This window comes from Microcebus murinus, chromosome 11, assembly GCF_040939455.1.
Source record: "Microcebus murinus isolate Inina chromosome 11, M.murinus_Inina_mat1.0, whole genome shotgun sequence".
NCBI classification, from domain to species: Eukaryota; Metazoa; Chordata; class Mammalia; order Primates; family Cheirogaleidae; genus Microcebus; species Microcebus murinus.
The window spans coordinates 11,548,871-11,620,959 of NC_134114.1; the positions used below are offsets into that span (position 1 = coordinate 11,548,871).

The window sequence follows — 72,089 nt, forward strand, 5'->3', positions numbered from 1 at the left end:
TGTAACGCTCATTAAGGATGAAGAAATTGAGGCTTAGTGAGGTTTTAGAAATACACTTAAGATAACATTGTTTGTAAGTGGGCAGTGTGTCTAACTTCACAATTGGAACACCAACAAATTATTTATGTATGTGGTCATTTAAATTCCATTTGAAAGTCAACTGCAGGTCTTTGCAAATTATGAAGCTCTCCTGCCAGGTTAAGAAAGAAGTCTTTTGAATACTTTGGAGCATTGAGAGAATGGAGAGATGGAGAACTGTGAAGAGGCTGGTTCAGCAATCCACAGGTGATGGCATGAGCATCAAAACTAGAAGGCATCATCAGGGATGATTCATTAAATTACTGCAAAGATGAGAAGAGACAAAGATAACATTAGGTTTAAATATCTGTTCTTCCTGTACCCTTGTCTTATTAAAATATTTAAATTTCTCCTTACATAATTATCACATAAAAGCCTGCACAGAGCAGTTATAATCTAATAATCCTGTCATCATGCTCCCAGACTAATTCACTTACAATTACCCCTGAATCTGAGATTAAATCTTCCTAATGAACTTTAGGGCCAATTTGCCAGTGGAACAAACCCTTCGGAACTTTGATATTGTATTGAATTTATAGGATACCTTTTAGATGAGTTGGAAGGTTTATCTTATTAAAATTATCCATATTGGAACACGATGCATTTTTCCATATTTTCAATTCCTTTTTAATGACTTTCGATAAAGTTAAAGATTTTTCTTCATATCAAGCTTGTGCATTTCTCATAAAGTTAATTTCTGTGCATTTTATATTAATTGTTGCTATTATAAATAGGTATATTATCATATTCTCTAACTGGTAATTGCTAATTTAAAAGAAAGCTATTAATTTGTTATATTTATCTTCTATTTGGTCAGATAATCCTTAATACAGTTTATGGGTTCCAACAATTTTCACTATTTTTTTGGGTTTTCTAGGTAGACAAATCATATTATTTGTAAATAATAATTATTTTCTAAGAGTAATACTTCTTTTGCCTTAGTATGTTGGCTGCAAACATATACATTGCTGAATAATAGTGATAATTAAAAGACAAAATTTTATAACAAGTTGTATAAATGTATAGCAAGTTGTATAAAGCAAGTTGTCTGATGAAACCTAGATTATTATGATATAATACTTCAAATTATTGTTGTGGATTAGGTTTGTTGAATAGACGGTTGTAGTTGTGTTTCTGAAATGTAATTCCAAGGCCAATCACCTCTTTAAAAGGAAACTGATCATGGATGGGAAATGACTGAATTCTGCAGGACACAAGAGGCAAGATCTCAGTACCTGAAATATCTATTATTACATGACATATGGTTGAATGGTTCATTTCCAGAGAAGTTTTGGCTCACTCAAATGCATGTCTACTACTTTCGGAAATGTGTCCTTTGGGAAAATGGCAAACTAGGAAGTTTATGCTATCTATAGCAGCAGTAAACACAACATGTAATTTGTTGTTAAAGGGATTTGGGGATTTATTCACATAGGGTCCTTATTTCAAGCATGGGTATATAATTCATATGGTTCACTTTTATTTTCTGCCATGTACTCAAATAAAATGACATCATTAAAGATCATCTGAAAATAATTAGGGTTGTGTCACTGCTTGGAATCCTTGAGGGGACAAATAGGCACACTGGCAGGGGAAGTGATCAGCGGTAGTGCTAGGGAAATAACAAACACTGGAAAAGGCAGAGATCTTTAAATACCACCTGAAGCGGAGTCATGTGCTCAGAGGGAGGGTGCTGGAGAAGTGAGCCCATTGTGGATTACTGACCCTGGCCAGGAAATGAAACAGGTGTCCAAAATAAGAGAAACGAAAGTTGGATGTTTGGCTGGGACAGGAATTATGTCCCATGTTACAGAGGAAGAAGGCGTTATAACCACCATGACCAAACCTCCAAAGACAATGTGAAATGGATAATTGGAACAATATTGCCTGACTTGAGTCTTTATTTTGCCAAGACATACTTTGGTGGTTATCCTGCAAGGCTATAAACCTTAGAATAAGCACCCAGGAGTTCTTATCTGATTGATTCTAGATACTGGAGTCTTTCCCTTAGTTTTAGACATGCAATCCTGAGTAGGAGAGCGGCTACCGAGAGCAGAGCTCTGACTGAGTCTACACTGACACAATCTGTTGATGAGAAAAAAGAGGCACTCCTCTGATAAAAATTGGCATGAACAAGTTAAGATAAAAGGGATGGATGATCCAATAGAATAAAAAATAAATGACCTCAGTGTACATAGCAGATAAGAAATGGCAGATGGATCGAATTGAATTAATGGTGGTATATCTCACCTTGCCTCATGCTAAATAGCTATACTTAGATGGTGTCTGTAAAATCTACTTTCGTTGACCTAAGGAACAAATGTTCACCTCACTCAAGGTTGGCCAATAGAGTCTGCTGAGTAGACAGTGCACTCCTTGCTTTATGCAAACATTTCTATCATTTTGGTTTTTGACAAGACATTTACTTGTGACATAACATTTCTTTAACTGTCAGTATAATACAGTATAATAATAATGACAAAAATGATATTAATTGTATTTATTGATTTTTCCTTTTTAATTATTATGAGTACAAAATAGTTGTATATATTTATGGGGCACATGTGATGTTTTGATGCAAGCATACAGTGTGTAATAATAAAATCAGAATAATCAGGGTGTCTATCACCGTAAGCATTTCTCATTGCTTTGTGTTAGGGATATTCCAATTCCACACATTCAATTCTTTTAAAGTATACAATAACTTATTGTTAACTATTGTCACCATGTTGTGCATCAAATATTAGATCTTGTTCATTCTATCTAACTATATTTTTGCACCCGTTAACCTTCCTCATTTTGTACCTCCTCTTTGCTACCCTTCCCAGCCTCTGGTAACCATCCTTCTACTCTCTATCTCCATGAGAGCAATTGTTTTAACTCTTAGCTTTCATATATGAATGAGAACATACAGTATTGTCTTTCTGTGCTTGGTTTATTTTACTTAACACAGTGTTCTCCAGTTCCATCCATGTTGTTGCAAATGACAGAATTTCTTCTTTTGGCTGAATAATATTCCATTGTGTATACATACTATATTTTCTTTATCCATTCATCCACTCCTGGACACTTAGGTTGATTCCAAATTTTGGCTATTGTGAATAGTACTGCAATAAACATGGGAGTGAAAATATTGATTTCTTTTGGATATATGCCTAGCAGTGGGATTGCCGGGTCACATGGTAGTTCTATTTTCAGTTTTTTGAGGAAACTCCATTCTATTCTTCACAGTGGTTGCACTAATTTACATTCCCACCAACAGTGTACAAGCATTCCTCTTTCTCCATATCTTTGCCAACATTTGTTATTGCCTGACTTTTGGATAAAAGCCATTTTAATTGGGGTGAGATATTTCATTGTAGTTTTGAGTAGCATTTCTCTGATGACTAATGTCAATGTTTTATAGTTTTCATTGTGGAGATCTTTGGTTAAGTTTATTCCTAGATATTTTATTTTATTTTTAGTGTAATAAAGGAGATTACTTTCTTGGTTTCTTTTTCATATTGTTTTCTGTTAGCATATGGAAATGCTGCTAATTTTTATATGTGGATTTTGTACCCTGTAACTTTACTGAATTTGTTTATAAGTTCTAATAGTTTTTTGGTAGAGTCTTTAGGTTTCTCTAAATGTAAGATCATATAATCTGCAAGCAAGGATAACTTGACTCTTCCTTTCTAATTTCGAAGCCCTTTCTTTCTTTGTTTCTTTCCTAGATTGTTCTAGCTAGAATTTCTAGTGCTATGTTTAACAATGGTGCTAGAAGTGGGCATCCTTGTCTTATTCCAGATTTTAGTGCAAAAGCTTTCCATTTCTCCCTATTCAGTATGATACTAGCTGTGAGTCTGTCATATATGGTTTTTATTGTATTGAGATATGTTCCTTCTATACTCGGATTTTGAGAGTTTTTATCATAAAGGAATGTTGAATTTTATAAAATGCTTTTTCAGCATCAATTGAAATGATCATATGTTTTTTGTCCTTTCTGTAAATAGGAGTATCACATTGATTGTTTTGTGTATGTTGAACTATCCTTGCATCCCTAGGATGAATCCCACTTGATCATGATGAATAATCTTTTTAATGTGTTGTTGAATTTGATTTGCTAGTATTTTGTTGAGGATCTGTGCATCTATGTTGATAAGGGATATTGATCTGTAGTTTTATTTTTTTGTTGTGCCTTTGGGTTTAGTATCAGGATGATACTAACCCCATAGAATGAGTATGGGAATATTTCATACTTCTCAATATTTTGGAATAGTTTGAGTATGATTGATATTAGTTCTTCTTTAAATGTTTGGTAGAATTCAGCAGTGAAGGCATTGGGTCCTGGGATTTTCTTTAATAGGAGACTTTTTATTACTGCTTCTATTTATTTACTTGTTATTGGTCTATTCAGTTTTTAGATTTCTTCCTGGTTTAATCTTGGCAGGTTTTTTTGTGTCTAGGAATTTAACCATTTCTTCTAGGTTTTCCAATTTATTGGTATATAGTTGCTCATAGTACTCTCTAATGATACTTTGAGTTTCTGCAGTATCAGTTGTAATATCTCCTTTTAAATCTCTGATTTTATTTATTTGGGTCTTCTCTTATTTTTTCTTAGTCTGGCTAAGGCTTTGGCAATTTTGTTTATCTCTTCAATAAGCCAACTTTCTGTATCATTGATCTTTTGTATTTTTTTAAATTTTCAATTTCATTGATTTATACTCTGATCTTTATTATTTCTTTTTTTCTACTAATTTTGGGTTTGGTTTGCTCTTGTTTTTCTATTTCTTTAAGATGCATCATTGGGTTGTTTATTTGAAGGTTTTCTACCTTTTGATGTAGGCACTTACTGCTATAAACTTTCCTCCTAATACTGCTTTTGTTCTATCCTATAGGTTTTGGTATGTTATGTTTTTATTTTCATTTGTTTTAAGAAATTTTAAAATTTTCTTCTTAATTATTTTCACCAAACTGCTGGTTATTCAGGAGCATATTATTTAGTTTCTATGTGTTTGCATAGTTTCTAAAGTCCCTCTTGTTATTGATTTCCAGTTTTATTCCATCGTGGTCAGAAAAAAATATTTGGTATGATTTCAATTTCTTGTAGGATAGGTATGGTGTTGATGAAATCCTTCAGCTTTTGTTTGTCTGGGAAAGCCTTTGTTTTATCTTCATGTTTGAAGGATATTTTTGCAGTATATAATATTCTATGATTAATGTTCCTTTCATTCAGCATTTTGAATATTTCATGCCACTGTTTCCTGGCCTGTAAAATTTCCACTGAAAAGTCTGCTGCCAGGTATATTGGAGCTCTTATTTATGTTGTTTGTTTCCTTTCTCTCTGCTCTTCTTTCTGCTCTTTAGACCCTTTCTTGTGACCTTTGGGAATTTAATTACTAAATAAATGACTTGAGATAGTTTTGTTTGGTTAAATCTGCTTGGGGTTCTATGACCTTCTTTTATCTGAATATTGATATCATTTTGTAGGTTTGGAAAGTTCTCTGCTATTATTTCTTTGAATGAATTTTTTAATCCCAATCTTTCTCTCTAGCTCCTCTTTAGGCCAATCATTCTTAGATTTGCCCTCTTGAGGTTATTTTCTAGATCTTGTAGGTGCAGTTAATTTTTAAAATTGTTTTTTTTTCTCTTCTGTCTGTGTATTTTCATATAGCTTGAAGGTCAAGCTCACTAATTCTTTCTTCTGCTTGATCAATTCTGCTCTTTAGAGACTCTGATACCTTTATCAGTTTGTCAATTGAATTTTTCAGCTCTAGAATTCCTCCTTGATTTTTAAAAATTATTTCAATCTCTTTGTTAAATTTCTCTGATAGGATTCTGAATTCATTTTCTGTGTTGTCTTGAACTCATTGACCTTTATCAAAACAGCTATTTTAAATTCTCTGTCTGAGAGGTCACATATGTCCATCACTCTGGGATTGGTCACTGGTACCTTAGTTTGTTTGGTAAGATCAAGTATTTTTGGATGTTCTTGATGCTTGTAGATGTTTGTCAATGTCTGGGAATTAAAGAGTTAAGTATTTATTCTAATCTTCACACTCTAGGCTTGTTTGTACTCATCCTTTTTTAGAAGGCTTTCTGGTATTCAAAGGGAATTGAGTATTGCGATCTAAGTCTTTGGTCACTGCAGCCATATCGGCATTGGAGGGTGCACTGACCCCAGTAATACTGTGACTCTTGCAGACTCCTGGTGGTACCATCTTGGTAGACTTGGGTAAGATACAGGAGAATTCCCTGGATTACCCAGCAAAGTCTCACTCTCTTCTCTCACTTTTTCCCAAAAAGAAAGAGTCTCACTTTCCATTCTCAGCTGCCTGGACATGGGGGAGGGGTGATGTGGATACTCCCCCATGGCCAGTACATCGTTGACTGCACTGGGTCATACCTGAAGCTAGCACAGTCTCGCCCAAGTCCTGTGGCAACTACTGCCTGACCACCACTGATGTTTATTCAAGGCCTAAGGATATTTTAGTCAGCAGGTGGTGAATCTTACCAGGACTGGGTTCTTCCCTTCAGGGTGGTGGGTTTTGTTCTGGCCCAGGGTGGGTCTAGAAATACCCTCTAGAACCTAAGTCCTGGAATCAGGGCCTTCAGGAATCTGGTTGGTGCTTTATTTTACTGTGGCTGAGCTGGTACCCAAGTTTCAAGAGAAAGTCCTCTCTATTCTTCCCTTTCCTTTCCCTAAGCAGCAGAAGTCTCTCCCTGAGCTGTACTGCATTGGAGTTGATGGACGGGTGATATAGGCACTCCCTTGGCCACCATAGCTGGTGTCTCACTGGGCCATGTGCATTCCAAGTCCTCTGGCTCCAAGCCCAGTGCAGCAGCAGGACCTGCCCAAGGACTGCAGTCTTTTGGCCTGACCGCCTTTCAAATTTGTTCCAGACCTCAGGCTGCTTTCATCAGCTAGTGTTGAAGCTACCGGGAACTCATATTCCTACCACTGGGGCACAAGATTCCCCTCTAGTCAGGGCTGGTCTAAATGCTCCCTCTATGGGTGTTGGCAGAATTCTGCCCCATGTTGTATTCCCTGTGACAGGGTGGCTCTGAGTTCCAATGCAAAGCCCCATAGTCACTTTGTTCTCTTTCCTCCAAGCACACAGATTCTCTCTTTACCTGGCGCTGGCACGGTGCTGCTAGGGGCTGGGGAGGGATGGCACAGGCAATGCACGTTGTCCTTCCTACACTCTTCAGTGCCTTTTTTCTTGATATGATACTAAAACCAGATACTGGGATTGCTCATCTGATTTTTGTTTCTTATGAAGGTGCTTTCTTGCATGGATAGTGTTCAATTTGCTCTTTCTGCAAGGGAAAAATTGCTGGAGGGTTCTATTTGGCCATCTTGCTCTGCCGCTAATCTAATTGTATTTACATAAAAACATGGAGAACTTTATCTTATCTGGAATATTGAAATTATACTAGTGTCTGATGATAAAGCAATCATTTTGGTTCTTTGAGGATTCTGTATTGACCATATAGGCAATGAACAAAAATAACATGATTTTATTTAATCACTGATAGTTCACAAGAATCTTGTGATTTCTTAAGGCTCTTATTTTGCAATAGTAATCATTGTATGGCATTAAGTGCAAAATCTGGTCAATTTGATTTAACTGTTATTTAAATTTTAGATAAATAGAAAATTTAATATATAATTCTAAATTACTTTCCAGAGCATCAAACATGTCCCAAGGAGGATGAAATTTTCTTGAAGGAGAGAAAAATTTTCCAAATGGCTTTGTTGTAAAGGAGATATACTTCCAGGAAGGTTGTATGCCTCAGGGAACATTATAGCAGAGGGATTTTATTTATGATCAGACCAATAAAGCTTACCTTAACTTCAAAAAGCAAAAGAAGAACCTGGAATGGGGAGAGTGGGCTCCTGGTCCTTGTGGCCTCTAAACCCCTTCCAGCCTCAGGGTAACTTATAATGAAATCTGCATGAGCCTGGTACCAGTGAGCAAAAGAGATCATAGTCAATTTTTATGACATTAAGAGCATATTATAGCAAAAACTAGTGATGACTGTTCAAGGCCCTAAACACTTCCCACATACCTAAACACCAGTGCTGAAAGAAAATGTGTAATTAATGCCATAGCAGCCACGAACCACTGCTAAGCTCTCTACCACCCATAAAAGAAGTCCCAACATTGCTGTACTGTTATTACATGCTGTGCTCTATGCAAATATTTTGTCTTCAATAAAAAGATCCGTATGTAGAAAAAACGCTTAGCTTACTTTTGAAAGTCCTCTGGTATGACTCTAGGATAATCAGCAAGGGAGAAACCTTCAAATACAAAGTCCCAAATCACTTACAAGGAATTTTGTGGAGGCAGCTTATGGTGTCTCTTCTGTCGGTGGGACTGAAGAAATGCCCTATCAGCAAAGTACCTCTCCTGGCCTTTTCCTTTTGAAGTGTGCACTTATTGTTGAACTGGGCAAAAGGAGAGGGAAAACTATGCAGATAAAGATGGATACAGAAAAGTTCATGTTATCAATGGATTTTGTAATTTTGAACAGAATGAAACATAAGAATTAAGTAATACGTTAGCATAATAGAAGGTGGTTATTGCTGAGTGAGAGGCACAAAATCGAGGATTTCAAGACGATGCAAGTATGAGATATGATGAGACCAAGTAGATAATTGTGGGATCGCTATGGGATGTAGAAAATAAGATTCCTGGAGGTGAGAAATTCAAAAGAGAGAGGCATATTGTTGGGGGATTGTTAGTATAGATGCTGTAGACAAATAGAATGAGGAAGGAGCAGGAGTGAAAAAACGAAGCCAGTGTTACAGGCACCGTAGTCATCACCAGAGAAAGAGAGATATCACTGGGATGTTGGTAGATGATGCTAGAAGGATGTTTGCTGAGTGGCAAAGTCAGGTGATGTGAACTTCCTAAGTAGTGCGAGGTTTGAAATAAGAAGCGAGATGATTTGGAAGCAACGTGGAGAGCATGGAGGAACTTACCCCACCTTTACAAAAGACAGGAACAGCCATGTCCAGAAATCCATGTTGAAAGACATAAATAGCCACTGGACAGAATCCACTCAAGAAGGCAGCAAAGCCATCATATTGTCAGAGGATGAGCAAGAAGGTAAAGGAAATTTTCAGAGAAAAATTTGAGGATATATAGGAGAACGTGGATGACAGAGCACCCAGAGGGCACAGTTCAAGGTCCAAAGTGAAGAAGGTTAAAAATGTGGGTCAGATTCAGGGAGTACAGAGGCTGGGGGATAAAGGATGACCAGGGAGGCTCAGGCTTCTCTGACTCATGACATCAGGCTAGGGTTAGTCCAGAGACCTTAGAGGAAGGTAGGTAATCCATCCAGCCTGAAGGGTCAGAGGGCAAGGCTATAATGACCACAAGGTCCTGTTTTGTACAGGGATGGCCTGAGAGACCACTCAAGGCTCTGCACAGGACTGATCTCAGGCAACCAGTAATGTGAGACTCTTGTGTGGTCTCTTGCCTCCTGCAGAAAGCTTGTGTTGCAGACCACGGACCACCTGTCTCACCTGAAGTAAGTAGCTTTGAAATGAGCTTTACTCTCCTTCTCTCCCTCTGTGTGATTCAACAGCACCGAGTGATAAAGGTTATGGACAAATCTTGGGAAATCTGAATCTCTGCAGTTTCACTCTCTCCAGATCTCCATGCACGGTGGCAGTACGCCCATGTCCCTCCTCCAGGGCACACTGGCACGATTCACTGCGGAATCCTGTGTGTAACACCACTCTTAGAGATCCTCTCCATGAAGAAACCTGGACCTGTTTAGTCAATTTTATTTATTCTTAATCTCTTTCAGACAGAGGCTGTGTCTGTTGTATGCCGTAGGGGCAGCCATGGTAAATTATTCTTTGCTCAAGACCAACAAGAATCAGTGAGAAAATGCATGAAAAAAGCAGAGGCCAAGTGAGCCAGGAAGATATCTTTGGGTGGAGAATTCCTTCCTCTGTCTGGGAGATTTAAAGAAATGGTAATGGAGAGGAAATGACAACAGCCCAGGAGCTGATCTTGAAAATCTCAGTTGCATTGCTTGGATTGCTTATGTCTTGATGACTGCTAATCTCACAGTCCTGGGGCACGTGGCCAAGCGGCAGAGCTGGGCAAACTGTTCTGTCTTCTGTATGTTCACAGGATAGGAAAATCTTATATTATTGTATGTGTGTTTAGCAAGTCCATGTCCCTGAACTCAGTGTATTCTTGAAACTCTCTTTTCTTGAATTCCCAGGGCTGTTACTCAAAGGGCCCACAAGATTTGCTCAATTTCTGAAAGAGCTGCTCTTTGTAAGAACCCTGACTATCATTGTAAGTATTTTCTAAATTCTTCTTCTATTATAACAGCTTATAAGAGATTGATAATACTTTTTTTTTAACGAGTGTAGTGGAGAGAAAGTTAGTCTTAGAGTTGAGTTATTCCTCATTTTAGTCTCAGTTCCACTACAAATTAGGTGGCTGCCTTAGAAGAAAGACTCTTTGCCTTGCTGACCTTGGTCTTCTCATCATGAAACAAAAGGGTTGAATCCTTTCTGGTTTTAACACCCTGTGAACCGTAAAATAGAATTCAAGAGGAGAGAGCAGATTATGTACTATCCTCCTTAACAAGGAAAATTGTGCCCCACTAGTAATTCAGAAAATCAAAATTTAAAGACAATATTATTTCAACTTTTGCTCATCAAGATAAAAAGGGCAAAACAAATGCCTGGTGCTGTTTTGAGTGACCAAAAAGGATCCTCTTAAGTGTCAATGGTGAGGGTGTGGAGTAGAACATAAATCGGAAAGCAATTTAACAACAGTTTCAAGAAAATTAAAAGCATGCAAGGCTAACATTTTAACCTCTGAAATACATGCTTATATTTTTTTTGTAATAAATATGTGTTGGTTAATTATAAGGAAAAAAAGAACATGGAGGAAGTAAGTAAGTAGAGCAAGAAAGGAAGGAAGGAACTAATCAGTCAGTCTCGGGGCACAGGCAACCCATGCACGTGCTATTGCCTGCCGAGGACCTAAGCACCCCACATGGCCACGTATTTTGGGTTATGAAGGAATAAATGACAGTTTTATATAGAGTGGAAGTGATATGTTAGGGCCACTAGCATATGTATTTTGATTTTTTAAACCTATTAATAGTAATTAATTTTGCTGAGACTTCTTCATTTACTCATTCAATAGAAAATACAGAGAATCTACTAAGTCCTAAACATGGTCCTAGGCATGGTGGATAGAGCAGTGAAGAACACAGGTAGTCTCAGCCCTCATTAACAAATAAATATTCAATATGACACATGTACATAAATGTTGAGGAGAAGAACTTGGAGGTTAGAGGATGCTGGTGCAAGGAGCTGATTTTTGAGAGTGGTCATGGACAGTCTCTCTGCAAAGGTGAAATTTGAGCATCTATCTGCTTGCGATGAGGATTAGTCTATGTACATATCCGGGGGAAACTGTATGAGGCACAGGGACCAGCAGGTACAAAGGCTGTGGACAGGATCACTTGGTATATTTGAGGAACAGCAAAAAGATCGATGTGACTAGAATGGAGTGAACAACAGAGCTGTTCCCCCCTGGAGTTACTCACTCCACATGAATGAGTGTAGTGGGCTTAGGGGAGACAGTCATGAGAAACGAGATCTGAGAGTCGGAGGGAGTGGGGTGCAGATCGTGCATGATCATGCAGACCATGTAAGCAATTTGGATTTTACTCTCAGGTGGGAAATCACTGGAGAGTAGGGACGTGGTCTGGTGGAAGATTCAGAAGGAACTTTATTATGGTTTCTTTATTGAGAGCAGACTGCAAGATAAGGCAAGGAGACCAAACAGGCAGCCACTGAAACAACCCGGGTGACACATCACGGTGGCTTGGCTTGTGTGGGTTGTGGTAGGACTGATGAGAAATGATCAGATTTGGGATTTGGGTTTCTAGTACCTTCAAAACAGAGTTGCTGAATGGTTTGGATGGAATACGGGCTGAGACAGGAGGAGTTGAAGTCAATGTTAACCATTTGGAACTACTGGTGGAATGAAATTCTTGTTTTTTCATTTACTGAAATGCAAAAGAATATAAGATTGCAGATGGAATAGTTTTATTTTGTGTTTTTTATTTTCTTCTTCTTTCTTTTTCTTTTTTGGCCAAGTTGAATCAGGAGTACAATTTTTTTTTTTTAAACTTGCTCCTCAGAAAAGTAGTATAATTTTTGACATGTTAAGTTTGATTCCTCATAAGTATTTTTATTTTGTTTTAAAAAAATTTGTTGTTGAAAAGTCTATACTTCTATAGGCTTTCTTTTCAATGGAGCATTCCTGGTTTAAAGGGAGTGTCTGTTCTGTACTTAGAGAAGACTCCAAATATGCTCACACAACATTACAGTGTTGAGGGTTAAGAATATACTATACACACACACACACACACACACACACACACACGTGTGCGCACGTGCGTACACACACACACACACACACACACACACACACACACACACACACAAAGGTGTCCACCAAAACTTACCTCATTCAAGAAATGAGTTCATTCCACCCTGGGAAGCAGGAGAAACAAATCTAACTGCCATCCTGAAGCATTTTACTGAAAATGTATCCCTACTTTGTTTCAAGTCAATCCAAAGTGAAATCTCTTTTCTCAAAATGAGAAAAAAAAGGGCATCATCTCCTTACTAAGAACTAACATCTGGCTGGTGAAGTCAATAGTGAGAGAGAAACATGATGGTTTTCGTAGTTGACATTTCCTTTCAGGACAGGGAGTGCCCGGCGCACCCTTCTGCACACCTGGCGGGGGAGGGGGGCAGCTGCAACCAAGGGGGTGCTGGATGGAGGCCAAGTGACGGGCCTGTGGTCAGAGGAGTGTGAGGGAAATTGGGCGCCTCCCCTTGGGAAGATGGCCTGTTCTCATGAGTAGCATAGTTGTATCCTGTTGGTTTATGCAAAACTATGTTATTTTATGAGGGATTTAAAAAAACTAAGTTGGCCAGGCTTAGTGGCTCACGCCTGTAATCCTAGCACTCTGGGAGGCCGAGGCGGGCAGATTGCCCGAGGTCAGGAGTTCGAAACCAGCCTGAGCAAGAGCGAGACCCCGTCTCTACTATAAATAGAAATTAATTGGAAATTAAAGAAACTAATTGAAATTAAAGAAATTAATTGAAACTAATATATATAGAAAAAATTAGCCGGGCATGGTGGCGCATGCCTGTAGTCCTAGCTACTCGGGAGGCTGAGGCAGCAGCATTGGTTGAGCCCAGGAGTTTGAGGTTGCTGTGAGCTAGGCTGACACCACGGCACTCACTCTAGCCTGGACAACAAAGCGAGACTCTGTCTCAAAAAATAAATAAATAAAGTAAGTAGACAATAATTTTTAAGACATTTGTTTTTACTTAAAGGCAGGTAATTGCTACATATATTTAAATAACATATTCGTATTTATCTAGACAGTATCAAATCATATTTAAACATTTACACAGTAGGACAAAACTCAGGCTTTAGTCAGGAGTTTTTTAGTTGTGAGTGAAAGGAACTTAACTCACAGTGTCTGGATGATGGGAGGAGGTGTGTGTGGGGGTGGGTAACGGGAGGCAAGGCCAAAGCCAGGTGTTCCCACAAGGAAGTCTGGGCCCTGGCTCTGGACTTTTTTTCTTGGCTTCATTCTCAATCAGCCCCTTCCTTTAGGGCAGAAAATATGGATCCTGGTGGCTGCAGACTCACATTCCATCAGCTAGGCAACCTCAGAGGAAAAAAGTGCGTCCCCTTGCCCAGGGTTGCAGCATGAAACCCAGCCCAGAGCTGCTCTGATTGGCCCAGCTTGGGCTGAATACCCTGAACAGTCTCTGAGGCCGGGGGTGGAATTTTGTGATTGGGTGAGTGGTAGTCCCAGCGTTAAGGTCAGGATCATTTGTATCTGCACCATACAGGCAGATTGGTTATTGCATTAGTTTTCTAGGACTGCTAAAACAAAATGTCATAGACTGAGGGGCTTATAGAACAAAAATTTATTTTTCACAGTTCTGGGGGCTGGAAGACCAAAACAATGTGTCTGCAGGTCTGGTTTCTCCCGGGGCCTCTCTCCTTGGCTTGTAGGTGTCTTCCTTTTTGCTGTGCCCGCATATGACCTTTTTCCTGGCATCTCCTCCTTGTCTTATAAAGACACCAATTCTGTCAAACTAGGCTCCAATCCATAAGACCTCATTTAACCTTAATTATCCCTTTAAAGATACAAATATAGTCACAATTAGGGGTTAGGGCTTCCATACATGAGTTTTGGAGGGACACAATTCAGTTTGTAACAGGTATTGATTTTTTAAAAGAAAGGCTGGTCAGGCAAAAAACTCATGTCCACTGCAGCCTTGACAAACCTTGGAGAATTGAAACAATGAGAAAAGGCAGAAGACAGGTGCCTCTTGCTTTTGCACATTAATCATCAAAAACTCACAAAGCTGCTTTGAAGGCTATTATCATTAATGTGGATTTTATTCAGGGTTTCTTAGGCATAAAGAAGACGTGAGTTATTTTGTACTTTACCTAAGAAAACTTTATAAACATCTTATTTGAATATGTCTTTCACCACATTGCTGCTGGGCTCACTCTCCCTTTCTTTATTCCTCCTTCCTCTTTGTGGGGGTCTGTGGGCGGCTAGCCAAACAGCTTCAGTGAGACAGAACCACAGATGTAGGCACACCCTGAGGACTTGGTGTTCCTTCCTCAGTCTCTTGGAGGTGGGTGGGAAAGCATTGCTTTTAAATTTCTTTTTTTAATTGCTTGTGGTGAATATGTAGAATACACGTGATTTTCGACCTTGTATTTTGTGACCGTACTAAACTAACTTATTAATTCTAGGGTTTTAAAAAAATTCATTTGTTTTAAAATTAGTTAGGGTTTTTAAAGTCATGGGATTCAGGCACCCCCAGGAAAAACAAGAATTTAGGCAAGCTTGTCCTCTCAACTGCGCCAGAGCCTGGAGGAACATCTGCTGGAGGCCATCTGTCCACCACACTCCCCACCACTGGAGAGCAAATTCTTCTTTTAATTACTGTCTATTGTCCTTTAATTTCAACTTGAAGGACCCTCTTTGGTATTTCCTGTAGGGCTGTTCTAACGGTAATGAACTCCCTCCTTGTTTGTTTATCTGGGATATCTTTATTTCTTTCTCATTTTTGAACACATTTGCCAGATATAGAATTCTTAGTTGACAGTTTTTTATTCTTTCAGCACGTTAAATATATCATTTCATTGCAAGATTTTTGCCGAAAATCCACTTCTGATGTTATCGAAGATACCTTTTTTTGTGATGTTGCTTTTCTTTTGCTGCTTTCATAGTTCTATCTTTCTCTTTATGATTCAGTAGTTTAATTATTAAGTACCTCAGGATAGGTCTTTTTGGGTTTATCTTTCTTGGAGTTTGATGAGTTTCTTTTGTTTGTATATCCATGTATTTCCTCATATTTGGAAGTTTTTCATCATTATTCTGTCAAATAAATTCTTTCTCTCTCTCTTCAGATATTCATAATGTGTATTTGGTCCACTCGATGGTGTCATGTAAGTCCCTAAGGCTCCCTTTACATTTCTCCATTCTTTTTCCCCTTTTGTTTCTCCAACTAAATAATTTCAAATAACTGTCTTCAAGTTCATTGATTCTTTCTTCTGCCTGTTAGAGTCTGTTGTTGAACCGCTCTAGTGACTTTTTAAATTCAGTTATTTTATTTTTCAGCTCCAGAGGATCTTTATAGTTTCTGTCTCTTTGTTGATATTCTCATTTTGTTCCTATATCATTTTTATGATTTCATTTAGTTCTTTGTCCATTTATTTAGCTCTTCAAACATATGTAAGTTAGTTATTTGGAATTCTTTGCCAAGTAAGTCTATTGGCTGTGTTTCTTTAGGGATGGCTGCTGTAGATTTATTTTGTTTCTTAGAATGGGTTATTTTTGTTGTTATTTGTTTTTCTGTATGCTTTGTGAGCTTTTGCTGAAAATTGGACATTTGGAAAAAGAGCTGCCTCTTCAAGTCATTGCAGACTGGCTCTATGCAGAGGAAAATCTTTAATAATCAGTCCAACATGAAGACTTAAGGTCTTCTTAGGCCTTCTCAGGCATATATCTTCCCTGAGCTTGTGTTTGTGCTTTTTCTGATTCTCTTATATGCATAGCTGCTTTTAAACATCTTAGTTTCCCTAAGATTCTTACCTGTGTTTCTTTTTTTTTAAATTATGTATCTGATTTTATTTTCATTAAAGAAAAAACATATATGCATTGAACACCACTGAGAAAGATGTACACCAAAATGTTAACACACTGAGAAGTAAAATTAAAGGTGATGTTTCTTAGCTTATTGCATGCATTTTCAACAAAAATATGGAACGCTTCACGAATTTGCGTGTCATCCTTGCGCAGAGGCCATGCTAATCTTCTCTGTATCGTTCCAATTTTAGTATATGTGCTGGCAAAGCGAGCACTTACCTGTGTTTCTTCTTGGTGCCTTAGCTATTCTATTTAATCTCTCAATCAGTAACCCCCACCCCAAGCATCTATGGGTTTGTAGTTTGTTTTTGTTTTTTTTTCAGTTTCCATAAGTGGTGCTTGCTGCTTCACATGGCTTCCCCTAGCTTGAGATTCCAGCCACTTTTGGATGTCTAAGCTCCAAATTAGGTGAAACAGAGACCAATCCCTCAGATAGCTTACAGACAGGTTAGAACATTGCAAGTTTGCTCCACTCTTCTCTTGCTGGTTTGTGGAAAGTAACTGGGGATGAAACCACCACTTCTCCCAAACTGTGTTGTGCGGGGTGTGGTGGGTGGGATAAGGGGAAGTACAATGCAAGAAATTTCCTATCATTTTAAATGTGGCTTCTTTTTGATTGAGCATTTGCTTGGTTGCTGTAGATCTTTGACTAATTTCCAGAGCTCCTATAAAGTTATTTTAGTCAGTTTCTAGTTGTTTGTTTAAGCTTTCATGGGGGAACAAAAGCCTGGATGTTCCTAGTTTGCCATCTTGCTGATATCACCATCATTCTATTTTTAAATATAATGGAATCTTGGACCAAAACATGTGATATCTGAGAAATGATGTATATTCTTGCCAAAGTGAACTCTCAGCTGGGGTAGGAACTGAAATGGATGTTTAGCATATCAGTGGGACACTGTGATTCCTACTTTAAATTGTTAATATATATTTCCACAAGAACCTCTGAGAACTGGAAGGGCAGAGGCAGGGTCAAGAAGCCTTCCTTTGTCAGACATTATATTTTCCCAATTAACATTTCCTGCAGACTTCCTGTGAAAAATGGAAAGATTAGACAAAGTTGGCTGCCACTGTAATTGTCCCCCTGACCTTTTTCTGAACACAGGAAGTAGGACCATCGGTTCAGATTTACGTCAATTTACAAAGCAGAGCGGATTATTGCCTACTAGGTGTATTGCAGAGGAATTAACTTTTAATTGAGGTGACCCCAAAAGGGAAGCTGTTTTAGCAGGGACCTCTGCCCCAAGAAATTGGCTTTTAATGACCAATTTCCCTTCATGCCAATTCCTCAGAGGTGGTTAGGTTCAGGAATCCTGTACCCACCTCTGATGCTGGAGAGTAAAGGTAGGAGAGAGGATAGATACTAATTAAATTTGCTTTGTGACTCATAATTATACCTACTTCTTTCTTTAAATGCCATATGAGAATGCCATAAGACTGCTAAAGACTATCAGAAAGGAAAGAAAACATTGTGTGTTGTTGAAAAATGGAACATCTAAACAATTAAGCTCTTGACCTTGAAGTTTCCTTATTACAGAATGGCTTATATTGCTAGGACTTATGACCATGGACATGGGCTCATTAGAAATGATGACCATTGATTATAGTTGCTATATGCCTGATGTTTCTCCTGCTTTTGGACATTTGATCTCCTTTCCCCCTTGCATTCATGGATGCTGCAGACAGTGTTGCCCATAGAGTGGCCAATTTGAAAATGGATAAGTTAATGTAAAAATTTTATTTCTATATTTATCTTTCCATTTTCTATTCTTCTGGGGTACTTAGTAAGAATGCGTCACCATGGTAAAGTTGTGGAACTATTTTCTTGTATGATTTCAGGAAATCTTGCCCACCATTTTATAGTTACCACCCATGTGGTGGCACCATCAAGTAATGACTGTTCATGTTTAAGGCAGAAGAGGCTTATTGCATTTGAAACACAGGCTAAACAAATCATAGAGGGATTATTTAAATTCTAGTAATGTTCTTATACTGACTTCCTATGTGATTTAAAGAAAATAAAGGAATACAGAAATTGGAATGAGAGCTACCTACTATATGAAATAATTGATAAATATACTCATTAAACAAACAAGGAGGTACTATGTATTTATGTATATATGTGTATATATATATGGAAATTATCTTGCTTTGACACCCTTCTAATTGAAATATGATTTTTTTCCTTCCACTAATGTTTATTTTCTTAGATACGGAAGGAGTAGATAGAATAAAGGAAAAAGGAAGTACACTGAATAATTTCTTTATTTTTAATTAGCTCTTCAAGTTGAAATTTCAAAATGCTGTATATTTGTCACAGTGAGATACATTATGAATCACAAAGTTTTCTTTGAAAATATGTTTTTTTAAAAAACTTCTGCACGAATAAAAACAAATATCCCTTTGCATCAGTCATAGCAATAACCATCCAGGATTATAATCAGAAATCTCTTTGTTTGAAAGGAACCTTGAACACATGCAGATGTTGGCATAAAGAAAGTGTTGGAGGCGTCAGTTTCAAGACAAACCATATTAACCCCACCCACCTCTTGAAAAATTGTTTTATTTTGATATCACAAAGAGCAAGCCCTTTTCACTGGTGAACGCAGTCATCACCGCAATAGCTAAACACACAGGGAACACATGAGAGTGGAAAAATAAACATCGATTTCCTTGCTCAATCAGTAAGACTGTCTATTCCATTTTGTAAAGGGAAGTCAGTGACCTTTAGTAGGGAGTGTTTCACTCATGATTATAACTACTTCTTTCTTTAAGTCTTATATCCTAAACTTTCAGGTTTGAAGAAAACAACACATGTGAAAATGAACCTGTGCTTCAAAAGTCTGGTAGTGCCTTAAAATCCAGGCCCTTCAGAAGACTCAGAAGTGAATTGCCCATGGTAGCAGGAGCAAACATGCATTTGGGAACTGGAAAGCTCAATTTTTTCCACCCCCCTCTTTCCCTGCAGGTTCCTGGGGCTGGGAATGAAATACATATGTGCTTCCCCCAAAAGTTTTCATAACAAGATTCCCAAGCCCTGTTGACTGCAGTTTCTGTTAAATGAAATTTATCTTTCATTAGTAAACCTTCATAGTTTTCTACCAATGCTCAGATAAAGTTCCCCAATTTCTTTTTTTGACAATCAGCATTTTGCTCCTTAGATTCCGGGAGGCAGTGTAGGAGTGGCAATGCTATTTTACAGGTCCCAGGTGAGTTATTTTATACCAAGAAGGTTATGTGCAGGAAACCCCCTAGTGGGAACCTTTACTTAGATGTTGTAGGGTCTTTGATCTCTTTCCTCACTGCTCTGCATGAGGAGAGGCTGTTCCCAGCCCCTGCTGACCCAGCTATGTTCTCAGCCCTAGTACTATTTTGATACCTGTGGTTTCCTTGGCCTCTTGAGGTAGTATGTTTGCTGGTGGGGAGGGTGGAGGAGCAGGAGGCAACCTAGGGGTTTTGCTCGAGGTGTGTTTGGGATTGAGATCTAGAAGTTAAATCAAAAGTCTAGAAATCTCAGACCCAGCTTTCTAACCACCTGTCTCTACAACCTAAAGAGCTTTCAATCTACTAGTCCGAAGCTTGTCTTTTGCAGAAAATTCAGACCCCAGTGAGCAAAGCCCCACAGCTCAATGAAATAGAATAATAGAGTTAATAATATTAAATGTACTTAAACAATAATGAATAACTAAATGTATTTAAATTAGACTACTCAATGAAGGCTTTGAGAAGACTGTAGCATATCTATATGTCCCTTTGTACATTTACCTATCCATTGGTAAAACCCAAATCTGTCTCAAGACTATATTACTGAAATGTGAAAAATAGAAGTAGATGAACTCACATAAAATCATGTCAGGAAATAATTTTTACAGTAAGCCAAGTAATATCTTCAACTCTTGTATATATGTGGTTGAGTTGGAGTGAGCTTTTCTCCAACTTTTGAGTTGGTGACAGCTTTTCGGTGTCACAATCTGAAGTAGTTAATAAGGGCTAACTGGAGACAGAAATCCTGCCCAAGAGAAAAGGGAAATTTCTTAATTACCTCCAGTGCCTAGGAAGAGTTATGGAAATCGGGGAGTGGAAGGTAAGATGGTCACCTCACATTAAGATGAATGGTCTGTAGGAAATGGAGAAAAGGTGGTTTCTTCTTGGTTTCATTTGTGTAAGTTAGTAGTACAGTAGTACCAGAATTTTCAAAATAATGTCATCTACCACTGCAGCGACTGCTAGAAACTACAGCTTTAGTTAGCTATCTTTTCAACGCATTTCATGGCTCTGCTGACTTTGCAAGTCTGGAGACTCGCTCACACAAGAAAATGTGTTCTAAGGAGACCTGGGAATACTTCCAACAGTTACATAGTGGAATATGGGGAGAAGAATCCAGTGCTGTTTGTTAAACATATATTTTTTAGCTTCAGGGAAGTTTATTAGTAATGAGATTTTATTCGCTAAGTTGATTTAAGTGTCTTTCACTAGCAGGAAAAATGTTTAATCATTTAATTTCAGTCTTAGAATTTCAAATATCAGTTTTGAATGATCTTTGAATTCTCGGTGCTATGTGTACCAGCTCATTCATTCATTCATTTTTTCATGTATTCCTCAAGGCCTATCATACCATTCCTTTAAATCTGGGCTGTTGAGGAGCACAACATCTAGTTTGCTGATAAATGATTTATCGTAATATATATTAATAACAAAGGGTTGAAGTTGGCCAGGCGAGGTGGCTCACAGCTGTAATCCTAGCACTCTGGGAGGCTGCGGCAGGTGGATTGCTCGAGGTCAAGAGTTCGAAACCAGCCTGAGCAAGAGCGAGACCCCGTCTCTATTATAAATAGAAAGAAATTAATTGGCCAACTAATATATATAGAAAAAATTAGCCAGGCATGCGCCAGCATGCCTGTAGTCCCGGCTACTCAGGAGGCTGAGGCAGCAGGATGGCTTGAGCCCAGGAGTTTGAGGTTGCTGTGAGCTAGGCTGACGCCATGGCACTCACCCTAGCCTGGGCAACAAAGCGAGACTCTGTCTCAAAAAAAAAAAAAAAAAAAAAGAAAGGATTGAAGTACACAGTTAATAACAGAAGAATTAGCACAGCAAATCAAGAGGAAAATGAAAATGCAGATGAATTCTATCATGTATGCAACTAGCTTGGAATATTTTTGAAGGCAAAAGAAAAAAAATTCTTATTTTGAATTCCCCAGTGCAACTGGAGCCTGTTTGGTGGGTATTCAACTGATGCTTTTTGAATGAATTCAACACAATAAAATGTTAAAAGGCAACAGACCATAAACTGCTGTCTCGTAGGCTTGTTGTTGGGACATATTGAATTCAGAATGTTTTGACAGAAGGTTAAGCTCTATATGATTCTTCTGTTTCCATCCTCCATCTATTTTCAGCTATTTTCATTACATTACCCACATCTCTCAAGAGTTCAGTTCTTTTTACTTTTGTTTCATTATTCCAGACAGGTTTGTACTTTAGAAATGCTCAGCAGAGTGCTTTTTTAATTCACTGTTTTTCAAGTAAGATTAATTTTCACATTTCCCACAGGTTTAGCCTTTAATCTGCTATATTACATGAGTAGAAGAATATAGCAACAATGGGCAGATGAGGTTTTGAATTTCAAGACTTGGAGCCAAGCTGATGGTACAATAGAAGGCAAAAGCTCACACACACAAATAAAAAAGTGTTTTATGAAAGCTTCTAGGTAGGTAGCTCCCAAATTTAAACCAAAAACCAAAAAGTGAGCAAGCCAAGAAGTTTATGAATAAATAAGCAGAAGAGATCAAACTCTACCATTGTCAGCGGGTTTGTCTAGTCTTATGTATTTCCTCTGGTCTTGGGCCCGAATTTCTCCTTATTGTTCCCCAAAAAGCATTTTAAAAAATTTTATAAGAGAAAGTGATTTATTTCTTCAATACTGTTGTGTTTGTGACTTGGCAAACGATCCTCCCCAGCTCTTTGGTAAAGGTCGTTAAAATCTATTTTAAAAAGCCCCTTACTTGACTCATCCTAGGAAAAGCAATGACTCTTTCTAGTGTACTCAGTGATCTCAGGGATTTTATTCATTTCTGCTGAATACATCTCAATCTGAAAGGTTTAAGTATAGTTCTTTACACAAAAGAAAATCCCTTAAATGCAGTATTTTCTTTTATTAATGCGAAGTGAAGAGAATAGAAGGCAGCCAGTCTTTTAGCCATTGGATGAATTATAAGGTGGAAGAAATTGTCTAAGTAGATCAGCAAGTATAGTAAAGTTAAATAAAGAACTGGGTCATCATTGTCCACATGATCTTACAGAGGAGCATTCTGAACTCTGAACTTTTGTTTCTAAGGAGGCTCTTTTTTGGAATGACCTTTTATATCATTCAGTCACTTTTTATCCTCGTCTAAAGAAGCATATATCTCAGTCTACTCTGCCGTAGTCTGTATCTACTGACTTATATTATTGCTCCTTCCTCAAAACTTCCTTATGCTCCACTCACTCCCTCAGTCCATTACAGACTGACTTCTGCTTTCACTCTTCCACACCAACACATTCATTTTTTGGTGGGAACAACAGCAACAACAACAATAGGAAAGAGTTTTTTTCTTAATTGTATTTATTTCCCTTTAAGATCGATGCATTCATTTTAGGGACTAAATAGTTTTGAATTTTGAACAACAGCCTACGCATTGATGTCAAGTTAAGGAGAAAATGACTATTAATTTTTGGAGGGGAGGATGGAAGGGAAAAAGAAGAAAGGAGCTTCTACAAAATGAAGAAAATGTCATGCATTGGAATCTGACCTAGAGAGGCAGCAGGGATTTTGCAGAGAAATGACACAATTTTATTGGAGAATCTTAGATCTCTTTGGTAAAGCTTGGAAGAGAGAGAGTGAAAAGTGATCATCTGATGGCTTATTCTTGGAGTGTATCTTACTTGGCATTTCTGCATTTTTCCACACTCTTAGCCCCAGCTATTTCCAGCAGGCTTCTCCCTGTCCTACTCATCCTTACTGACTTTCTTACAGCAGAGCCTGTGGTTGTCCACCTGCTCCTTCTCCGTCTCCTTCTTGGCTCATTTTGTCTTAATTCACCCTTTAGTGACAGCAGTCTCCAGCACCAGGGTCAGCTCTCTCCGGCTCGACCACTGCCCCTGTGACCTTAGCCCCAGTCACTCTGTCCAGCCTTGACCACTGCCCCTGTGCCATTGGCCCCCAGTCACTCTGTCCAGCCTTGACCACTGCCCCTGTGCCATTGGCCCCCAGTCACTCTGTCCAGCCTCAACCACTGCCCCTGTGTCATTAGCCCCCAGTCACTCTGTCCAGCCTCGACCACTGCTCCTGTGTCATTAGCCCCAGTCACTCTAAGCTCGGCCCCTGCTCTGAGCTCAAGACTCACATTTCCATCTTCCCTATGCAAACCTCAACTGCCTCATCCCTGACACCTTATATTTAACAGGTTCTAACGAATCTTTTACTTCCTCTACCTCTTCTCCCTAAACCTGTGTCTCCTCTTGCATAAACTGCCCTAGATGATGGGATCCTGTTGCCCGGATGTCTTCTTTCACGCCCTCAGTCTCCATTCCCAATCAGCCCCAAATCCCTTGTTAGGTCTATTTCCTGAATAGCTTCCCAGGCTGTTTCCTCTTATCCCCACGACCACTCACCTCCTGTCACCCCTGTCAGCAGGAATAGTCTCTTGCATAGCATGCTCCCTGCCCCCAGTTTCTCTCTTCTTCAACTCTCCTCTAAATAGGAAAAAGCTTTATTTTTTGAAATGGAAAAACGGTAGCACTGCTGTAACTAAAAATCCTACAGTGACTTTCAATCACCCCAAAACCCAAGATAAAGTAAAAACTTTTAGCTTGTCATATAAGAACTTTCAAGCTGTGGATCCTGTCTAATTGGGCAGCTTGTTCTGCACCAGGTCCAGCGTGACAGGATCCTTTGTGACTCCTTGCTAGTTCCCCCACTTGGAAAGATGTCACTTTTCTCAGTCTGATTAAAACTGACCTGTTCAACAAGACCCAGATGGAAGCAGTACCTTGCTGATGGCTTCTTTCAATATTCTTTCATTCCAAAGGTCTTGGTCCATGCCTCTGTTACACAGTAAGAAGATTCTCAGCACATCTTATCTGTAGCTGAAGGAAGCCTCGATTTTTTTTTTTTTATTGTATGTTGAGATATTATAGTTGGATATACTTAAGGGATACCTGAGTTTACAATCCATCCATCTGGCATGGATTCCTGCTTTACCTGTCCTGTGACCATGGATAGGACATGTACCTTATCTTCAAAGTAGATTTAATAATTAACCACCTAATAAGGCTTGAATAGAAAAACACGTCTGAAAGGACTTTGTAGATCATAGCATTTTGTAAATATGCTATTGTTCACTCTCCACAAAAGTTGGTCAGCAATAAATCCGATGTTTCACATCCACTTGAGAATCAGAAAACAGATGACGTTAACTTTACGACTGCTAGGGAGGCATGTCTTTTCCTCACTCTTGGTTTCTCTTTATCCATTTACTTTCTCTAACTGAGGATATGAAATGAATAACCAGATGGGTGAATTTCAGAACAATAACTAGCTGTGGGATCTCTCTTCTCAGAGAGGATGAGTTTTCTTCTGTTTGTTCAGAGAAACGCTCTGCGGAGAATGGGATGTGTTAGGAGAACATGCCCACCTGGCCAGCAGACCTAAAGCTGTGTCCCTCAACCTGGATTCTGTCAGTTATACAGGTGATATTTTTGGCCTCAAAATGTCCTTTCTGTTTATTTTCAACTTGCTAGAATCAAAGTGGGAAAGAATGGTGCTATCATTAAGATGTCTCCTTGGAGACCCTAACCATGTCTTCTTCCTGAAAGTGTAGGTTAATGCAAATATGGTGCAACCCATCATAATATAAGTGGTCATAGGGTTATTTTGAGAATTCAGTAATCTAAACATAAAGCACTCAGAACAGTGAATGATATGAGATAAGCATTCAATCTAAGTTAGGTATTGTAAACATGGTATTATCATTATTAATGGAAATAGTTTAATCCAGGTTTGTGTCTTCAACTCCTGCCTTTCTGGTCATGTGTTTCAGTTCTTTGGGCTTTCAGGTTTCGGTTTTTGTGGGCTTTTGATCCTTGTATTTCTGATATGAGAATACTGCCTTTTGCAAACAACTCATGAGCTATCTTCAATGGACTATTTGCTCCCCACCGCTCCCTGACAATTCATATGGTGAAATCTTTATCCCCAATGTGATGGTATTAGGAGGTGGGATCTTTGGGAAGTGATGGGTCATGAGGGTGTGCCCCTCATGGATTGGACGTGCTTTTTATAAAAGGGACTCCAGAGAGCTTAATCATCCACCTTCTTTCTGCCACAGGAAGATACGATGAGAAGTCGGCTGTATGCAACTCAGAAGAGGGCCCTCCCCAGAACCTGACAATGCTGCCTACCCGATCTTGGACTTCCAGCCTCCAGAATTGTGAGAACTAAATTTGTGTTGTTTATTGCTCAGTCTACAGTGCTTTGTCATAGCCCTAAGACACCACTATTCCTCTTCCCTCGCATTATTCTCCTTTTCTCCTTCCAAAATCCAAACCAAGTTTGGAGCTGTGTTCAGGGTTGAAAAGGAGGACACACGCTTTAGTAAGGGGTCTATTGGAGAGACTAACACTCCATTGTTCTTGTTTGCCTTCTAAATTGACCCTGCGTTTCTCTATCGGTGTGAATTTTTTTCTGGCCAAACTTCCTGATCTTACAACTATTAGACCTTTTGTATCCAAGTAAGTTTAAAATGGGTTCATGTGTCAGGGGTTTCTGTTCCATATCTTGGTTTTATGAGCACATTTATTTGCCCATGATCATTTCAAGTTAATATTATGCACTTTGAAAATCTGAAAAATAGTTCTTTCTCTATTACAGAGAATACATAGTAATATTTTTCAGGATAGTCATATGTTTTTAATTTTTACTACTCTATTTGAGATATGTAGTATGAATAAATTATGTGGGAAAGCAAGCTATGTAATTTGGCACTTAAAACTTTGAAACAGATAAATGTTTCTGCTTCAAAAAGTCCTTCCTGTTAATCACTTATTATGACTATGTTCTTCCTATTATTATTAAGCATTTTCTTTATGTGGACTATTCTCTTTCTAGACATGGACAGCTACTTAATTTCATAAAGTGGCAGAAAAAATATATTTTTGTCATTTACCATATTTTGCTTTTGTTCCTATTTATTGTTTATAGATAGTAGTCCCCTCTTATCTGTGAGTGATACATTCCAAGACTCTCAGTGGATGCCTGGAACTGCAGATATTACCAAACCCTATATGTTTATATATATATATATATATATACATATATATATATATATATATATATTCTTTGACCTGATAATCAAGAGAGCTACTAAGTGACTAATGGTGGGTAATATGCCCAGCATGGAGACTCTGACAAAGGGATGATTCACATCCCAGGCAGAACACAGCAGTCAGTGTGAGATTTCATCGTGCTATTCAGACTGATGGCAACTTAAAATTTAACAATTGTTTGTTAAATTTTAACAAACAATTGTTAAATTGTTTGAAGTTTGTTAAATTTCTGGAATTTTCTATTTAATATTTTCAGGCCGGGGTTGATTGTAGGTAACTAAAGCTATGGAAAGGAAAGCTGTGGATAACAGGAAACTACTGCACGTGACTTTTCTTGCCTGTTGGATTACATATCCCTGGGTAGGAGATGTTGTTACACCCACCGTTGCACCCCCCACAGTGCCTTGACTATCACAGAGGCTAATTAATATTTGGCAAATGAGATATGTGGCTCCATATTAGATTATTAGAGTCAGTAACTATTATAACCACTGCATTCTTGTGTACTTTAAGTCAGTGGTTCTCAACTGGGCATGATTTGGTCCCAGAGGAACATTTGGTATTGTCTGGAGACATTATTCATTTTCACAGTTGTGTGTGTTTAGGGTTCCATGGAGTTTAGTGAGTAGAGTCCAGGGAAGCTGTTCAACATTCCACAGTGCACTGGATGGCTCCCCACAGCAAAGAATTATCTGGCCCAAATATCATTAGCCAGGTTGAGAAGTCTCACTTTAAACCAAAAAGATTATCCACAAGAATACCTATCTTGGCCAGGATAGTCTTGTGCTACCACTACTAACCAGAAATATGAAATAAATATCACTTAAATAGATTCATCATTTCTTCAGAAATGCAACTCTGTTACCTTCGGAGATTTCTGAAATCAGAAATTGCTTTGAGAGTGTTTATAGAGCTTTTTAAAAAAATCCTGATGTGAATTTTATGAACCACATAGCTCATCTCAACTTACAATAGAAGTTCAATAAAGAAATACTTCACAAGCCTTACAAATTTGGTTTAATATTCCATAAAAATAGCAGACACATACCAACTTGGTATATCTTTTTAAAAGGTAATAACAATGTTTTGAATAGTCAGTGTCTAACTTTCATAAATATAATAATAGGAGAAAATATTATAGGTCTATTTAGTTTTTTGTTATTTAAATATTATTTTACAATTGAGGGATTAAATGTAAAGGGCATGCTAAGGATGAAGACTTAGGGAATAATTCTCTTTACTTTTGTTTAAGACCTAAGATATCTATGTACCCCCCTTGTCATTCTTAGGCAAACTATGGCATTGAGAAAGAAGTGGCTGAATGGTTAGCCTGGGGACTGGAGGAAAAACTGGGACAAGACTCGTCCAAACTGCAATGAGGATTCATCTTTGTATTCCCCTTCTTTTTTATCACCTTCCTTCTGGGTTGCCAGGGGTGTGGCACAGCCTATAAAGTAGCTTGATCCTTTACTTGGACTGCACTGCTCTGTAATCCAGTAGTATTTTAGGTAATGCTAGAGTTGCAACGTTTCTGCCATCTGCCTGCAAAGACATTGTCATACTATGTCTTTTGATGCTGGGGTCACACAGGGGAGAGAAATAGAAATTAGTTTTCTACATCAGAAGGTTTTCACCTTATCTCTCTTAATTTGATAAGAAGCAGGGCACATAATTTTTCTAGTCCCCTTTCTTCATTAAAACATGATGATAATCATCACTGTCATCATAATAACATGTATCCTGCATAAGTGAAACCAAAGGTTTAAAGATCAGATTTAATTATGTATGTGGCTTTTGAAAGCTAACATGTTATAAAAGTGATGTGAATTATTACTTAATGAATACACACATGAATTTTGAGAAGAGAAGTAAGACTCTTTAAAACTTTTAGAAGTCTCCTCTTTTTTTGACAATATGGCAGTAAGTGAGAATTTTCCTCCTGGAAATCCTCAGAGCTGCTGTGCTGGGTCACAGTCCTTGAAGGTAGAGCAAGTTGTTTGTGAGGAAAAGTTGATAGAAAATGTGCTAACCTCCCCCCACTTCTTTTAACTTCAAAAATAAGACTCTAATTACAGATATCTTTTCCAGATTGAACCACCACTAATTTAACCAAAAACATGTGTGTGTAACAAAAGAACTTGTAAAAGGAACATTTGAGGTTTCACATGGATTTTTGCAAAAGACAAACACAGTAAAATCACAGAATTGGCTGATGGACGCTCTGCTGTACTAAAGCTATAAAGGTTTTATTGAATCCTTGGGACTTATAATATCCATTCATCCTTTAAGAGAAACTAAAGGTCTTAATCCACAGAGGATCTTTCCATGGTTTACCAGAGAAGCAAATCCTCCCACCTTGAGCTGCACAGTCCAGGGCTTTCTGGAACCCAGTGTGATTTGCACATCTGATCTTCATCGCACCCTGTATCAGATGTGCCATGGACGAGGTCTCAGTCCTGTCAGTTAGCACATGACCTGAAAGGAGACTGAACACTTAGAACTAGAGTTATTGCAGTATGTTTCCGATTAGGAAACTGCCTATTTTGCAACTCTTATCCCAGAAAGATGCCTAATAATGCCAAGAATACTAAATAGATATTCACCAAATCACCAAACAATACGAGTTTAATTGACTCATATTCATGATGAATGTGCTCAGAACCAGACACCTAGAGAACACTTATTAAAACCAGGAGGGCTGACAAATGGAGATGCATTCCAAAATCCTATGAAGAAGCCCTCAAAGTTTTGGAATGATATTGAGAAAAATTATTTAATAAGCTGAACTCAATAAACAGTTCCTTTTCCCTGGTGCATCTTAGTTACCCACTCCTATTTCCTTTGTCTTTTCTCATAAACTGTTAAGAGAAACTTTTGAGGGTTGAGAAGACCAATGCACCAGACCAGGAGTCTTAGAGGCCATCTTCTAGCTAAGATAGATAAGCACTATCTGTTGTAATATTATAATTCTTGGAAATAAAGAGGGTCATTGTCATGACAAATATTTGTTGATGTTGAAACACTATAATTGAGAGAGAAGAGAAGGGGAAGCCTATTGCTAAACAGTACCCTAACAGTTCCCTGACAGTTCCCTAACAATTATAGGGTCTCAGAATATCCACATCCCCAGTCCTGAGCATGACAGATACTTCTGAAATAGAGAAGAGATAGACTTGTGGGAGAATACTATTTTTTTTTACCAGCTTTATTGACGTATAATTGAAAAAATCTATATATTTAAGGTGTACAATATGATGAATTGATATATGTATACATTTTGAAATATTTACCACAATCAAGCTAATTAATATATCTCTCACTTCACATGGTTATCTCTTTTATTTTGGGATGAGAATACTTAAGATCTACTCTCCTATAAATTTCTAGTATATAATACAGTTTTGTTAACTATAGTCATCATGGTGTATTTTAGATCCCCAGAGATTATTTCTTGTGAAATCAAGGTGTTTGGGGATAATGCTTTATTACTTATCACTTAAATTCTTCTACACTGGTAATACAAGTAATTGTGAAGCCATCATCTCTAATAATCACTGAATTATCTGGTGATATGCACACCATTATTAAAGAGTAACCATAACTATATAATATACGTAGTTAATATATACAACTATGTAATAACTATATAGTTACATATAGAATAATGTAATTTCTGATCTAAGTATTGTCAGTAAAAAATAATTATGAAATATCTGGGTAAAGATAGAAAATAAGTCAGAGTTACAAACATTTTTCCAATATCTAACAAAATAAATTTTAAAAGTTAACGAAAAAGGCAGCCAAACTTTTACTAGTAGCAATCAATCTAGGAAAAACAACTAATTGTGTGGCAAACATTTCTAAAAGTGGCAACCAAAGAAAGAACTCAAAATAGTTCTCCAGCAGTTTAAGCAACAGTCAGACCAACAGCTGGAAGCAAAACCACTGAAATAATGATAATTAACAAAATCTTATGAATATTTATCAATATCTTTTAATTTGGTGAAATGTGAGCCAATGGAAAGTTTTAAAAAATACTTAAGTATGAAACACCTACATGCATCATCTATAGGACCACAGCAAAGGCAGAGAGGACAGTCAGGATTTGCAGTTTCCTGGCCCCTTGATGAATTGGGAGAATGGAAGTAGCCTACATCCCTGGTAGGTGGAGTGAGCCATTGTATGGGAGTTTTAATAGAATTTTGGAAGAGAAAGCAGAGTCCATTTCCTTTTTGATAACTTTACTCAACCAACTAGGCCCTTACAGTCATCAATCTGTATACTAAAACTTTAAAAAAGTAAACATAAAGCAGCTTCTAGACCTCAAAGTGTAGCTTGAGTGGGAAAAGACAAGTTAATCCCATATAAAATGAGAAGGGAACGGAAGAGAATTCATTCATACTATATTAGAGCTCAAGTGGTCTGTATATCTTGCATAGGCAAGATGAAAAAAAATAGCATACCAAATATAGCAAAGTGTTTTAAAGGAAAAAAGAATGAAAGGAGAAAGGAAGGAGGGAAGAAAGGAAGAAAAGCAGGGAGGCAGAGAAGATATAGCATGTGTAATAATGGACTCAGTTTGAAAGAAAACAGACCAAGAAAAAGAACCAGATTTTCTACAAGTGTCAGAGAAAATTTGAATAAAAATTTTATTCAATAAAACAGGCCTTAAAGATGATTTTTTTTGGTAAAAAGGTAAAATAATGTGAAAATGGAAACTGTGGAATGAAGAGATAAAATTGAGAACTAGAAAAATATTACAGAGTTACCAATTATGAAGGAGTAAAATCGAGAATGAGAAACATATTACAGAGTTACCAAGTCAATTATAAAGGGAAAAGAACATGTTAATGACAAAGAGAAAAATCCTTGAGATAATCACAATGAATTCAGACAAAAAAGGATAAGGAATAATGTAATCACAGAGTTTATGATAAATATACACGGGAGAAATGATACAACATAAGCATAATGGGCTTCCTTTAATTGGGGACCTGAACTAATGGAGCAGAAAAAAGTATACAGAGATATAATATAGGAATATTTACCCCAAATGAAGGAAAAAATAAATGTAGATTGAAATGGAGTGTGGTATACAAAATAAAAATTGATAGAAAAGAATTTACATGGAAACTTCCCTTCATATAAAAGCTGAAGACCTTCAATTGCCTCAGGCCAGAGATGACATGTGTCTCTGTTACCTCTGTGACCTCATCTCCTACTTCTTCTCTGCATCTCCTACTTCTTCTCTTCATCCACTCTGTACTGGCCATACTGGCTTCCTTGCTGTCACTGAATGCACCAGGGTATGCTAATGCTCGTGATCTTGGGTCTCCTCTTCCTTATACCTGGAAGGTTCCTCACCAGGTATCCACATGCACCTTTCATAAGGGTTAGCTTGCCCACACAGTTAAAATTGATGCATGATATCCAGCTTTTCATATATAACTTTCCTGCTTGAATTTCTCTATGGCAATTGCCCCTTTCTGATATATTATATAATTTACTTTTTATTTTAGTTTCTGTTTCCCCTTACAATATAATGTATGTACCCGACAGGCAAGATTTTGGTGTTTTTATTTGTCTTGTTTTGTTTTTTACTGTTCCATTCTGGGAGTGGTGGCCTGTGCCTCTAGTGCCAGCTATTCGGAAGGCTGAGGCAGGAGGAGAATCACTTGAGGTTGCAGTGAGCTATGATGATGCCACTGAACTTGAGCCTGGGCAACAGCAAGACTCTGTCTCAAAACAAAAATGAAAACAAAAACAAAAGGAATCTAACAAAACAAGTCAAAATTGTTAAACAGGAAGAGAAAATAAAATCTGTAGTTTCTATGTTAAAAACAGAAATTATAAAAGCAAATATGCATTAAGATTTTTAATAGATATATGTTTAATTCATTACTAAAAATGAAGAAGAGACTGAGGGCTGGGAAACATTATGGTTAAATTTATATTTTTAAATGTATTATGGGACTGGACTCCTATATGGAATTTTAATTTTGATAGATGTTAAATAATTGTGTACCTCATTGCTGTTCCTTTATTTGAACTGTTTATTTGTAACATTTTTCTCTTTATTTATGAATATTATCAGAGATGCAACTACTTTATTAGTTTTTTCAGAGAACCCAAATTAGCTTTATTGTCTCTATTAAATGTATATTTACTACTACAACTATGTCTTCCATTTTTATTGCCTTTTTCCTTCTAAGTTTATTTGATTTGTTTTATCCTTTCTCTAATATCTCTAAGTTGTGAACACCAAGTTTTTTATTCAGTCTTTTTTTTCTTATCTAATATGAACATTTAAGAATACACATTTTCATTAACAATGTATCCCTATCCCACAAGTTTTGTTTTCTTCATTCTTGATTGATAGTTAAGCCCTGTATGGAATTGTTGGTTAAATGGTATTTTTCCACAGCATTCTGAAGATATTAATCTATCATGTTCTATCTTCCATTGTTACTGTTGAGCAATATATTGCCTGTTTGTCATATTTTTTGGTTAATCTCCCTTTTCTCTCTGACTATTTGTGATCTCATGGTCAATATATGTAATCACTCACTGTCATAAATGCCTTCCTTTGTAACTAGGCTAAAATATTTTACATGTTAGAAAGATCATTTTTCTTTGTCTTATGAAAATTATATTATATATGGCTATTCACCATTCCTTTATTAATTTTTCCATTTAGCTAACCTTTCCTGAATATCTTCAACAGGCATGGAATTTTTCTAGGTACCATCAACACAGGCACAAACAGAGCAGAGAAGGCCTGTGCTCTAAAAGAGCTTATCTTCTGCTTTAGATGAATAAGTCTTGCATCATTCTTCTTAGGCTTTAAAAAATACTGGGATAATTTTCCTTACATGCTCAGTTTTTACCCCTTCATAATTCTTTTCTTCCTCAGAAGGCTTCTTAACACATACTTTGTAACCTTGAGTCTGTCAAAGTACATTAATGACAAATTGGTTGGTGCAAGGCTCTAATGAGGATTTGATGGTCTCAGAAAGGGAGTGCTTCAATAAAATTGTGAAGAATGGATTGAAAGGAGCTGGAAGCCATTGAAATTGTCCCACATGGAATAATGGAAGGGTATACTGTGAATATCTGGGAGTGGGTGCGGGATGGAGATTATTTAACAGGTCCCTTAACTGGATATTCTGATGAACTATATGTGGAGGATAGGAAAGAAACTGATTGATACTCAGATTTCTGGCTTGCCATAATGGGGTATATGTTATGATTACCTAAGATGTAAGGAATTTAGGGGACAAAGTCAGAGTGGGGTGAATGATCAAGAATAAAGTTTGAGGCATACAGAGACTGAGATCTAGACAAGGTAGAAGAACATCTAAGTAGAGATGTTCAGGCAGGCATTACATACCTAGTCGTACACTCAGTTATGCAACATTCATTCAACATCTATGGGCCAAGCACTAGGCTGGACAGAGAGGATATAAAAAGATAAAATAGGATTTCATTAGGGATTTTATTGCCCCATAAGATAACAACCATATGTCCCTGTAGGCTGAATGAAGCCATATAAATGTTAAGATAAAGGTAAATAGAGAACATGGGGACAGTATGTGAATTCGGTTCCTGGAAGGAAAGCCTGGAATGGAGGTACGCTGCTTTAATAAGATCAACATGAAGGGGATCGGTGAACCTATAGGTATTGTTGGGATTGCACAGGGAAGCATGTAAGATAAAAAGAGAAAAGAACCAAGGTCTACCTAGGAATCACAAAAAGGCTTGAGAAAGGGGAGGCAGGACAGAGCAGCACTAAAGAACTGGGGTGCTGTTTTGAGAAAGACTAGGATTTGTGTCCCAACTCTGCCTCTGTTGGGTGAATAGCCTTGCAAAACTTATTTAACCTCTTTAAGGATATCTGATCATTTAAAAAAATGAAGGTGATGTTATTAGGTCTCACTCAAAGGGGTGCTGAGATAATTAGGGAGATAATGTTCAAGTTCTAGGAGTATTTAGCATTTTATGCCAAAAATTTTTAAAATGTTTTCGATGTTCAATGAAATTGGAAAACAAGAGTTTTTAAAGTGGAGAATAAAAACAAGAAGACAGTCCTACCTTGCCTTTTAGGGAGAAAAAAAAAAAAGAATTTCAAAATAGAAGTTAGTAGTCACCAGTGCCAAATATTGCAACAAGGTTAATACAGTAAAACATAAAAACTGCCTGTTGGCTTGGGAGATAGGAGGCCATTTGGTGACTTTGGTGAAAGTAGTTTCCAAGATCTGCTGGGCCAGATTACAGTGGTTTGAAAGTGGACGGTGGGTGAAGAATTGCAAAGAGCCAGACATGGTTATTTTTTCAGTAATATTTTTTCTGTAAAGAGAAAGGAATAACTTGAGGGAGACGAGTGTCAAAGAAAAGAGGTTTGTTTTTCTTTCAAGGTGGTAAAAACTATTTTCCATGTGGATAGGAGAGAATCGATGGAGAGAAAATGGTGAAGAAACAAGAAAGAAGAAATACTTGATGGATTGGGGTCCAGGAGACTGTTGAAAGATGAGGACAGGTGCAGAGCACTTATGACTGGGTGAGCTTTGAAGAGGACCTAAGTCAGCAGGGATGGAGAAATGATCTTGATTAGGCCATCTCTGTGTGCTGAGTTTCAGTTTTCATTGAGATGGGTGGTAACCGCCTACATGGGGTCAGGCAGGTGGTTTCCATGAATGAAGCTGGCCTGCCTTTAGCACATCTGCAGACATTATGTGGGTGGTGGGACTGAGATGGGATTGAAGAACTCAGGCCCCTCAGCCCCAGGTGGCTGCACCTTGTAGGAATATAAAGGCCAGAGTTGTGAAACATTTCAGTTCTTTAAAAGAAGTCAAAAGCTTGGATTTTATGTGAAATATCCTGATTTTTATTTTGATTATTATTTAAGAAGGGAACAGTCCAAGCCCAACAAAAACCCACCTGAATTCTAGACTTTGCCCATGGAGCACTGGATTGCAGCTTCTACCTTGGGAGAAGAGAGTATGGCATTGGAGATAATGGAGACCATGAGTCAGGAAGCAGACATTGTATCAGCTTGGTCAAGAAAGCATCAGTCACTGAACCAGTAAGGCAAACTCACAGATAGGGCACATGGTCAGAAATCAGCAGACTGTGAACTATCTGACTTATTTCTTGCTTTAAAGGTGGATGTAATGGTTGCTGTAAATGAAGGCATCAGTAGAAATGAGAAGAAAGCCAGTGACATCCTTTGTATTCTAAAGGTGCTTCCCTTCCAATCTCCACCTTCCCCTGACATATGTGTGCCTGGACATTCTTGCATGGGCTACTCCCCTGCCCACTCCAAACACATCTGGGCTTCTTCCTCCATTACCACTGCTGTTCTTCACTTCCCTCTAGTCCCCAGCACCAAAGCCTCAAGGGGGAGGATGGGCAAAAGAGAGAGATTTAAGTTGGAAAGATAAAAAGAGAGTTCAGTCTAATTTCATCCCCTTTCCCCACCTCACCCGTGACCTTAGATCTGATGAAAGGATGACAGTTTCCTATATTACAAAAGTAAGTTGCATTCCATTAATGTTATATTCTTCTTGGCCCAATCTTTAACCTGGCAAGCATGGAAAAACGGAAAGTTTACACACTGAAAAAAAAACCAAAAAACTTAGATTAGCTCATGTTTTGTTTGGAAAATGTATGACTTTGCCCGGAGATAGTATAGTAATGCAGTTCCTTTATGGTGTGGGGGCATGTTGTGACATTTCCTAAACATAATAGCCTCATGGTTTCTTGGATGGTAAGTATCTAAAGGAAACCTGCAGAAAGTTGTTTTGTAAATGCAACAGAAACTTAAGATAAAAATGTCATTTGGTTCTAAGTACAACAATTGCTTAGAGAATAACATATGTGCATTTTAAAAAGATTTCAGAAGAAAATATTTCATTATCTGCATACTGAATTATATCTGCAACTCTTCAGAAGGAAATGTTCAGTTTTAACTCATTTCTCTTATTGTAGGTAATTATAGTTGCCTCTCTATTGTGGTAAACTTTATGATACAATTGTGGTAAGACGGATGATGTATATTGCCAGGACTAAAGATTTAAATAGTGCCTTATGGCTCTACCAAGAATCTCCCAAAGCTTTGTGCAAGTAGAAACTCTGGGTGTGACCTCCACTCACTGATATGCCCTCCATATTAGCCCAATGCCTGGCTTACAAAGTGGACTCACTAATTATTTGTAAAAATAAATAATTGGGAGATGTGTCCAAGATATATATTTCAGTTTGCATATAAAGTTTTGCTTTTGCCTTAATGAGATTATTTTCTTTATTAGATACTTACTTTTAAATAAGTAGTGGTGTCTGGTGTAAGTACTGGTGTTAAATAAGTACTGGTGTCTCATTGTGGTAGGTCAGTAAAATTTGAGGTCTGTCTACACAGCTCTTCCACATTGAACTAATTGGTTCTGATTTTTTCCACTTAGCTGCCAAATTCCGTCAATACTGTGTAGATACATCAAGAATGTAGTTTCTAGGAAATCCAAGAGGGGGTTTTAGTCCCTACTGCAACTTTTTCAAACTTTGTTCTATAGATGTTAAGTGTTTTCTGCCAAAAAAGTTTATGGTGGCCAAATGAGTTCAGGAAATACAACATTTTGACATCAGAAATCTGGGAGAGTCTAGATGTATACTAGTTCATTAAGGGCTCTGAAAATTTCTTTAATAAAATAAACCTGTTCAATTTCATTTATCTAAGCTCTCTCAATTTTTTTTAAATCATGAATCTATTTCTAATGACATTAACTGTTCCATACAAAAGGCTTAGAAAATGCTACCCTGACCTATATTTAATCATTGTGCTAATTCATAATATATTCTAGATCAACTTGAATAATTATGAAAAAAAAAATAAAACAAAAAGAAATTTAGATGCCATTTTCTTTCTGATGCTTGTAAGGTTTTTCTTTATTTCTTTAAAATGTATTATACAATAACCTTTAAAGTATGTGAAATGTGTGAGGAGTGGTTAAATGACCTAACAGTGTTCTTTGGTTTCTAAATGTATACTTTTCTAAGCCAAAAAGGACTCTGCACTTTGAAAAATGGGGAAATAGATAAGCTACCCGCTTTATTGAACATTTTCATTTTGTCTGCGATTAAGTCAAAATTCCCAATGATACATTGCATTGTCTTCAGATAGAACAAATTCTACTTTGAACATGAAATGTACAACTCTCTGGTATTGGCAGAAAATCGGCTCTTGACATGCTTATATGCCATAGACTATGAAGTATTTTTGAGATGAGAGAAAATTTGATATTGTCTATGTCAACATGGAGTGGACTGCACTTTATAAGAAACTAAAATCCTGTTTCTATTAGGTCCACATACATTCTTCTACCCTGGGGGATAGAAATACGTATAGTAAACATGTGATCAGAGCTGTTGAGAACTGACAGGTCTTATTTAATTTATTTCAAAATCTAAATGCATACTATATTCCTGATGAGCCTGATGAATCCAAAATTTAAAAGTTGAACAGCTAAGCTGCAAAACAGAGTAATACATGTGACTGGGAATTCAGCATTTTATGTTTTACCCATATTTCACTCTTAGATGTGTTCTGGAAGACTGGTACATTTTTTTGTTGTTTTAGAAATGGGAATACCACAGAGCAGAATAAGGACGTCTAAGGGCAATTGTGTAAGAAATAAACAAAATGAAACATTTTGGCTGCATAGGGTCTGGAACTGACCTGTGCATCTTGGTTTCCTAAGCTTTGCAAAAAACTGAATTCAATAAAATCATGGATTCTAATGTCTATAAAATGATGACTACATAGAAACTAAGGAAAGGCATCTACATGGTCAAGGGGCAAGTATTAATATAATCAGGCAATATCATTGATATCTTTTCTTGGTCAATTCTGAGAAATGCAGTTTAATATGAATAATTTCGTATGACATAAGAACATTAATATATCAACTATCACTGTTTTGCAGAAAGAAATGAATAATGCTAGAAGGCAGAGTTTCTTGGATCATTCAACACCTTTGGACACTGTTGAACATGAATAGTTCTTTGTGGCAATCCAGAATGCCCTAGACAATTATGATTTCAAGACGGTCATCCAAATTATATGGTAAAAACTTTCTCTGGTCAGTTCAGCAGAAATACTTAAAAATATATGAAAAGATCTTTGGCAGAAAATCCTTATTAGATTATGAAATTCAGATGACAGGTCTGGATAGCTATGACTCCCCAGGCTTAATTTTTGCTGAATACACCCCACTCCCTGACTGTCTCCTCCCTCTTTCCAGTCCTTCTAAGTAGAAATCTCTGAGGTTTGAGGGCAACTCTTCCACAGAGAATCCCCTCTAAGGTCAGTAACTCTTCCTGTGGACAGGGTTACAAAGTTCCTTTCCTTAGATTATTACGTTTCTCCAGAATAGAGCATTCGGTAATTCTAGAGTGATGTGGTGGCAGAGAAAGCCCTGTTGCCTAGAATGTCCTGTGTTTCCCAAACTATTTCCTTTTCATGGGAATACAGGGAGACGGCATTCCCCTAAATCTCTTGCCGTGGGGTTGGAACTGTGAAACTGGCCAATCTCACATGTATGGAAGTGATGTTTGCTGCTTCCAGCCTTGGTGTTTAAAAGCATGCTGTGGGAGCAGTTCACATCCCTGAATCATGCACGCTGAGTGTGATGCACGACATCCTATTTTGTGTGAGTGAAGAATAGACTTTTTTGGCATTATGTCATTGATTTGTGGGTTTATCTGTTGCAGCAACTGACATTAATTACCCTGAGCAATAAACTCAGAAAACAATCAAATAAGCGGGTAGTCAAGTAAATACTTCCATCAAATTGTGTCCTGTTAAATATTTTCATGTTGGTTGATTTCATTAATAACGGGACAAAAGCATTCACAGGACTTTCACACACTTACCAATAGTCTAGGAATGTGATATCACATGGAAAGAAGCATTCATAGTTTGAATAAACACTTCAAAGAGCAATGGGTTGTTATTTTGTTTACCTTAATGAAAATCTTGTTCACAGACACGTTTCTGTTTCACTGTGGGTTACATTCTTTCTGTCCTTTGGCCTTGGGGATTTTGCAAGTGTACGTTATAGGTTGATTTCTAGGACTCGTGTCTCAGAGAGATGAGAATCTTGTACAATTCAAGAATTCTTAATTTGAAATATTCATGGCTACTTAGTATTTACAACTAATGTGTACTCAGATCTGTCTCATGCCTCCCTATGTCAGCCAGCCTCACCTAGAGCTAATCTGCATACATCACATTTCTGTTGAGTGATGGAAAAATGTAATTTAAGTCACATACAGGTGTTCAAAAATATGGATAATTTTCCTGCAGAACAAATAGATACTTTGGGCAAAATGGCACCATTTCAATGTAGGAACAGACTGATATGTCTGCCCAGCTAATGAGGCAAGGAAGGAAGTGGCCAAGTGGAATTACCAACGGTCTTGAAGCTAGAAAATCTGCTGCAAGTTCTTACCTGAAAACTCCTAGCTATGTGACCTTAATGTGATCAAGTCTTTAAGAGAGCCAGTGTTCTAATTTATAAAATGGGGATAATAATATCTGCTCAGACTCCTCCACAGTTTGCTTTAAGTCACAGCTAAGAAAATATGCTTGAAAGTGTTTGGTGAATGTCCAACCAGATTATTATGGTTAATTTAGGATTATGAGTTAGGAGTCCTGCACCAAATTTGAAAAGACACAAATGTCCATGCCATGCACTTACTGAAGTAGAGATGCTATGAAGTAGCTGTAGGAAGGGGGCAGCTCTCATCCCAATCACCCCCAATTGCTCATTTATTAGAGTTAAGAGATTGGGAATGCCTCATCCTTAGAACTTTGGCATTTGACTCCTGTGGGTGTTCTAACCTCAGAGAATAAAACAATATTTTCACCTCTGGATTAATTAGCCCCTTAAAATTAAGAAAATAGGCAGACTTCACTGGAGGGACTTTTAAAAAGGGAAAGAAAAAGCATCCCAGATACAGACAGAAAGCATGTGATGCAGATCATAAAATTTCTCCTGAGCTGGATTTAATTAGAAATTGCTGGAACTATTTGGCACGCAAACAGTTGCTGTCAGATCTGCACAGCATTTCCCAGCCTTGGAACAGCTGTATATAGTTTTTCTTTCTCTTTCCAACTAGACCTATGTAGAAAACCTGTTATGTTCTGGCAAGAGTTTGGACTTACTCTCATGAGCTAATCAGATCAGCTTAGACGATACATGAAAAAGATTTGAGTGTTTTATATCTAAACAGTCCTTTATCCATATTTCGTTGAAGCTTTCTCAGAAGGTTTTCAGTGTGAGCTCGTGAAATTCTTTGGAGGGAAAATATTTCTAAGCACCCTGGAAGCTCTAGCAGTGTAGCAGAGAGTTTGTTACACTTTGAGGCGGTGCAGTTTTAGTGCCCTTAAACTCATATGTGAGCTGGAGGCACTTTTTTAGCTCAGGCATTTGGAATGTGCTACTAATTATAATGACCTGGAGGCAAGGGGTCTTTTGAATTTTGCACTGAGAATTTAGATGTCTGGATAGACAATGCTTCTCTCCTTGCACAGCCACCATGCAAATGGATTGTGGTGGCCACAAGGAAGAGAAGAGGGTGAATGTTTCTGTGTGGCCCATCCACACTGTGAGGGGAAACCTTAATTCCAAACACATACTTCGCTGGTGACCAATAGTATTATACAGCCACACCCAAGGGAGCACAGGGTGTGTGTGTGTGTGTGTGTGTGTGTGTGCAAAAATTGTTCTGAACAGTTCATGGGCCTTTAAGATCTGCTATGGGAGTGGTTTCATTTTGACTTAGCTTTGGCAATTGAAATTCTCTTTCCCAAAAATAACTCTAAAAGTAGATAAAATTTTTAAAAACAACCATTTTTTTAAAGCATTCTACAATCTAATCAAAAGCATGCAACGAGTGGAGATGGGTTTATTCATGAAAATTACTGGACCTTGGTTAAGAACAGAAGGAGTTTGTAGCTCTATTCCCGGGGGCTGTTCCTAAAACTCAACTCTGTCAGTGTAGTAGTTCGGCTAGGGCAGGCAGGGCAGTCATAAAACACACTAGCTTGACTGCCTCTGCAGAAAAGGTGTTTCAGATTGTTCAGGCTGCTGTAATAGAATACCACCGACTAGGTGGTTTATAAACAACTAAAATTTATTTCTCACAGTTCTGGAGGCTGGGAAGTCCAAGATCAGGGTGCCGACAGATTCAGTGTCTGGCAAAGGCCCACTTCCTGGTTCAGGGCCCTAAATGTCCACTTCCTGGCAAAGGGACTCGTTTGATTTAGAGTATTGTCAATTAAAGGAGCAAATTGATGATAAGTGAACAGGGCAGAACAGCAGCTCTATTTGCCTGGGATTGTGAAACTATTGGGGGCAAGCAATATTCAGACAGATGAGGCAGAGATTTAGCAGAGTTTTCCAGAAAACGAGAAAGACTTGGAGGCCTGCTAAACTCTGCTATACCCCAGGTTGACCGGAGGCTGTGTGCATGTACAATGGAGATCAAAGCAGCCCATGCCACCAAGCCACACATCTCTGGCACGTGGATCCTGAACACAGGTGCAGGGGAGATGGGAAAGATCCATTCATTGGCCATCTTGCTGCAGATCGTATGTGCTGCTAAGGACTTTGGACTCAATCCAGCAGCAGTGAGATGACACTTTGATTTTGAAATAATCACTCGAGTAGCCATGTGGAACAAGGGAAAGGACGTGAAAGTTAATATTTTATTCTTCAAACTGTGATCCCTTATCCTTCAATAGCAAAACTGCAACAGAATCATCTAGGGGGCCTATAACAAGGCAAATTCCTTTTTTCCAATTCAGCCTTACTGAATTAGAAGCATAATTCAGGAATTGAGGACTCTGGCTCAGGAAATCAACATTTTCGCAAACATGGCAGGTGACTGTGATGCATCTGGAGCTTGAAGGTTAGAAACCAGAGTACTCAGAGGTGGAATGTTGGTCTAGGTGGGAAAGGAAAGAGTCTGAAATTAGAAAGAAGAAAAGAATTGGAGTTTATTCAAAAGAAATAAAATATCCTAGTAGTTCCGTTGCTTCATCTGTAAAATATGAAATATTTATACATTTTGGCAATAGCAGCTTCCATTTTGAATGATAAAATATCACAGCTTATTTAGATGCAATTATGAATTATGTATGTAACACACCAATTCCAGTTGATAGTGTATGTTGACTAAATTTAAAAAGCAATAAGAAATTATAATTACTGATCACTAACAATTTGACTTAAATTTATCCCACAGAGATACTCTGAGAGTTAAAAGGGAATGCTTGAATAATTTAAACAATAAAACTTTTTGAAGTATTTACTTACTGAGCTACAAATTAGTTTTATTATACTAGTGGACTTATATGCAGTCCTACTCACAAAAATATTTAAAAAAATGGAATTTATATTTAAAAAAGTAATATATAACCATGTATATTATATTAAAAGAAAACTTCTTTATATTAATCACCTGAATATTAAAAATAATATAAGTAGAATAGTTGTTCCTGGAATGCATTTCCATAACTTAATTAGTTTTTAGGCATTTTTCTCTCTCTAATCTATGTTATTGGTTATTTTTCTGAATAATTTTTTATTTCCATATAGTCTTATTGTTCTATAAAATTTATATCATCTTCTGTAAGGTTGTATTTTATGACTAATAAATGTATAAATGTTGACACATTCAAATGATATTTCTCTGTACACCATAATATTGCTAGTTTAGAAAAATCTCTCCCTTCAAGTGTTAGGAAATCTGGTAATTCAGGCAAATTGCTAAAAGTAGAAATCATCAATTCTCACTTTCTTAATATTGAAGTATATAAATATTTCAGCCCAAATATTTTCATGAGTACTATCTTCTTACTTTATGTAAGGTATTTTTTCTTAACATAGATTTTTATTAGACAAAACATGTTAAATATATTTTTGTATGATTATTTTGAATTTTTCACTTTATATAGGTGCTTGAAAATCATAGGCCTTATGACTTTTACTCCATTTTTATAGAGAATATATATTTATTTAATCAAAAACAAGGGCTCCATCAAAACACAAAAAAATCCAAAATCAAGTTATACTGAAGTTTAGAATATCAAAATTGAACCATTGTAGGGAGAGATGCCAGGAGGACTAAGCCTTTGTCCCTTCATAATATCACTTATAAAAACAATTATATCGGGGCCAAAAAACCTATATGAGAACTCCAGAATCTAATTGAGGATGTGCACACCTCAGATGAAAATAAAACAAAGAGAAACTACTTTAAAATGGTTAAGAAGTATAATTTCACTTTACCTGTGTGAACCCTCTCCCACACTGGCATAACTCATCATTGAGGGAGATCCATTCAGCCTGCAATTTCTTCCTTGAAGGAAAGAACAAGTGAGGTGTCCATCTGACATCCCTAGCCTTTTGGTGTGCTGCCTGAGAGATCTACTCCTATCTCACCTCAATTAGAGTGTCAAGGTAGCCATTATAGTTAAAAGACCTGGGGGCACCTAAGAACAAAGCCATAGGGCAAGGGCTTTCAGAAGCCTTCATGGCATTGCAGAATTGGGAGAAGGTGTACAATCCTGAGACTTCTCCTTTTGGAGGAAGGGAGAAAAGTGTAGCTTGCACTTAGCTTCCCAGCATTCTATAACATTGTTCTAGGGGAAAGGAACAGGCAACTCTCAGAAGCTTACACGACATTGCAGGATTAAGAGAAAGTGCATGATGCAGAGACTTCTCATTCAGGAGGGAGGAAGAGAAGTGGAGACTGTATCCAATATCCATGCATTTCAGTGTATTGCCCTAGGTGGCTCTCAGAAGCTGCCAATGCTCTGTTGGACAGAGACAAGGGAAATGATCTTGAAATTTATCCCTCATGAGGGATGGAGAGGATTGGAGCATGCACTTCCACACAAACACACACAAAAAAATTTGAAAGGCTCCCAGAATCTCTGCTTGGGTTGACTAGTGAAAATCTTCTTCTGATGAAACTAGTCTATAAAGACCGGGAGATGGTTGCTTCTTCACATGCATAGCACAAACAAAGCTATGAAGAACACAAGGAATCAGGGAACTATGACACTACCAAAGGAACAAAATAAATCTCCAGTAACTGATTCAAAGGAAAGGGAAACATACAGACTTCATGACAAAGCATTCAAAATAATCATCATAAGGAAGCTCAATGAGTTACAAGAGAACTCAGATGGATAATAAAAATCAGGAAAATGATATATGAGCAAAATTAAAATATCAACAAAGAGAAATCATTAAAAAGAGCCAAACAGAAATTCTAGTTGAGAAAAATACAATAACTAAACTGAGAACATCAACAGCAGATTTGATCAAGCAGAAGAAAGAATCAGTGAACTCAAAGTCAGGTCATTTGAAACTATCCAGTCAGAGGGCAAAAAGAGAAAAAAAATAAAACAGAGTTAAGAAATCCCATGGTATTATGGGACACAGTCAAGTCAATCAATATACATGCATCATAGGAATTCCAGAAGAAAAAGAGTGAGAGAAAGGGCAAAATAACTTATTCAAAGAAATAGTGGCTTACAACTGCCCAAATCTCTGGAGAGAAATGTACATTCAGATTCATAAAGCTCAAAGGATCCTACATAGGATGAATCCAAAGAAGTCTACACCAATACACATTATAATCAAATTATCAAAGGTCAAAGACAGAGGGAATTTTAAAAAGAGAAAAATTGATACATTGAAACTTAATCACCAATATAATTATATTTGAAAGTGGAGCATTGGGGAGATGATTAGGCCATGAGGATGGAACCATCCTGAATGGGATTAGTGTCCTTATATAAGAGGCCCCTGTGAGCTGCCTTGGTCTTTCCACCACTTCAGGACACAGTGAGAAGTTGGCAGTCTGCAACCTGGGAGAGGACCCTCACCAGAGCCCAACTATGCTGGTACCCTGATATCAGTCTTCCCAGACTCCAGGACTGTAGAAAATAAATTCCAATTCTCTATAAGCTACCTAATATATGATACTTTATTTAGCAGACCAAGTTGTCTAACACAAATTATGTTGATGAGGATATGAGGAAATTAGAACCCTTGTACACTATTGGTGGGAATGTAAAATGGTGTAGCCACTGTGGAAAACAGTGGAGATGTTCCTGAAAAAAATAAAAATAAAAATAGAACTGCCATAGAATCCAGCATCCTATTTCTGAGCACATATCAAAAATATTTGAAATCAGAATCTCAAAGAGATATCTCCATGCCCATATTCACTGCAGCATTATTCACAATATTTAAGACATAGAAACAACCCAAGTGTTCATTGGTAGATGAATGTATAAAGAAAATGTGGTATATAAATACAAAGGAATATTATTCAGCCTTAAAAAAGAAAGAAATCCTGCCATATGCAACAACATAGATGAACCTGTAGGGCATTATGCTAAGTGAAAGAAGCCAGTCACAGAAGGGTAAATCCTGTATGATTTGTTTACTTATATGAGGTGTCTGTAATAGTCAAACTCATAGAAGCAGAGAATACAACAGTGGTTGCCAAGAGCTAGTGGATGGGAGAAATAGGGAGTTGTTGCTCAATGGGTATAAAGTTAATGTTATACAAGATGATTAAATTCTAGAGATCTAATGTACAACATCATGCCTATAGTTAACTACACAGTATTGTATGCTTCAAAATTTAAGATGGTAGATATGTTTAGAGTTCTTACCACATACACACAAAAGCAAAAACAAAAACAAAGAGAGGAAAGGAGAATTTGGGAGGTGTTAGGGATGTCTATTACCTTAATTGTGGGGATGATATCACAGGTTATTTGTTTATGTCCTGTGAAAGTTGTCAGAATCAAAATGGAGTCACTTGTGTCAACCCCTAACAGGAAAAATAAATAAAACTGGGAGGTTAAGAAGAGAGGGCCCTCACATACACATGTGCCTATCATAACAATTATTACAAAGACTCTCTGGAAGGCTCTGTATACATATTCCTGTAACAAAAGCTTTTGCCAAGGATTTTCTAAACTGCAATCTTGGTACATAAGTCACAAGGACAACTAGCTGAATGCATAAGAACTTGCCTGGTATGCTGTCTCCACTAGTGAACTGGAATTAACTCCTGCAGTAAGCCCCTATAACCAATATTCTCTTCATCTCGAAACAACTTACCTGTTGTTCTATTTTTGACTTTAAAATCTTCCCCTCACCTCAACCTCTTTAGATATGCGTATGGTCCCCATAGCCCATATATCCCAAATTTGCAAATCCCTTGCACACTCCCAAATAAACTCATTATTGGAGTATCTCTCTCTGTTGGTTTATTCGGTTAAGAGGCCAAACTCATCAAATTGTACACATTAAATATGTGCGGTGTTTTGTACGTTAATTATAACAATAAAGTTGTTAAAAGATAATTGTAGGCCAGATACGGTGGCTCATGCCCGTAGCCCCAGCATTATGGGGAAGCTGAGGTGGGAGGATCACTTGAGGCCAGGAGTTCAAGACCAGCCTAGGTAATATAGCAAGGCTACATCTTTACAAAAAATTTTTAAGAACTAATTGGGCATGGCAGTGCACAGCTATAGTCCTAGGTACTCAGGGGGCTGAGGTGGAAAGATCACTTGAGCCCAGAAGTTTGAGGTTACAGTGAGCTATAATCATGCCCCTGTACTCCAGCTAGGGTGACAGAGTGAGAACCTGTCTCTAAAAAATGCAAAAAACAAAATCAAAACCCTGTAAGCTGTAGCATTAGTTTTGCTGTAACAAATTACTGCAAACTTAATGGCTTAAAACAACACAAATTTCTGGTTTTAGATTTCTGAAGGTCCAATGTCCAACAAAGGTTTTATGAGGCTAATATAAAGATGTTGCAGGGTTGTGTTCCTGCTGGAATCTCTTGAGAATTCATTTCCTTGCCTTTTCCAGTTTCTGGAGGCTGCTCATACTCTTTGGCAAGTGGCCCCTTCCATTTTCAAAGCCAACAATGACTGTTCCAGTCAGTATGACTGATTATGTTAATAATACTAGGCTCACCTAGATCATCCTAGAGGAGCTCTGTATTTCAAGTTCAGCTGATTAGCAACCTTAATTCCATTGGCAACTCTAATTCCCCTTTGCCTTATAATGTGACATATTCACAGGTTCTGGGATTAGGACATGTACATCTTTGGGAGGACATTATTCTGCCTATCATACCCTGTATTCTGTACTTGAAGGAAGGTATTGGTTACAGGAAACGTGTAGCCAAAAGAGATGCAATATTTATGGTCAATTTATAAATTTAAACCCACATTAAAGTGAAACCCTACTCATTTGTGTCACACAGTACTAAGTAAGACCATAGCAGAAACTGAAAATATGAAATAAAAGTCTACTGAGCATATATTGGCTTATTTTTATCTACATATATAATAAATTGTAATTGAAATATGAAAATTTAGGGCAAATGGTAATGTGTATATGTTGTCAGGACAATAGGTATGAAGTGGATCCAGGCAAACCAGGATGTATAGTCACCTTGTATATGAGTTAGGTACTATTCTTATTAGCTTCATACCCATTTTACAACTGAAAATTAAGCCATGGCAGGGGTGTGGGGTGAGGAGACTAGAAACTCAACCAAGTTCCTGTATCCAGTTAGAAGAGCTAATAAGTTTTGTCCTAGAGCTAGTATCTTAAATTGCTGTAGAATTCTACATCTTATTTGGAGGATAATTTTAATACATGACAATGTATTTTCATAAATGACCACAATAATATTTCCCATCCATTGTCTCCACTTACAGTGTGTTTTTAAAACACCTTCCCTTGAGAGGTGGGGTCTCTGTTCCCTCCTCTTATATCCGAGTTGACTTGTGACTAATAGCAAAAGTGGCACCACTGTGTGACTTCTAGGTCATAGAAGGCAACATAGCTTCAGCCTGATTCTCTTGGGATTCCCTCCCTTGGGTTTCTTGGTCTTGGGACCCAGCACACAGGGCTGCCCTGTGGAGAGGCCCATGAAGAGAAGAATTGCCACACCAACTTGCCAGCAGGCTGGTGAGCTCTCTCAGGTACGGTTAGTACAGCCCCAGGGGAGCCACCCTGGGTGACATCGCATAGGCAGGGATTGTCTGCTTATTTGCCAGAAAAATAAATGTTATTCTAACTTTATAAATTTTGATATATATTTTTTTTAAAATGTAGTAATAGTTAACTGGAATGAGAAGACTCTCGGTTTCAAAATTCAGGTAATTAGCCTGTCCTTTCTCTCACTTCTAGAAATGATGCTTTCCGGCCCCTTGGTATGGTGGTGAGAAGAAGGGCGGGGTCGCCGCCTGAGGACAGGTATGGAATGTGCGATCTTCCTCCCCTCCACTGACAGGGCTGCTGTAGGGTCTGAGAGCAGAGTTCCTCTTACTCAAACGTGTGAAGCCTGAGTCCAGGGACTTGGTGTCTTACCCTTGAGGCCTCCCCTGACTGGTTGATGTTGAGACAAAGGCCATAGTCAGGTCATTAATTCAAGATATTGGAGTAGTGCTTTTCGACTCTGTTGCACATTTGACCCACCTGAGGAGATTTAGAAAGTACTGATGACTGTGTGCTGGCCCCATACCCAAAAGATTCTCATTTAATTGGTTTTTCTGGGAGGGGGGCTGCGTATAATGATTTCTTAAAATTTCCCTAGGTGATTATGATATGCACCCATGTGTGAGAACTACTTGATTAGACGGGCAGTAGTGTCCAAAATTCAGTAGTTAAAGAGAGGATTCTAAGATGAACAAAAGAGGGAATAAGGATTAGCCCATAGGGAGGAAAGAGAAGTGCCCAGAGCTTTTGAAGAACAATGACTCCACTTCAGAGGCAAGACAGCAGGGCCTGGAGTGTGTTTGGTTGGTTCAAGCTGGTTTTCTTTCTTTCTTATTTTTTCATTGAAGCAATAGATACTTATTGGAAAAAATATTACAAAATACAAAACAGAAAAGCTAGCAGTGATTCTATCTTTCACAGCCATTGTTAACATCGCAGTGAATATTCTTTCAGTTTTTTATGCTTATTTGTATACACATATATAGACATATATATACTTTTTGAAAATAGTAACCTATTTCTTTACCAAACAAAATATAAAAATATCTTTATAGTCAATACACATTACGTACAGAATAATTTTCAATACTTGGATAATGTTCTATTGTGTCATGGTTTATATAACCAATCCCATGTTACTGGAAATTTACATTATTTACAATGTTATATTCTTTTCTTGTTATTATTTTTAAAAATTTTTTTATTGCAGAGTAATACAGGGGTATAGACACTTTGGTTACATAAATTGCATTTGCACCGCCCAAAAAATGTGCCATCCCTCAGATAGTGCTCACCACATCCCTTAGGAGTGTATTTACCCATCCCCTCCTCACCCCTCCCAACTGCCCTACACCCTATGAATGTTACTTCCTGCATGTGCACATTCATGTTAATCAATTAGAACCAATTTAATGGTGAGTACATGTAGTGTTTGTTTTTTTATTCTTGTCATAATTCACTTAGAAGAATGGGCTCCATCTCCACCCAGGATAATACAATAGGTAGTTCATAATTTTTTTTAATGGCTGAGTAGTACTCTGTGGTATACATATACCACATTTTATTAATCCACTCATGTATTGGTGGGCATTTGGGTTGTTCCCACATCTTTGCAATTGTGAATTGTGCTGCCATAAACATTCCAGTGCAGATGTCTTTTTTATACAATGTTTTTTTTTTTTTCCCCCCCTTTGGGTAGAAATCCAGTAGTGGGATTGCTGGATCAAATGGTAGTTCTGCTTTTAGTTCTTTGAGGTATCTCCATATTACTTTGCATAGAGGTTCTACTAGTTTGCAGTCCCACCAGCTGTGTATGAGTGTTCCTATCTCTCTGCATCCACATCAACATTTGTTGTTTTGGGACTTTTTGATAAAAGCCATTCTCACTGGAGTTGAGTGATAGATATCTCATTGTGGTTTTGATTTGCATTTCCCTGATGATTAGAGATGTTGAGCATTTTTTATTTATTTATTTATATTTCTTTTGGCCATCAGTCTATATTCTTTTGAAAAGTTTCTGGTCATGTCCTTTGCCCACTTTTTAATGGGGTTGTTTGATTTTTTTCTTGCTGATTTTCCTGAGTTCTATATAAATTCTAGTTATCAGCCATTTATCCTGTTATATATACAGTGTGAGGGAGAAATAAATCTTTTTTTTTTTTTTTTTACTTTAGGCCTCTAACAATTTTAGACTTGCTTGTTACTGAAGCATAACCCATGATATACTAACTAATGCAGAGCCTGAGCAAAATTAGCATGCATTTTCTTTGCAGAGGATGAGGAAGCAGAATTCCTACCCTTCTGAAGTCAAATTATGCCCAGGATTCCTTTAAGGGAAGCAAGAGAACAGAAAAGAGACACAATTTTCAGTTCATGCTTCATGAATTAAAGCAACATGCTTTTACTTCAAGTCAGAAAACTAAATATTATTTAGAAACCAGTACTGAGATCCTGGCAGCTTTCCCCTAAGGGTAAATTGGATACTATGCCAAGTTCACACTTATGGAATTAATTGACTGCTCTACTTTCAACATAAGGTATCAAAGCCTTCCACATTAGTGACCCATGTAAAACAAACCTTACCACATGGGCCGTGGTTTTCAAGAAGGCTTCTATTAAATGAACTACTCAATATAAGTTTACCACTAGGGGAGGGGGAAAGCGGCAAAACACACATGCACTTAGAATAGCCCTTTTTGTTTTTCTTTCTTCTATTTTTATACTCAAGGGCATTTTTTTTCCAAAACTTTTTGGTATTTAGAAGTCAACATTATTGGCAGAATTTACTATAGTCATGAGCCTCTTCCTAGAACTAGAGCACAGGAGAAACTAGTTCATTTAAAAATAAAGTCTAATTCCATAAAAAAGACACCTACACTCAAATGTTTATAGCAGCACAATTCACAACTGCAAAGATGTGGAAACAACGCAAGTGCCCGTCAATACATAAGTGAATTAATAAAACGTGGTAAACGTGTACCATGGAGTTCTACTCCATGGTACAAAAAACAATGATCTAGCACTTCTTATATTATCCTGGATAGAGCTGGAGCCCATTCTACTAAGTGAAGTATCACAAGGTTGGGAAAAAAAAGCACCACACTTACTCACCATCAAGTTGGTATTAACTGATCAACACTTATGTGCACATATAGTAATAACATTCATCAGATGTTGGGCAGGTGGGAGGGGGGAAGGGGGAATGGGTATATTCACACCTAACAGGTGCAGTGTGCACCGTCTTGGGGATGGACACACTTGAAGCTCTGACTTGGGTTGGGAAAAGGCAATATATGTAACCTAAACATTTGTACCCCTGTCATATGTTGAAAAAAATAAATAAAGTCTATGTGTGGAAATCCCATTGTTTGTGCATTTCAATGAATATACTGAATTTTTGATGGTTCTCTTAGCCATGTAAATACCTAAGGTTACCTTCAAGCCCAGCCTGCTTTATAGTGATCCATTTTATGTCCACATCCTGTTCTGTTCTTTCTGGGATCTTCTCTTTCAGGACTGTCTTTGGAGAAGCTTCACATAGCTCAGTGCAAATGCACAGCTCTGGCAGAATATCTTACAGTATTAACTTCCACATTTTTCACCTAGTATTTCCTTTTTTCTTCTTTCATATTCAAAGAATCCCAACAGACAGGACTAAGAGCAGGAAAGACTTACGGTCTCTGACATTTAGTGGTTATGAAAAAAAAAAAGAGGGGTATGATATCCAGACAAAAGTCTTGGCCAGCAGTAGGGAAAGTGAAACTTCCCTCTAGAACTACAAAACTATGAAGGATGACCCTGCTTGGAGGAAAGAAGAAAGGAGGTGTTTTAAAATATAGTAAATTTATAGAAAATTTGAGATGTAGTAAAGCAAACAGATCAGGAGATGATTGCCATAAAAGACCATTTGTGACTCATAGTTCCCCAGAGGAGGGAGCGCAGCGTGGCATGGGAGGCCACATAGACCACACAGGGAAGCCACAGGGCTCCTTAGGAGGTACAGGGAGGGGAAACAGAGCAGGACCCTGTATTTTGGTTTACTGCGTGAAGAAACAAGTATGGCAGGGCAAGCTGGCCTAGGATGCCTAGTTTGAGTAATTTAAGCAGGCTCTGGGGAAGAAGGACTATCCCTAGTTGCCTGGCACTTGGCTCTAGGGTGATTAGGACCAGTGGAGAGTGTTCTAGAGTGTAAGAGCTCAATAAAAAAAGGTGGTTGGGGTGTGGGGTCCTGATTGGTTGATTTGTATTTAACAAGTACCCCCCTGGGCAAATTATTTACTGTCTCTAAATACCGATCCTGGGAAGGGCAGTCCCTCCAGGGTCAGCAAGGCCCTAGATGTCAAAGCATCAGAATACAGAAAATAAAAGACACGGTTATTACAAGAAGGGATTTGCTCCAATTCCTGGCATCAGTAAGATGCAAGAGAGATATGCAGGGCTCCAGGGCAGAGAGAGCTGTATTAGCTACTTATTGCTGCATAACAAATTACCCCAAAACTTAGCAGTTCAAACCAACAAAGATTTATTATCTCGTGGCTTTAGTGGGTCAGGGTCTAAATTTGCCTTAGCTCAGGGCCTCTCACAAACCCTCTATCAAGATGTTGCCCGTGGTTGCAGTCATTTCAAGTCTTGACTGGGGGTTGATCTGCCCCCTCCGAGCTCATTCATGTGACTGCTGGCAGGATCCAGCACCATGTGGGGTTTGGGACTGAGGGTTCCTTCCCTGCCTGTGGGTCTCTCCATAGGTCAGCTCACAGCGTGGCAGCTGGTTTACATCAGTGAGCAGAAAGAGAACAAGAGAGGGCAAACAAAACGGAAGCCAGAATCTTCTGCAACCTAATATCGGAAGTGACAGCCCATTACTTTTGCTGTATTATGTCTATTAAAAGTACCAGTAGATCCATCTCATAGTCAAAGACAGTATGAACATCAGGCTGCCTCCTGTGGGGACTAAGGTCCAAATCCCTGCCATTGCAATAGGGAAGCAGCAGACCCTAGAGAGCGATGCCAGCAGCTCCACATCAGGGCATAGACAGACTTGGAAAGATGCCACTGCCCAAGCATGGGAGAGAAGGTGGCAGAAAGTCCCAGTCCCAATGCCTGATTGCCCACACATGTCAAAGTGATAAATATTTCAGAGGAAACCTGAGTGATAGTTTTTTAATTGAAAAAACTGATCCATTAATGTCAGTCACAGTGGAGAGTCACAAATCTCCCAGCAAATGTTATCAGTAAATCATCTTTATGAAAAGTAGCAAGAGAAGATACAGGGGACTGTCCTCCTATCCCTCCTTCTAGACCAAAGCATGCCAACCTCTTGGAACTTTAAGATGAACTAAGGATTGGGAAGGTGACTCACCAGGGTGACCAAATGTGGACATCAGGACACAGTTGGGAGTACTTATAATTAAGCTGGGATAGGCCAAACAGGAAGCATGGTCATCCCAAGATTAACCCTAAGGAAGTTGAATTCGTTTCTCTCATTCTGCCAAAAGAAGGTCCAAGATGGAAGTTAAGTTGAGACATGGAAAATAAAGTTCTGAACTGCAAGTATACCTGCCGTGGAAGTCCTTCCCCTTGTAAGGGTTTCCTAGCTGATCCCTAAGGGAAATATTTGTTGGGAGAAGATGCCAAGGAAAGTTGCAAATGTGCCAATAATCATGTGTGATCATCTCAGCTGTGTCTGTAGTCCTGCTCTCCTGCCAGCAAGTGTCTCCACACCCATCATGCTGGGGGTGGAGCTGTCAGTCTCCTTTCTCACCCCAGCCCTGCAGTCTCCTGGGTAACGTAAGTGCTTCTGTCTTGGCCTGAAGGTAGAGTTAGGACAAAACAGGACCATTCACGAGTCCCCAGATCCTCCCAGACGTAACAGGCAGCATAATTGTATGAGGCAGAAGGCTTTGGTTGTCTTTGCTAGTCAGTGCTGTCTAGCACCGAAGTAGTGCTTCTAAATCTTTTTCCTTAAGGAGAGACATTTCGACACCAGGTGCAAACAATAAGTTTATCATCATGCAGATGATAACGTAATGTCTTTCATTTGTGTGTGTATGTTTTTAAGACATTAACGTGTCCAATCTATAAGAATGGGCAGATGGTGGGTTAAAGGTCGATACAGGTGTGTCCTCATCACCGATATATGGTAATCAGACTTTCATCAGCAAATCCTCTCCGTTGTCACTCCCAAGTACACCTCTTTTGGCAAGAAACAAATACTTTTGATTGGTAGTTGTTTGATGTGAAAGTCTTTTTCTGGGACTTCTATGCTTTAGGTTTATAGATAGGAGATACTTATGTTTTTCACCTCTATCTATTTTTTTAAATCCAAGATGTGATATAAAATAAACGAATTGGTTGATGTGGCAAAGGACTTTGTTAAGCCCAGATTTTATTCTTATTCCTTTTTTTAAAGCCCAAAGTGATTAGGATTTTTGTTCATGCTTTGCAGATCTCTTTTCTAAATCTCCATTTTCACCAGCAAAGTCCTCTGTATCTTCTCTTGCTACTTTTCATAAAGATGATTTACTGATAACATTTGCTGGGAGATTTGTGACTCTCCACTGTGACTGACATTAATGGATCAGTTTTTTCAATTATTACTGTACTTTTATATTACATTCCACTTCACAGTTTCTGTGGACACACTTTTTACATAGCACTAAATCCATAGAATTTATATAAGTGCATGTCTTTAAACTCTTAACAATCTTGAGGATTTTCAGTATTTGCTACAAAAATTCAGCGAGAGGAATAATACCAAGCTTTTTAATTCATTTTTTGAGTAGTAGGATTGATAGAAAGTCTTACTGCATTGCTTTAAAAATATTAGTTCTCTCCTTTAGCTGAGATGTGTAAACATCTGGATGTTCAGTTTGGTCTTTCATAAAATATTATGAACATATATATTATACATATAGTATAATATTATTTTCTGTGTCTGACAGTGTAATAGGTGCCAGGAGTAGCTTTAGGAAACAGACCCTCAAAACATGTTTCTGAGATTTGGTTGCTCATAATATTGGGTGAGGATTGGAATAACCTTGTTATGGAGGGAAATAGGACAGCAGTAACCCATGGCATGCAGTCCCATGGTGGTAATTCAGATGATCAGTAGTGGCAACATGAGGTGAAGTACATATGTGGGGCAGGACAGTGGCAGATCAATTGGCAGTGGCACTTGGTCACTATGACAACCATAGTGCAGTATCACCTAATATGACAGAATGGACTATTGCTCCATATCCCTTCACTGGCCTCCTCCTCCCACTGGGATGGAGTCTATTTTCCATCTCATTGACTTTGGACTTGGTCATATGTCTTGCTTTGGCCAGTGGAACCTGAGAAAATGTGAGATAAGCAGAAGTATTGCTGTGGTTGGAATGTGTTTCTAAATTTCATGTGTTAAAAACTTAATCCTCAAATCTATATGTTCATTGGAGGTAGAGCCTTTAGGAGGTAATTAAGATTAGATAAAGTCATCAGGGTGGGATCCTCATAAGAGGACTGGTGGTTTTATAACAGGAGAAGATAACATGCATATTCTTGCCTCTGGCTATCATGTGATGCCTTCTGCTGTGTTATGAAGCCACAAGAAGGCCCTCACCAGAAGCCTAGCAGAGGCCAGAGCCATGCTCTTGAACTTCCCCGTCTTTAGAACTGTAATCCAAAGTAAACTTCATTCCTTTTTAACTACCCAGTCAGTGGTATTTTGTTAGAGTAAGAGGAAACGGACTAAGACAGTTATTATAGTAAGTAAATTGTGTAGTGTAGCTCACTTCTGCACCCCCAAGATCACTATTAGAAAAATTTTCCCCTGCTAGCTAGCTACTGATTCTTCAGCCTAGCTCTCAGAATGAGATAAGTAGGACAGATAGGAGCCTTACCTGAGGCCAAACCCAGCAGAACTTCAGACCAAAGCGAAGCCACTTCAGCCAGTCCTCAGATCTGTGATTGACAAAAGTAATTGCTGTGCTGTAAGCCACTGAATATGGGGATGGGTTGATCCAGGGCGTTAGTTGACAACTGACTACCATAGCTGGCTTCTTCTTACTGTACTACATACAGGAAAAATATTCACTTAAGCACATGCATAAAGAGCCAGAAGCTCCCAGTGATAGCTTTAAGTAGTCTCTCATCTCCTGCAGACTCAGGGCAGATATGGTGGTCTGAATGCTTACGCTCCCTCAAAATTCATACATTGGAGTCTGAACCCACAAGGTGATGTAATTAGGAGGTGGGGCTTTTGGGAGGTGGTTAGGTCATGAGGGCCCCCCTACCTCATGAATGGGATTAGTGACCTTACATAAGAGACCACCAGAGACCTCCCTTGCTCCTTCCACCACATGAGGACACAGAGAGAAGTTGGCAGTCTGCAACTTGAAAAAGGGTTCTGCAACCCTCACCAGAACCTGACCATGCTGGTGTTCAGATCTCAGATTTCCAGCCTCCAGAACTGTGATAAATAAATTTCTGTTGTTTATAAGTCACTCAGTCTATGGTACTTTGTTATAGCAGACAGGGTCTGATTGGGAGGGTTTCAGAGACGTCGGACCAATTAAATGCTGAAAACTGTCTCTTACTCTGAAGTAGAAATTCATGTGAAGAGCTCAGAGAGGCTAAAATGACAATGCAGCGTCACACTGAGATCTCCACTGACTGCCTGCTCCATGCTGTCTCTCATCTGTGTTCTAGAAACCCTCAGCCTTGCCTGCCCCCTGCTTTCCAGGCCTCATTCATTATACTTTCTCTCAGATCATGTTTCTTTTCATCATATCTTATCTCTCTCACTTCTTGGCCAGGATTTTGGTTATAGGAGAATGACAGGAGATACTGAGCCAACATTTCTTTCAGTAAGTGAATTTTTCATTGAAGACTCAAAGCTTGTAAAGGTCCCGTGAGCTGCTTAAGTGAAGGGACTATATTTGAATTTATCTTTGAGTTCTCTGTTCTTATACCAACATCTGCAACTGAGAGGAGCTTAATCAATCAATATTAAATTTGTGTTCCCTGTAGGGAGAGGAATTTGACACCTGCTATCTTTTTCAAGTATATCTTTAAGTAAAGCAAAAATGTTTGCATGACACTAATGTTTGGGATAAGTCTATGAAAGGATTAAGTATGTGTTATGAAAAACTCCAGATTTGGTTGAGGTCCTGGCCCTGCTAGACCTTCTATCCACCTCACCAACTCTCCTGCAGCATTTATGTAGATGCTGTTCATTCTCCTATGCTCCAGGTGCCTTAGGGTTGGGAGGAAATTTCTTCCTTCTCACTTCTCATCACCACTTCCATACTACTATACCTCTACTTTACTGCTGAATTGCTGACTACTCAACCTGTCCACAAGAATAGGAGACAGAGTGGAAAGGTAGGCTGAGCCAGAGCATCAATGGGCCCATGAGCCATGCTAGGGAATTAGGAGTTTATTCTGTAGTGAGTTATTGAAAAATGTCGAATAGTGGTGTGACATGATTAGATTTGCCATTTGGAAGGATAATTCTGGCAGTGTGTGAAAGTCGAGTTGGAGGGGGTTCACCCAGAGCAGAGAGCAGTTAGGATGCTATTCAAACAATCAAGTTCAGGCTATAGTGTTGCATTGAAATTGCAGAAGAGAGGATAGTTTTTAAAAATTTAGGAAGTTCAATAACAAGAACTTGTTATGTTGTACCCTAAAGGCTCTAGTGTCTAGCTTGGGAGAGGCATCTTCATGCCAACACAGAATTCTCATTTTCTGTAACTGCCATCCATCTCTGCACCCATTCCTACACAATATTGGGCACCCCCTTCCCTCAATTAGTTCTCTAAGACTTTTATTATATGAGTAAAAGTTGCCACTCGCTTAATATTACGATGGTTAATCTTTCTCTCTATGAAATATCAGCTGGCACTTAGGAAAAGAAAAGCAAATTTTGTGTTAAAGTCAAAAAAGAGTAAACACAAATAATTCCTCCTTAACTAATAAATAGGAAGATGTATATAATAGAATCTCTCAAAAACTGCTGCTCTCAATTTAAACATTAAGTGTAATAGACCAAGAAAATAATGGAAAAGTAATAATTCACTTTGGTTACATTGTTTATCTTACACATGATCAACAGTGTGGAAGTTGCTGTGGTTCATAAATAGCCTCCATATGGTGTCAGATTATTCACCCTGTCTAGCAATCTGCAAATAATTTGCTCACATGATGCCAATTTTTAAGCATATTAAATATGAGTTTACCCAAACACATGAGTTTGCATACTTTTTTTGAGATAACATTGCTTTTCCATTATTGTGGGAATTCACATTCAGATTTATCTGAAACCGTACTTTTGTATTTACATATAGCTTCATCTGAAATTGTACTTTAGGTTAAAAAAGTACAAGTAGATCAACAGAACAGATTGTGGTCTTCATTCACATTTTCTTGTGCCTTGATGCCACTGTGGTGGTAATTACGGAGTAGCTAAAAGCCAAGGCAAGTTGTGGGGAGAGTTTTAGTCAAAGGATCATCCTGCTAGATCCCAGGGAGGGGCAGAAATCTTCCTGATGCTGAAGAGTGCCTTGTGGGAAATTGGGAGAAAACCAAGCCTCTATTTGCATGAATAAAATCTCCATATGGCTTCAAGAAGTGTGTGCATGTGTATGTTTTTAAAGTAGCTCACTCTTTCCCACGATTATAGGAAGAAGATCATGCTCTAAGAATTTCAGACCATGTTTATAACATCCATGCAGCTGTGGTTTTTAAAAAATCAATAGTTGTGTGTACATATGTGCGTGTATATATACACACACACACATATAGTGTATATACACATATGTGTGTATATATACATATGGCAAATATTGAAAGAAAACAAGTCAAGGGACAAAAATTATGTAAAACAAAAAGGTATGTTATTGTAATGACAGAAGTTTGGGAACTTCTCTGCAACTTACTTTCAAGACCCTTAAGAAAAGCTTTAATGTAGAAAAATATCACCCTTCTCTCTTTGCCATACTCTCTCCGTATGGATGGGAAGGGCTACAAAAAGTTGTCACTCTTTTCATGTGTGCTGCTCACTGTTTACACTGTCCTATCTACTTATTCTGTGAAACCAAAAAGAACTAGCTCTGGCTCTCTAGTGAGGATTCAGAGTACGTGGGGGACGCACATCTCTGAGTGGGGGCCAAGACTAAGGTAGAGCAAATGAAGCATATTTATTATTTGTTTTGGGTGCTGTAGTCGGTCCAATCATGGCTCCCAGGAAGATATGTCTAAATCCTAATCCAGGGGACCCATGAATGTAATCTTATTTGGTAAAAGGTTTTTGCAATGTAATTAAACATCTCCAGAGGAGATCCTCCTAGAGTCAGGGTAGGCCCTAGGTCCAATGACAGGTGTCCTTATCAGAGGATGGCAGAGGGCAATCTGACCACAGAGACGCAGGGAGGATGGCCGTGTGAAGACAGAGGCAGGGATTGAACTGATGCTGCCGCAAGCCAGGGAACACCCGGAGCCACCAGAAAGGAGGAAGCAGGAAAGGGTTCTCTCCCAGAGGCTTCAGAGAGGGTGTGGCCCCGCCAACACCACAGTTTCAGGTGTCTGGTTCCAGAGAGAATAAATTGCTATTGTTTTAAACCACCCAGTTTGTGGTAATTTGTCATGGTAACCCTAAGAAGCTAATACAGGTACAAAATTTAAGAGAGTTCCCCCCCAAAACTCTGTAATCAAGAGAAACAATATATTTTGATGCAATATTTTTTAAAACTCTAATGTTAAAAAACAACTCATGTTGAACAGAGTGTTGAAACTTTAAATAAAGATACTATCTGTGAGGTCATTCATGGCAGGGATGGGCATGTGGGTGCCCTAGGGGGGCTGAACACAGTAGGTTAATAAATGAGCACTTTTTAAACAGAATGTAAGCATACCCCCAAGTTGGTTCACCTTTAGCAGGTGCCAAACCTCCATGGGAAAAAGAAAAAAAGCCCAGCTGCACCCAGTATCTTTTCTATGATCCAGACCAACCCACACCTTAAGACAAAATCTCTGAAGCGAACGAAAGCTACAGTAGAGGACTAGTAAATTTTTCATCTAACTAACTTCAAGTGCTCTCTGAAGGGTTTGGTAGGAATAATTTTTCTCTACCTGGCTACATTTCTTTCAGGTTTATGGTTCTAGCAACTCCTTTGTGGTTGCTTCTGCCTCTGATTTCACCAGCATCCACACATCCCATCTTAGAGTCGTCTGGCTGAAGCTGGGAGCCTCAGACAGCTGTGTTTAAGTGGAGGGACGGCCTTCACACACTGTGTGTGCTCTTCTTCCATCTTCCATGTAGGGTCGTGAGTCTGCCTTCCTGGTCCTTCTTGATCAGTAAGCAGTCTCGCTAAAGAGTGGGAGGGTCAGAGCCTAGTGAGCTACCTGACGGGTGGGGGCAAGGGGGTCTGCTGTCCCAGAGCATGTGATGTTCTTAGCATCAGGGAGATGCATTGTACCCACCAGTTAGTGGTTGCATCACTCATGTTGAGAGTTCACCCTTGTATCAGTTTGCACCCTCTCTGAATAACGAGAGCCGGTGCACAAGGAGAAGTGTCTTTATGCTCTCTGCAGGCTCCAGACTGTCCACCGAGTCCTCGGAGGGAGGCACTGGATCTAACAAGAGCCCATCCTTCAAGTCAACTATATTTCCAAACACCTACTGAATTCTTCCTATTTACCAGGCACTGTGGCAACTTAGAGCAATGTGGAGAGGGAGGAATGGGATAATGTCTTCAGAGAAGTGAAAATATCTAGCAATAACTCCCAAACCCCCCAGGAGTAGTAGGCATGTGAGAAATGAGAAATAAAGGTCCATGTGAGTGGCTCTAGCATGCGGCTTAGGTGCCATTTCTCCCTGGGGCTCTTCCCACAGCTACAGGTTCAGTTTCCCTCGATCATACAAACCACGCCAAAGATCTTCCATGGGCTCTTGTCTACATGCAGAGACAAGAAAAAACAAATTCTGAAATGACTCCATAACCCATCACCACTTAAAGTCAAGCCACAGAAAGGAATCAGGAACCTAGACGTCCTTTGCATTCCAATAACAAGTAACAATAACTTAGCACACTTCCCCATGCTATAGCTGCAGGGAATGTGTTTTCACTTGAGATTTTAGGGTGGTTACATTTAAATGTATGGCGCACACGTTTCAATTACTGAGGATGTCCCGTGTTAAGACGTGTGTAGATAACAGTGGGAAAGGCAGTACCTAATCTGAGCCTTTAAGGATATGCAGCCAAGTGCCCAAGTAGCTTTACTTGAGTCAACGTGACATCAGCTGAGAGGTGGATGCAGCTTGTAAGGTCAAGAAGGGCTGAGGGAGTGCAGTTTCGACTCACGGAGAGAGTGGGGACTGCTGAGCATTGCCGTGCAGGAAGTGTCCTGGTGTCCACGATTCTGCACGACGTGGGGCTGACTTTCATCTCTCTCACTGAGCAGGAAGTGACTTCTTCTGCCAAAAGAGTTTAGAAATCCATCCTATCACCACAGCCTGCAGAAGACTGATGATCCCACAGAGAGAACACAGCTGCCACAGTGAGCGAGAACTGGTTCTCACAAAGAGACAGAATGAAGCTGCTGGCAGACAGAGCCCTGAGATCAGAGAGAAATGCAAGGAGGAAACAGCCAGCACCACGGTTTTGTGCAGAATGTTGGATGAAAGCAAAGCCTTCCATTGAAATCAGCTGGCAAAGTTTCAGTCCCTAAATGATGTACTTCGAGTACATATATTGGAATATGTTTACTGAGATTTCATCGCAAGGCTGGGAGCTGGAGATGGCCATCTCATGTGTGATGGGAACAGCCCAGGGCACTTTGGACATCAGCCAGACCCAACCAACACTAATTCTTTAGCCCCAGTAAAAGTAGTGCTGTGCTTCTTTATGAGGAGGAACTAGGGACTGAGTTCAGAAGACTCAAAATATATTAAGTAAATAGATGTGAATTTCAGATCACAAACTCCAGTGAGCTATAACATAACTTCTTTTTTTAAAAAAATAAATGAATTTAATCCTGTCTGGAGCCTTCGTTCCACTAGGCAGTGATGGAATCTCAGACAATTCAAGTTTATCTCTCCACCTCTACTTCTTTTTCTCCAAATCTATGTCTACATGCTCAGAGGACTGTGTTGTGCTCTTCAGTAGACTGGGGGGAGAAACTGATTTTCTACCTTTCTGACTGCCCAGTATCAGCCTTGTTCTGTTGTCCTTTCTAGTCTTGGAGGGCAGCCCAAGGTTGCTGCTGACTCATCCCCCAGGTTCAAGACAAGGTTTCCCAGCTCTGTCCTTCTCTCTGTTATTGTGAGGTCATTCCTGGGCGCGCTATAGCATTGGACATCCTCTGAAGCTACCTCCAGGGCCCCCTTGGGAATTTATTTAGCTGCTCACGCTTTACCCAAGCCATGGCCACCCTGAGTTTGTCTAGGGCCCCATCTGCTTAAATGCCCCTACAGCCATTAGCACTATGGGTCTTACCCCCCCCCACCCAGAGCTCCCTGGGAATGACCACATGAACTCTCTCTACTGCAGATGAGTGGGACAGGGGAGAAAGTCCATGTCCCTTTCTGGAGACCCCCCAGCATCTCATTACCATCCTTCTGACTCTCTCCTATACCCAAGAACTAGGAAGTTTTATTTTTCCTCCTAATTTGTAGCAAGGGAGAAGCGTACAGTAGAAGATGTACTTTTCCTCAACAGACATTTTCCCGAGTCTACTATTCACGCATTTTTCTCCAAGCTTTGAGCTTTTGAAACCAGGACAGGCTTCTCTTGGCTCCCTGCTTACTGCTGCAGCTCCTCTTCTGCGGGTTGTGGTATAGAACACCTGTCTGTCTGAATGTAAGAAGAGGACTGGGAGGAAATACCAACAATCAACAATGCTTTAGTTAATATTTCAAAATGTCAGCATGCCTTGAAACTATATTTAATACATAGATTATCATTTCCACATAATGTGACTTTGGTTATTTTCAATGGATCACTTCATTCATCTTTATTACGTTCTAGGTTTAGGCAACCTGTCTAGGATCATTAATATAAACAGTCCTAGTCTAGCCAGATTCTATCTATTAGAATTAAGATTCTTGTGTTTACAGCAGGAAATAAAACAATATGAGCAGTATCTTTTGCAGAGTTCTCTCTTGGCAAGCTATATATGATATAGGTTCATGGATGCAATATGAAGCATAAATAGAATTTGATAAGAACCTAATGTCAATATCTAAACCAACTTAAATACAGTTTTTCTGGATGCCAGCTCTAAAGAGAAATACTGAAAATAACAAGCTAAGCCCAAGTCTTAAAGTATAAAAAGTTTCTACTAGCTATATGCAATCAAACACATCTTGCTCTTTTAACTAAAAAACTTAATATTGAGTCTATGCAGTACTGAGAAGTCAGTTCTTTAGGAATCTTGCAACTATCTATTCATTTCCTAGTAAACATAATATTAACGTTGTGATCAAAATTTTATCACTTCCAGACAACTCTAAATTTTGAGTAAAATAATCTTTTATGTCAAATGTAAAAAGCATTCAGTAGGTTTCCTGTATCTAGTTCAAATCAGCCTTGCAGGGTTTTCTCATTCTTCTTACAAATCTTCTTAACAGAAAGTGGTTTCTTGAGTAGGAAATAGTGTTAGAAGAGTGAGCCAATAGAAACTTCAATGCAATGAAAAAGCAACAAATGTCAAATAAAGTTTAGACTTATTGAAATTGCTCACTAAATTTCTAAAGGGTTGACAGGCACAAAATTTATCTTGATATGGTTAATGTTCAGCTCTTACCTCCTTGAGGAAAATCTGCCAAATAACCCAATAAACCATGGGCTGCTTACCAGAGGCAGCTTAAAGGTTTGTACCTGCAAAGTTATATGGACATCTTAGATATAAAATGAGAGCTTTAATCCTTTCCACAGGTTTAGGACTCCAGTTAGGACAATGGCCTAATAACATTTTGGCCTGAATGTGTGAATATTTTGAAAGGGGAATGTACCAAACTTTAGAATAAAGCAGTCGGTTTCCCAGTTTGGTAGCTGCCAGTTTCCTTTATTCTGCAGGGAAAAATACACAGGTTGCTTTGCTGAATGATGAGCATCAGAATGTGGGTTGTAAGTGGAAAAATACAGGTCACAACATTTTCTCTTATTAATCCCTATTTTTTGTTTTTATGCCTTCTACTTCCTGAGAACTCTTAAATATATTTTTTCATTTGGTTCTGGAAACAGAATATTAGTGAGATTACATCGCTTGTGCAGGTCACAGGGGAAAACTGATACGCTCCCTTCCACATCCCTCTGCCTGTTTCCTCTACCTGATCAATGTCTTAGCTCAGGCTGCTGCAGGAAAATACCATAGACCGAGTGGCTTAAATAACAGACATTTATTTCACAAAATTCTGGAGGCTAGAACTGTAAGATCAAGGTGCTGGCAGAATCAATTCCTGGTGAGGGCTCTCTCCCCGGCTTGCAGATGGCCACCTTCTTGCTGCGTCCCCACAGAGTGGACAGGGAGCTCTTGTATCTTTTCCTCATCTCACAAGGACACTAGTCCCATCATGAGGGCTCCACCCTCATGACCTCATCTAAACCCAGTGACCTCCCCAATGCCTCACCTCCTAATTACTGTCACGGTGAGGGTTAGGGCATGTGACGTTGGAGGGGGGGTACATGAACATTTAGTTCCTAACAACCAGTGACTAGTTCCTCCAGAAGCTGAGCTCCTTCAGGAAGCCTCCCCTGACTTTTCATTTTGATTTGGTTCAGTGGCCTTTATGGGCAACCCCAGAGCCTCTGGATCTTTCTCTATGGGATTGACTGTTACAGGGGGCCCGAATAATAGCATTTCTAACAGGGCTTGTCTAGGTGGGCCTGTGGAGTTCACTCCCACCAAAAACATGGGAAAATGATGGACAGCATTCCAAATCTGGACCATGATCCTTCCATACATAATCCTTCTCTCTTTTCCTCTACTCTCAGTGACTTTGGAAGTCACCTGTTGAGAATAGCATAGGCAATAGAACATTCTGAATTTTGTTGTCCATCAAAAGAAGAGACAGTTACATGTTCTTAACAATGGGTATATGCTCTGAGAAATGATTTGTTAGGTGATTTTGTCATTGTGCAAACATCAAGGAATGTACTTACACGAATGTAGGTAGTATAGCCCGCTACATACATAGGCTACATGGTATGGCCTATTGATGCTAGGATACAAACCTGTATAGCATATGACTGCACTGAATACTGTAGGCAATTGCAACATCGTGGTGAGTATTTGTGTATCCAAATATATCTAAACATAGAAAAGGTACAGTAAAAATAACATCTAGAAAGTTAAAAATGATATCCCTATATAGGGTAGCTCCATTATAATCTTATGGGACCACCATTGTGTAGTCTATAGTTGAATAAAACATTTTATGCAGCATATGACTGCACATTCATAGAAAATCCATTTCTTTTATGAAAAGATAATTTAAATTTTACTATATCTTTACCAAAAAATTATTGGAACTGACTACTGATGAAGGATTGAAGATGAATTTTGAGAATGCATTACTTATTTCACTTTAGATAAAATTTGGAAATGAATATCTTAGGCTTCCTGAAGATGCTTTATGATCTCTTCCCATGCCCATATAAACATATCATTGTGGCAGCAATGTCCCTACTGTTGAGGATTATTAAAACAAAAGAACAATTAGATACACATTATCCCTTGAGAAGGGTTGTCACCAATCCAATCTAGGTGATGTAAATTAGCAAACCAGAAACACGTTTATTTTTCACATTAAAAACTTTACATATTGTTATGCAAAATGTTCATTCAAACTTTGCACAATGGTGCCTTATGCAGGAATCACCATTTTATGCATAATCAGCGTCATAGCCTTTCTTGTATTATTCTTTCATATACACACGTTCAATGAGCAATGAGTAATTTTGTTTTTTGGTTTCTTTGTGCTAAGATTATTATCATTATATCTATGGAAATGTAATTTTGTGACTGTTGAATCTAATAATCAAAGTTAGTATGTGTATTTTGCATATCTTTATTTTATTTTCCCAGTTATTTGTTTTCATTAATTTTTTTAAAATATCAGTTCATGATGGAAAAAAAACCAAAAAACTAACAAACAGCCAAGCAAAGCAAATCCTTCCTCTCAGATAGTTTGAGAAACACTGTGGTTTCTGGCTTGGGATGTAAGGTGGGAGCAGGAAGATGGTTTGCCTCTGTAGTCTACAGGGTCAGACCAATTAGTGCTACGCTTGGGTAGGAACTACGGGTAGGACTGTGTTCTACCCACAGATGTTGGATATTGAACTGCGCAAAGTGGCAGGGTGGAATTTTGTGGTTTCTCTCTAGGAGCTGATGGTGAGCGCACTTTATTTGTAGGAAGAAGAATGGAATTATTTGTAGACCCAAACTAGGGACTGTTTCATAGAGAGCATTTATGTTATAAAACCCATGCTTTGATAACATCTATGGGAAAAAAATAGAAAATCCAGAGGTGCATGGGCTGAGAACATAATAATAGATAACATTGTTTGAGCTTATTATATGACATGTTCTAAGCCAGGATTTCCCAACCTTGGCACTGTTGACATTCATAGGGTGAGGGGAGGGAGCTGTTTTGTGCATTGTAAGGTGTCTAGCAGCATGCCTGGCCTCTACCCACTCAATTCCAGTAGCATCCTTGCCTTAGTTGTGACAGCCAACAATGTATCCAGACATTGCCAAATGACCCCGGGGGGCATAATCAGCCCCGGTTGAGAATCACTGGTCTAAGAGCATTGCAGCAGCAATTCTCTGAGTGGATACTATTATTGCCACCTGCACTGCACAGATGAAGACACTGAGGTGCAGGTTGGCTATGAAGCAGCCCAGGGTCAGGAAGCTGAGCAGCCACAGAGCTGGGACTTGAACAAGGGCGGTTCACAGGGACCCAGACAGATGGGTCCAGGGCTGCCTGAACAGCTTCTATTGCTAAAAAGTGTTAGTGGCTTTAGCTCATTGCATGGCATGCTTGCTATGAAGGAAAACATATAGCTGTGGTCTCCTCTGTGACCTATTTTGAAGTAGTAATAGAAACGTCAGTGGTTCTGTAATAGAATTTGGCATTTTCCTTAGAAACTTATTCCTCTTCTCTTCTATTTCTCAGCAAAATAGCACCTCTAACGCCCCATTATTCAACTCATGAATTTTAGCTTTTTCCTCTTCTTAATACTTATATCCCATTACCAAAGATGTGTATTATCATGCTCATAAATTCAACTTAGAAATAATCTGAAGTTAACAATTTGATTTTTTTCTTATAAAACAATATTGTGAACATTTCCATAGATATTAAATATTCATCTTCAATATAAATTTTAGTGGCAACATAGTGTCCCATCTTTGGGATGTATTCAATTTATTTAACTAATTGCCTATTTTGGAGCACTGCAAGTTTTTTTAATTGCCTTGGTGTTTCACGTATCATAACAATTTTGAAATGTACTCCTCACTTTATATGCGTCATCTAATTTAAACTTCACAACATTTTCAGGTGGGATACATCACTTTTATTACCCAGGTATGAAAAATGTCCAGGAACTTGCCCCTGAGCAGGTACCCAGCAGGTGCAGGCATCAATTACTCCAAGAATCATGCTTCAGCTCACAAGGCCTTGCTGCAATGAATAACATTTATCTGTACTTAACTATTAAGATTCAAACAGAAAAATCAATGGAAAACATTTGACCATATTTTTTTAAGCATTCAATAAGAAATAGAATTAAATACTAGCAAACCCCAGTATTTAGAGTCTCTCTGTTCCCTTAATAAAGATAGTTGTTACTATTAGATATTCAGAAAAATATCTTTAATTATTATTTTATTTTTACCATTATTTTAATAACTATTAATAATTTGGAATGAAGTCTGCATTTGTGCCACACTCAAAGAATTTTCTAAGAATGTTTTGTGCATATACAAAATTTTATATAGAATTGTTGCTGCATTTGAAAAATGTATTAAGCATTCACTGAATCTCAGAAGTATAAGCATAAGAAAAAAATTAGGCATCTTTGTATCTTTAAGGCATTGGATATTTTAACTGACATAGAAAAATGATTATTCGTATTGCCCTGTGATTTTCTTCTCCTATTACTGTTTTTTCAATCTCTTCAGCAGTTCAGAGACAGATACCATTTCTCTTGCAGTTAGATTTGAAGAGTTACTGTCTTTTGAATAACGCAGTGATTCAGAAGATTAAAATCTTTTATTCTGTATTACTGTAGTGATTGTATACTTCAACTTGCAGAATTGACTTCACTATTAACAAAAGAAGATCCAAATATTCTGAGCGTAATGAAGGCCATATTTCCAGCTGTAGAGTGCTAGCAATAAATACTAATAAGGAGCATCAACTCAGAGATAGGGAAAAAATAACATTACAGAATTTGGGCTGTTCTTGGGACATTGGAAGGAAATAGCCAAACAAGCTTCAACCCCAGTGGTAATTTCTATCAGCAAACAGTGGCTGAATGGAACATATATGTGATAATAGACTCTGAGGCTGGACTCACACACATGGGGAATATTATCATTGATGGGTGATGGATTCTGAGTGGGAATGGTGGTAGATACGTTATGAATTCACCGAGCAGAGGATGAGATATTAAAAAGACGTTAAAAGGACTTCAATACTGGAAGGCAGAGAGAAGCAGGCAATATTTGCAAGTTGGAAGAGACACCAGGGTTAAGAGGGAGAGGAAGGCACACAAATCCAGGGAGGATGCTGCACCGAGAGAGGCTCAACTGGACAGATCCTTACTTGGCTCAGCCTGCATTTGGTTTCTCTTGAAGAGGTAGATCGCTGCACTACCCCACGACCATCCCTTAGACCATGGCCCCCTTAGGGAGACACAAAACCATCCTGCCTTCCAGGAGTTTTAAAATGCAGCAAGGCATTAAAAAAAATTGTAGGAAGGAAAGTTTATACCCAGGATATAATGAACAAGAACCATACGATTCAAGACATTTTAAATCCAGAATGAGTGAGTGGCAGCAATATATGTCTCAGGATGTTAGGGTAGTAATTTTAAACATTTTTATTCAAATATCCCCCAATAACTTTATAAAACTATTTACCTTCCACATAATTTTAAAGTTGAAAGCTAATTTAGTCAGATGTTTAAATACTAGCAAAAAATATAATTTTCAATGCATTATAAATATTGACATTTTAAATAAAAACAAGTATATCACTTTGAAATGTATCTAAAATAATTTAAACTATATGTTGATTTGATACTCACATCATTCATTTCAACAAAACATGAACGAATTCTTCTTGGAGAATCTGAAATTCTACACTTTTTCGCTCCTTCAACTTGTGTTTGCATTTTAGTTTCCTACAGAATTTCCTTCTACTGGAATATATTTTGTGTTTGAAATTTGATTACTTTCTCCAGATACTCTGTAGCAAAATTATACATGTAAATTTAAAATCTAGAATGTTTCTATTTCTTGTGACTGTCCCTAAAGTTAACGAAATATCTTAGTGATTATCATTGAAAATATTAATAGTCTCAATTTTGTTTTCAATATTTTGAAAATATTTCAATTCCAGTTTACAATTTACCAAGTCAACATAAATATATTACCAACTTTGAGAAAGAATTTTAAAGCTTGAAAAGTAACACTTTGTTAGAAATGCATTTCTTCATGAGTTAGGTGGGAACAATTTTTAAAAATTAGCTCATGGATCCATAGATAAAAGTTGCACATTACTAAAATAAAACAAAATATAGCATCAGTTCTACTATTTTTTATAAATCAGATAGACACAAAATATGAGAAACTGTTCTCATAAGTGGTAGTATAGAATATTTTTATTATTGTCTGAGTCCTTCAGCACCTTGGTCTTGGACTTCCAGCCTCTCAATTCTTTGAATTCTTTCTAAGTTGGAAACCCATCTACCACTCAAAGAACTTCTACACCACCATTATTTATTTATTTTTGCTTAGGACCTCAAAGGTTTCCACAGCCTGGAGAGAGCTCCTTATTAAGGTGTGGAAGTAAAGTGGGAGATAGTCAATTATGAGGTGGGAGGTGAAATAAGTGAACTTGTACCCCCATGAGGGATGCATCCTTAAAGCGTCCTTGAGAATTTTAAGATGAATGTGAATAATTCTCTTAACATCAGCTTTGGCTGTATAAAGCATCCCCAAGGAGGGGGCAGAGAGCCCATTATAAAGACCTGCTGGGGACAGTTCAGGGAAGTTTCATGAAGAAGCTGGTATTTAAGTGAACTTCAAAGGATGAGTGAGATATTCATGCTCAAGTTCTACTCAAATAAATTAATTTTGTTCTCTCATTCAAAGATGGTACTACTGATAACCTAAAAATTTCACAGACATGAAGAAACCCTATTTATATATTAATTATTTATCTAAAATATCTTAGAGTTTATAACTAGCACTGAGTTACCTGGGAAAATAAGCACTTTTCTTTAGATTGTTTTAATAAACTGAAGGTTTGCATTCCCCAAATTTGTATGTTGAAATCCTAATCCCAATATGATGGAATTTGAGGTAGGGCTTTTGGGAGGTAATTAGGTCATGAGGGTGGAGCCCTGATGAATGGGACTGGTGACCTTATAAAAGGGACCCCAGAGAGCTCTCTCACCCTATTTTTATCATGTGGGGACACAATGAGAAGATGGCCTCTATGAACCAGAAAGGAGTCCCTTCCCAAACACAGAGTCCTTCAGCACCTTGGTCTTGGACTTCCAGCCTCCAGAACTGTGAGATATAAATGTTGTTTATGTTGAGACATAAATGTTGTTTATGTTGAGATATAAATGATATAAACTGTGAGACATAAACGTTGTTTAAGCCTCCTAGTCTGTGATATTCTGTTATGGCAGCCAAAACTGACAAAGACAATTGTCCAATGTACCCAATTACTAACACATAAGGTGTCAATTAAAAAATATGTAAAGAATCAGGATAATCATGACAGAATTTGAACTCATGGCATCAAAGAAATTGAAACTTTTAAATCCATTTCATAAAATTTTTGCAATTATTTCCCCTATGACTCTAATAAAAATAGTATATTAGCAAGGATTAATTTATTATCATTTAGTAAAATACTAGTAACCAAACTAGGTAGAATTCTACATAAATGAAAAATGCATTTCTATACAGAACAAGCAATTAACAAATATGCATTGACTTCCTACTCTGTATAGGTTAAGAAATATGATATGTGAGGTGATTTTTCCATACTTCTTCAGTTGAGCTGTCAAAATATTTGATAGTAAA

At 38.2% G+C, this 72,089-nt stretch overlaps 1 long non-coding RNA gene and 1 other non-coding gene across 2 annotated transcripts; one reads left to right on the plus strand and one right to left on the minus strand.

The window, feature by feature from the left end:
- Positions 1-16,419: 16,419 nt before the first annotated feature.
- LOC142874154 (U6 spliceosomal RNA) lies at positions 16,420-16,526 on the minus strand. The gene has a single exon (XR_012921978.1). It is a non-coding gene; the product is annotated as a U6 spliceosomal RNA (small nuclear RNA).
- An 8,301-nt stretch (positions 16,527-24,827) lies between these two features.
- Positions 24,828-36,278, plus strand: LOC142873777 (uncharacterized). Its single transcript, XR_012921750.1, has 4 exons — positions 24,828-25,035; positions 25,674-25,775; positions 35,114-35,227; positions 35,576-36,278. It is a non-coding gene; the product is annotated as an uncharacterized LOC142873777 (long non-coding RNA).
- The last annotated feature ends 35,811 nt before the right edge of the window (positions 36,279-72,089 follow it).